Raw genomic sequence first — 71,380 nt, 5'->3', positions numbered from 1 at the left:
TGTGTCATACATACATTCTCTCTCACTCACACACATCCCTGCCCTTCTTGTCCGGCTTTTAAAAAGGCAGGCAGCCAGCACACTGAGCACAGAGATTTGAGTTGAAAAGGCTGTTAAAGTGTAAAAACCAAGTGCCCCTCTAGTGCTCAGTCAGCGTGGCTTTGAGACATGTGGGAGGGCTTCAAAGCCGCAGTGCCCCTCCTTTAGAGCTCAGGCTTGCAGTTGGTCCCCAAATGTTTACCAGCATGAAGATGCCTGACTTACAGGAAGTGGGAAGTGGGTGTTGGGGTGAGGGTGGGGAGTGGGGAGAGGAGGGTGGGGTGTTCTCTTCATGTGGTTAGTCTGTCATTGACCTTGTCTGGGTAGAGCAGGAGTTGAATTAGAAAATGAAAACACGTTTCATCCTAGGCACATTTCATCCCATTTTCTACTTTCCTTAGGAAAAAAAAATTTTTTTTTTTTCCCAAGTGGAGTCAGGTCTCCAGATTTGGTACTCAATTTCCCTTTGTTCTCCAGTAGTCTTCGCCCACACTCATCTGACCACCTACATTGCAACTCCCGGGCCACCGAGGACTGGGCCGGCCCGGTAGCTGAGACTGAGTATTATAGGCTTGTCAAGCCGTTGTGATGACACCATCAAAGGGAATAGTTGGGAGTTTCTGAGAGCTGAGCTGTTGGGATCATTCATGATTTGCTGCCATTGTGAACACTTGTAAGGAGAGAGCTCTGCCTGAGAAATGCTGATTAATAAAGGTAACTGAGGTTGGCTTTTTTTTTTTTTTTTTTTTTTTGGTGTTCTAACAGGGAGGGAAATAATATAGTGACTAAAAACGCATCAAGGTATTACTTAGAAACAAGCATTTTGAGACTTAAGATTGCAGACAGTGGCAGCCTCAGATAGCTCTCTCTGCACAGCTGTACCAGTACTGACATCTGCCTGCTTGTCAGCATTCTAAACGCCAAGCTCTGGCCTTCTAGAAGCGGGGAGTGAAGTTTGGAAGACCCCTTCTTCTTCCCCCTTAACACTTTTGTGCTGGACATACCTCGATATGACTGTATGAACATGCTTTTCCTTACGATGGGGACTGCTTCCTTCCTTTATTTCTTCTTCCTTTTTTGCAGCTTTCATGTTAAATTATATTACGGCCTACCCTTGACTGCTATGATTGCAATAAAAACGGTTGGGTTTGGTGCTTTGGGTGTTATTGGAAGGATCTTCTAGTCCAATTCTCTGTGTGTCTCTTTTCCTTAAAGCTCTACTCCTGGCCTTCTCCAGCTCAGCTGGAGCACCTGGAACTAATTTTAGGGTTGCCCGGCTAAGTCCCACACTGGTATTTGAAGTTTGCATCCTCCTTAGACTCAAGCCCATTTCACCACCTCTGAAGGTGAGTGCAGGCTGATATCAATTAACAGAGAGTTGATTCACTGGCATCTTCCAGTCATTAAAGTAAATATTTGGTTTAAAATAGCCTCTTCCCACCTCAACTCTCCAACTTTTGGCCCCTTCCCTTACTCCACCGTGGTTGACTCACCAGCGCTTGCAGGGTGTATGTGGCCTAAGAACAGCATTTGATTCTAAAAGGGAAGTGAAATACTCTTTAACATCTGCAGGCGAGACTGTTTGAACAGCAGGCCAGCCTTCAGTATGACTACATTGTTTTTTTGTCCATTGTGGCGCTGACTCAGCATCGGTTAATAAGCCCTCTTGAGAAGGCTGGATTTCTCTTGTTTAATTATCATCTTGGAGCTTTCTGAGAACACTTTAAGGAATTGTTCATTCAGTTTTATACGGCTAGCACATCTACCAACTCAAAGTCCTGTTTCCCCTGGGTGCTAGCGTCCCCTCTGGCATAACATGTAACCACAGGTCACCAGGCAGTGAGCGGGGAGTGTATTACTTATGTCCCCTAGTGGGAATTTAATTGTTCTGTACTACAGAGATTGAGGAAGGATTTTAGACACAAATACCATTTCCTGGCAAGTAATCTTTTACTTCCCACCTACCCCCCCCAAAAAAAAAATTCTAGAAAAGTTTCCTAAAAGAGAGAAAAGAAATTTTAAAGATAAACAGACATGTTTTTATGATCGAGTTGGGCTTTTTTTTTTGCTTTGTTTTGTTTCTTCCTATAAACAAATACTCGCATGTCCACTTCACTGTATGACTAAGTTGGTATCGTTAGGTGAGGACTGGGTGTGTGTACGTCGGGGTGTGCACGTCTGTCAGGACGTGGGTGTGTAGGCACACGTGTATTTAAAATGTTAGGGAAAACATTGCAGCCTAAGGTTGAAGGAGAGAGATGATTTTAAAAACCACCGCGTATAGAAGGCAAGCAGGAATAGTGGGAGACTTGTGTTACAGTGACCTAAACAGTCCTTGTAATGGGGTGTCTGCTCTAAATGGACCCTTTTGCATCATTGTTTCTCTGAATTAGACGATTCCTTGCTGAAGGCACAAGACCATTGAAGGAAGTAAAGCATCTGGTTTGTTTTGTAATGAGAAGCAGGAATGCAAGGTCCACGCTCTTAATAATAAACAAACAGGACATTGTATGCCATCATCACAGGATGTCCTTCCTTCAACAGAGGGCTGACTGGGGCTGGAGGAAAAGCCGGGCAGGGCTCCCAGCGTAGAGCCCCACTAATTACTGCCTTCGTCTGCCTTCCACTTGCAGCGATCAGTTCCACATTCCCTTTAACTAGGAAACGATTAATGCTCTACACTTTGCAAACACACTCCTAGGAAGTCTGCCTGTGGGTTTGGGGGAGGAGAGAAAAGGCAAAGAAATTTTAATCTGTAGGATTATACCTTTTTCCTATTTCCCTATTTACTAAATAATTTAAAGAGGGAAGTCAGTTCTACCAAATATGAGCGCCCTTTAGTTAGCAGGAGAAATGGAAGCTTTCAAGTTTGCGGGGAGAAAACGTGTATTTCACAGGCAGTAGCTTGGGGACTAGACAGCTACATCTTATTCCATTCCATGCAAAAATCATTGCTCTTTTCACGTGATCTTTTCAAGTAAGTTTTGTGTGTTCTGTAACTGGATCTGAGCCGAGGAACTCAAACGATTTTAGGTCATTTTTAGGTTTCCCTGAATTTAAGGAATGTGCGCCCCCTTATAAAGCCGCAGCAGGAAGGAGGGCGGTCTGGAGTCTTTAGAATACAATACAGCCCGAGTAAACGCTGAGGTTAAGTGCCCTCAAAGGGAAGTCAGAAGATTCCAAGTAAATGTTGAAATTCAGATACGGAGGGAGGAAGCTCTGGGCGCTCGCGGGCTGGGGGAAAGCCCTGGGGTGAGTTCTGCAAGGCTCGGCCAGGTGTGGCCACGCCCCCACTTCGGGCGGCTGGTAGGAGTGAATCACGAATGGGAAATCTGCGGCAGGGAGGAGGAAAGGGCCGAGCCGCCGGCCGGGTTAACCCAGACTGAGCGTGCTGCCGTGACACTCGGCCCTCCAGTGTTGCGGAGAGGCAGGGCAGCGCGGCACCTGTCCGCGCCGGGAGTCGGGACACGGGCGCCGGCCGCCGGAGGAGAGGGGCACCGCCGCGGTGCGCGCCAGCCCTCCGCCGGGAGGGGACGCGGAGCACATGCGGACTGTGTAGGCATGAGCGACACTTATCTCAGATGTTGGATATTTGCTTGGAAAAACGTGTGGGTACGACCTTGGTAAGGAACTTGATCTTGTTTTTCATTCTGAAATTGATCTGAAAACTTTTTTTTTTTTTTTCTCTCTTGGCTAACGTAGTCGTAGTAGAAACCAGAAGGGCTTCTGCTTTAGGGCGCTTGGTACTGTCAAACATTTATAAGACTTTTTCCTTATGAATCATTAACCCTTTCAGTTCTAGGCATAATTGTCAGTTCATTGAAATTTCGGTAGTGGCTCCCGCCCACACCCGTCCAACAAAGTAACTATTCCGCGTTGGCTTAAGTTTAAATTTTGGTTTTATTTTAACACTTATTTGGCATCGTGACTGTACATGTTGCAACTACGTAGAAATAAGCACGTTTGTTTAAATCGTGGCTGAGGGAAAGACAACTTCGCATCCGACTTTTTTTTTTTTTTTTTTTTTTAAAGAGCATCATATTTAGGGAAGAAATAAAAGAATGGAAAAGCCACCCTGAAGGACTTGGACAGTGTTATGTTTACATTCTAACAAGGACATGTTCTTACATGGAAATGATACCCACGTTCCTACTTCTTCCCCAACCCGTCTGTATGCGAAAACACTGCAGACGTTGTTTACCTTTTTTTTTCTCTCTCTCTTTGGAAAGCACTTTTCCTGCGTGTGAGGGGGGATTTGCGGGAATACCCTTATCAGTTTATGAGTGGAAGCAGAGCTTGTCTTCTGAGCCTTCTGTATTTGTTATAACTTTAGTTACAGTAAACTGTAGCCCATCAGTGACTTCTGGGAATTCGTACACTTTCAGATTTAAATGGAAAGTGCTATTTGTAGCTGAGGGCTCCTAAAGGAATTCTCTCCAGGGAATTCTATTGAACAGTTTTATGTTTTGTTTTTACTTTTTCAATTTGGCGTCAGATGCCCACAGTCAAAAGAAACTGCGGGGAGTTGCCCCCCCTTCCGCCCCCATCTTTCCTTCTCTTTTCCTATGGTCCAAATGATCTCGGAAAAGCTGCAGCTCAGTGATGCTGGCAGGATGCAGCCCTTTTCAGCCTTCCCTGTGAGAGGATGAAAGAGATCGCGCTGCAGAGGGGGGGGGAGCGAGTTGTTTTGAAAGTTGTTTTGAGTTGGGAGCTGGTGGGAAAGTTCAGTCTTCCCCATTTGGAAAAGGCAGGCTGGGTTCCGCTCCTGCACCACACGCGCTTTCCATTTTTAGCTTCATTCAGAGGCAGACAGAGCTCCTTCCTCTTCCTCTCCTTGTTTGTGACACTTTTCTGAGGCAGCTTTTCCACAGCGCTGAGGGTCTGGCGGCCATGACCCCAGGCGTCCTGGGACAGAGGACTAGGCGCCCCCACCGTTTTTCTGCCGTGAGAGGTAAAGCCAGGGATTGTTTGGAAGTGGTTCTTTTCTTTTCCTTTTCCTTTTTTTTTCTTTTTTTCACTTTGTCCCCCAATTGCTTCTCCAAGGCAATCTTTCTACGGCTTTCTGGCTCTTACTCAACTGTACCAAGCACTCTGCATCTGCTTTTAAAGTCTTCAGACGACTGTATTAGTCATAGCCTCTCTCGGAGGAGCCACAGGACAATGGGGATTAAAGGCCTTTCCTTTCTCTTCCAGGCTGCCCCTAAGTGTAACTCCAGTGCTGTGAAGGTCCCAGGGTTGGCAGAGGGGACTGAGGGGACCATGAAAATGGACATGGAGGACGCGGACATGACTCTGTGGACAGAGGCCGAGTTTGAGGAGAAGTGTACATACATTGTGAACGACCACCCCTGGGATTCTGGCACCGAAGGAGGCGCTTCGGTTCAGGCAGAGGCATCCTTACCGAGGAATCTGCTTTTCAAATATGCCACAAACAGCAAAGAGGTAAGCCTCTGGTTTCTTGCTGAAGAAGATTGGCACCTGACGCCAAATCTCCCTACTTGCCCTTGAGGCCTCGTATGTCTGTGAGAATCTGTAAGTATCAGTAAATAACTGATCACTTAATTCACTTCTTTCATTGCTTTCTCTTACCCTAAGTCCATCCCTTCTTATTCCTCCAGCTCTCGACTGTTCCATACGAATTAGTAAACTGAAATCTTTTGGCAAGTTGACATGTCTTGGAAAAGCCGAATTGCAGCATGGGGTGGGTGAAATTGTCAGCAGCTTTGAGAAAGTTTTCTGGCTATTCTGGCCCTCGTCCCCCAGTATACTAGCTTTTGAGGGAGAGAAACTTTTTCTTAGAAAAAATGTTTGACATGTTTCTTTTGTCTCTTTTTGGTCATGAGATGGCTTTATTTATTTACTTTTTTAACGAGCCAGCTTTATTAGCTGGGTTTCTAAAATTGTTCTCAAAACCTTGACGTGTTGATGAACTGAAGTGATGGTATAAACCGAGAAGAGTTTCATGTAAAAGTGCCCTCTGTCCGGATGACATCAGAGCTAACCCCTGTTTATCTGTGGCAGCTCCTTTGCTCTGACCGGGCTGGCAGGCCAATTTCTTCTTGGCCTCTGAAGTGGGTACACCCTTTGTTGTTTCAAAGGGGCTGAAAACCCAAACTTGGAATGAGCAAAGGATTTGTGTTTACTCTTTTCTATAATGATTGTAGCTAGGCATAATGTTTGGCTGTGAAATAACTTGCAGAACCACCTCTTGTTTTGAGAATTCAGCTACTGCAGCTGCTTTCATTGGTCTACTGCCTGCCGGGCTGAGCTGGAGGAATCCTCCCCTCCACAGCCCTGCCATCACAACCATTCCCACAGGTCACTGTCCGTCCTATCACTGCCTTCAGAAAGTCGCAAAAAGGGGGTCATTTGCTGTAGGAGCCCAGAATTCTATACTGGGACTATGCATTACAACCATGTCAAATCACTTTCCTCCTTCCCTAAGGAACAGCATTTGAAGGAGTTGAGAGCCAGTTTGGGAAATACTTTGTCTCTTTCCTGTTTGTGTATCTGAGTTCAGTGTTTTTGGTGAGGGGGTGACACAGCTGTCTAAAATTAAATAGAGCAACTCTGCTTTGGGTTTCATTAAAGCTCAACTTTTTTTTTTTTTCCTGCTGGGAGAGAGGAGGCTGATTTCATAAAAAGCAAAATTTAAATTGTATTTTTATGTGAACATTACCAAAAATTTCACGCCAGAGATCGGCCTTAATTACACCTCTTTCTGAAAGTAATGCCCTTCTCTATAGAAGGTCTCTTAATATGTGGCCCATGGAATCAGTGTAGGATTTGTTTGGGTATTTAAGGTTTGGCTGTGGCTTTATAAGGTGTAGCATTTTTTCCCATATCAAATTTGACCAAATATTGATCCGTTCCCAGGTTTCAATTGTGCTGTGTTGCCCCATCCAGCCCCTTGGGATTGAAATCAAGACCTCCATTCTGTGGGTCAGCCTTGCCTTTTAGTTCTGTAGTGTTTTTACCCTCAGTTCAGCTCTTAGCTTAAGTTTTTCAATTTTCATCATTCTATGTAAAATCATAGCTAAATAGAATAATGCCCTTAGTCCAAGGTTCAGAAAGATAGTCACTTACTTAAGGTATATACTTAGAGCCAGAGCCAGGACTTGGAGCAAAGTTCTTCAGACTTCCCCAACCAATGCTACTTGATTGTGCTACACTGGCCCCTCTTGGTGTCACTGTGGTTTTATTTATCGTCTTAACATAACTTCAGGACGATCATTTATTAAGCTTGTTTGGTGTTTTTTTCTCTGAATGTGTAACTCCCTGTTTCATGTATTCCGCACCCAAAAAGCATACAGTGCCTGTATTCCTAAGAAGGGTCCTTCAAAACGAACCTAATAAGAGATCAGGTTTCTCTTATTCTGTTTTCCCCTAGAAATGCTTGAAGAGAGCGGTATATCTGTAGTCCCTCATCATAAGAGCAACCAGGAAACCAACTTAAATGTAATACTGTCTTAAGCTCTCTCTGGAATGTGTACCTGTTATTCTGTTTCTCCCTCCTTCCTTTTTGCACTTTGGGGAAGGAGAGGTCCCTCCAGGTGGTGAAAGAGAACCGTGGGATTGAGCCATTGAGAATATGAGAGCTGCACACCAGTTCTAGAACAGAAATCTTCAGGATGGGTGAAATGTTCACATTATCATTATTCAGTTAGTTCTTTCAGTCCCACAAGCCGTGGAAAGAGGAAAAAAGCCTTTGTACGTGTAGTTTTCCTCTGACTGATTTATCTTGCCCTTCTTTAAATGTTTTCATTTAAGTAGCAGAAGATGTTACATTATGTACTGATGTGCTGACATCCTGGGGATTTTTTTTTTAGCAAAGACCATTTTTCATTATGAATTTGTGTTATGTGTCAGCACCTTTTTTCTTTTTGGTTTAAAAACAAAACATACAAACCATATTTCTGATCTTGACCCTCATTGTTAGATTTGGTTTAGAATCATTCTGCACCTTTAATGAGGCTGTTCTTACTTCCTATTTCCAGAACTCAAACCAAATATAGACATACTATTCAAAAAACTTTTAAAACTTTTTAAACTGCTGGGTTATTCTTTTAGGGGGATTTTCCCCTTGACCTCCTGAAATAATCTTCTGTGAATACTTGAATACAGAAAGATCGATTTAAACACTTCTGTTCTGGAAGCAGGAGCCTGTACTGAGGTTGCTTGTGTTGAATTCAGAGGCTCTGTGGCTCTGCGCCTGACCTCCAGAGTTGTGTGGCAGTGAAACGTCAGGCCGAAGATGGGGACTCAGTGTCCATTTTCATTGAAGTCCATTATTAAGCCATCTCTAAAAAGTATCTTGCCATAAGTGCCATTCCCTCTTCATGCTGCCTTTTATTGTGGAGACCATGTACCCAGGCATTGCCGCATTTCCTTTTATATGAAGATAATTAAGAAGGAAACTTTCCTAAAACATGGCTATCCACTCCACCCCGTTTTTTAAAAAATGGGGTGAAGTACAGGCTGAAGTCTTGATCCACTACAGAGCTCTAGTCATCTCAATGCAACTATCCTTGTATTCAAAATAGAATTTTAATCGAATGAGTCATTTTTATGGAGGGAGAGGGGAAGAGGTAGCTAGTAATTTAAATGATATTAATATAATTTGGGGTGAGGATGCTTATACCACATTTAGACCTGAATGATGTTTCTGCTTGAAACTCACTGCGATGCATGTGTATTCATATATTCTAAAGAGGGAATTTGCTTTCAAAAAAAAAAAAAAAGCACATTTATTCTCCTTACTATCAGACTTTCATTCAGCACCCCAAGTCCACCTGTACTAAGTTGTGACATCTTCATTTTGTAAAATGGAAAACAAGCCCTGTTTTTTGTCTGCAAGCCTTGGACTTCAGGGTACGTTCTGTAACTGAGGCCACTGACAGGTCTGAAGGGGTCAGCCCCACACGTAACACACAGTGGGGAGGAGCAGGCAGGCGGGGAAGTGTTGAGGCCAGTGTCCTCTCGCTGGTGGGTTTATGGGAGGCACACAGCAGTCCGTGCCCAGCGGGGATGCTTTAGGACCCTGGTCAGTTCCAGTGAAGTTTCCTTCCCGAACTAGGTGAACACATTCTTAGTCTTTTTAGCTCTGGGAAATTCAAGGCACATACCAGGTTCCCCTGTATCATAGGCTAGCTCCAAGGATAGAACTTTGTTGGCTAAGATTCACATCTGGATCTTTCCAGGGCCAGAGGGAGAAGTATGACTTGGTCTCCCACTTCCCACGAAAAACTACCCTGGTTCCGATCCCCACTCCCGTTACCTGGCTGAGCACTGGAATCTTAGAATTAGAATCTTAGAGTTGCAGCTCTTATGTGCTCTTTGAATAATGTCTCAGACATGGATTTGAGGTGAAGGTGCTGATTGTGAGATAGGGTGCTGGACTGGGAACGGATAGAGATGGTATATAAGCTACACCGTTCCTTCCAACCTTGAAATTCTATGATTTTCTGTCTATTTATTCATATGTGTGAGTTTATATGTACCCAAAGCTCTGTGCATCACACAGCTTAAAATATTAGGGTTCTGTCTCACTTGCAGAGATAATCTAATATTGAGGCTCTTTTTATTTGTTTGGGACTTGAGGATTTTCACAGACCTCCCTTTCCTAACAAATTATTCTCCTGTCTGGCCCGCTGAGTTTCATTTGTAAGGTTATCGATGGCAAGAGCTACTTCCCGTGCTGTCATACAGCTTCCCCAGTGACTTGCCTATAGCTGTGCTCAAAGGTGTCAGGTGGCTTATGTCTACTGCAGATTCCTTTGTGGGAACAAAATGCTACTTGACTTCTTCTGGACCGTAAGAAAATGGTGTATGGTTCTTAGTGTAAGATTGATAGCTGAATACCACGAAGCCCATTGGTTAAAAGAATGGCAATTCAGAAGAAAAACCCTGGCCTCAATGTCATGCTGCTTGTTGGTAATCAAGTTCTGACCCCCAAGACACTGTCTGCGAGAGACTATAATTTAAAACAAGGTTGATAAACCAGTTGAGTACCTTTTTTAAAATTACTGCTTTAAAGTGGATATGTTGAAAATATCAACTGCTAATTATTGGCTCACCAACAAATGACATTATTTGTTTTTCCTGTTTGTCATTTTAATATTATGGAATAATCACTCAGATATGAATGCCAAATGATTTGCGTCATAGAAGCCAATTCCATGCATTTTTCAAATTAATTACTTTCAATAATATATCATAAACAATGAGCCTCTGAATAAGTAAGTCTACTTAAGCTTTAGGATGTATTTTTATCTCAAGACTGTTCTGAAGTACTCCTGTCCCCCAGAGCTATACTGCCAACATATACCAATAACGATGAACTGTTATTGAAAGGGCAGATAGATGTAAATGAGGCAGAGGAGGAGGATGAAATGAACATCTGCTTTTTTCAGCTCTTGCCAGAAATTCATAACGGGCCAAAAATAACACTAGCTCACCAACCTTGTTTCAACTTGTGTTAGGTATAGGAAATTTTCTTTTTTTCTGTTTTTCCAGTCTGGGTATGCTCCATTGGCTTGTATATTGAATACTAAATTTTTTAAAATTAATTCTTTAAGTCACGTACATGAGAAAGCCTAGTCTGTCACAAGCATGTAGGTATGCTTATTCCATATTCATTTAAACGGAGACAAATTATTGATGAGATAAGTGAGGTGTCAGTGTATATCATAACCAAAATCTTAGATTCCACTGCAGACATTTATTGCTTCATGTATTTGGGCCTTACCATTTCAGGTACACAATTATAAAGGAGCCACCAGGGATAATAAAAACTGGAAATAAATACGTTTTACCTCCCTTCTTGGTCCGTATCAGTAAGGTATTCAGTAAGTGGTTTGTAGGCTGTTTGGAGCAAAAAGAAAATGAAAAGAGGAAAGTGAGTGAATAAAAACCAAAACAAAATGTACTGCAAAATGTCCTAAGGGACTATTACAGAGAAGGAGTTCTTTTGAATTGCTTCCTGATTCCTGGTTGGTGACTTTTTTTTTCAAACCCACCCCCCCCAAAGAAATTTACGATCAAGGAGGAACTGGTATAGTTAACATGTTTCTTTAGCAAGGCCCTACAAAGTCAAAATGTGTGATCCATCCAAGTCTGAGAAGGTCATTTCCTCAGATCTTAGAACCCACAGCTCTCCTCGGTATAAATTCCACTTCAAAGGAAGACTTTTGACCACTGTTGAGCAGAAGATGCTAGAGAAGAACAAAGTTACTTGAAAGAATTCCCTTCTATTAAAGAGAACTTACAAGTTATAAGAAGAAAAAAAAAACAAAAACCCTCATCTGGAATGAAAAAAATATAATATGTTTTGTTTCTGGTTCCTTAGGCCTTTGTGGGACAACCAAAGAACATTATTTTGGTTTCTGAGGTTAAAACTATTTTATTCCCCTTAAGCACACTGTGTTTATGGCTTGAGGGAGAAGAAGAAATAGGAAACTAGGAGCGGGCTGAAGTGGTCTAACCTTGACTGTCTAATTCTGCAGTATCTGAAACTCGTTCTAAAATGGAATGGTTACCCTCTCCGTTCTCGCATAAAAAGTATTAATTAAAGTAAAATAGAGGACCCTCAGTCACCAGAGAATTAGACTGTTTTATACTTGGTTATGTATTTGCTTATGATCTGCGAGTTTAAAAGATGGTCTTCCCCAAAAGTCAAGCTCGTTGTTAATTTTGTAGGCACCATTAATGTCTGCTCTCCATAGTACAATTTCATCATTGTTGGTTATATTACCATTTGACAGTTCAGTTCATTGAAATGAAAAGATCAATGAATATTTTACAGTTGAACTCATTGTTTCATATGTTTTACCCCCTTTAGGTTATTGGAGTGGTGAGTAAAGAATACATACCAAAGGGGACACGTTTTGGACCTCTAATAGGTGAAATCTACACCAATGATACAGTTCCCAAGAACGCCAACAGGAAATATTTTTGGCGGGTAAGTAGGGAAATTTTTCCAGACTCATTAAGTATTAGGGGAAAAAATGAAACTAAAATTGCTGGGTCACTTCCTTTTTCAACGTGTCCTGGGGCTCCCCACAAGTATTCAGGGTCCCCATGGACATAGGGAATTCTAAGCAATCGTGATGAACCTGGTTAAATGTTTGGCCTGGGAAACACAGCCTGTAGGTGGTTAGGGATGGAGAGATGGTCTATATGTGAATCTTAATTTTTGCAATTCATAAGAGCTTTGTGATGAAAGGAAACAGTTTGCTGCTTGCTTCAAGGGTAAGTTCATTTGCATTTCTGTGCAAGGAAGTAGTAATGAGTCACCAAGCCTTAGATTTCACCCCTTGTTGATTTCTTGCTGACTTAACTTTAATTGAATGGACAAGTAATCATAAATGAATTACCTCGAAAATAAATGCCTTTAAGGAAGGATGGGTAGAAGATGGTACTAGGGGAATGAAGATGGACCACAAGACTCGTCCTGTTTCAATGCACCTGTACCATGAAACTATTGGGTTTGACAGTACGTAAGTTACTCCCATAGCGTAAGGGAAATGCTTATAATCATTCGGGATGATAAACTTTCCTTTAACATCCAAGGAGTCTGGCCAATACAATTTCCTTTGGAATATCACAGTTAGAAGGGATCTCACAGGACTTCCGTGGTGGCGCAGTGGTTAAGAATCCGCCTGCCAATGCAGGAGACACGGGTTCGAGCCCTGATCCGGGAAGATCCCACATGCCGCGGAGCAACTAAGCCCGTGCACCACAACTACTGAGCCTGCGCTCTATAGAGCCCGTGTGCCACAACTACTGAAGCCCATGCACCTAGAGCCCGTGCTCCGCAACAAAGAGAAGCCACTGCAATGAGAATCCCGCACACCACAACGAAGAGTAGCCCCCGCTCGCCGCAACTAGAGAAAGCGCACGCAGCAAGGAAGACCCAACACAGCCAAAAATAAAAAATTAATTAATTAATTAATTTTAAAAATAAAAAAGGACCTCACAGGTGAACTAATTAGATGGAATCTGTGAGTAAAAGACCCTGGATTAGGATGAACAGAGAAAAAATTGGACTGCTTTCCATTTTCCCATAGATCTCTCTGGGATACTTGGTTTCCTCAATTAGAAAATAAAGCTACGTTTACTAAATTTAAAAGCAATTTTTTACATACATACTTGCATAAAATGTACATGATTACTGGGAAACTGTTACTAAAATTCTTTTAAGAAACAGCTGCATGGTAGCAACAAAAGTTGTATTATACTTACTCTGGCCAGATTTACCTAGAATGCTTATATCATTTGGACGAGTATATTTATAAAAGACTTCTATTTGGGGATCACTCAGAAGCTGTTCCTAAGAAACAAGCTTTTTTTTTTTAATCTGGGAAGTTTTGTGTTTTAAGAAATGTATTTTACTATTTTCCAAACAAAAGAGATCACTGAGAATTTTTCACTTTGAGTTCTGTGCTCACAATTTTTATTTAATAATTAGTCATGCTTAAAATATATTTAATAGCTGACTAATAATGGGCAAAATGTAAGCGAGTTCATTTTTCCCTTTACTGCCAATAAGGTCTTCTCAGAAGTGAGCCATAGACACGTGTAACTCTTGGAGTTGAAGGTCGGAATTAAGAAAATCCAGCATAAGTCTCGTTAATTCATGATCCTTTTGAAAAAAATGACAAGAAATATTTAAGAACCTCCTATCTCTGTCCCAGTTCCCTGGTTCATTGAAGATTCACTCTAAGTAGCTGAAATGCTTTCCTTGGGAGGATTTATTGAAATCGGTCCTTCACATGCAAAGGATATTGTAGGAGATAACTTCCCACATGTTGCTAAAAGCATCCTGATTTTGCTGGCAGGAATATGAACATCTGTTGTGAGGAAAGAAAAAGTTTCATGCAAATTACACAGTCAAAGAAGAGAAGGGATGTTCAAGTTGAGAAACCAGTGACATTTCTTGTAACTGTGCTATGAGTCAGCACGTTTTTAATCTTCTTGATAATATATGGAAATGTAGTGAGGGTGATAGGGAGCAGTGTTCATCTGACGTATCATTATTTTATTTTCTTGTGGGTGTGGGTGCGTGTGTGTGTGTGTGTGTGTGTGTAAGACTTCATGGCATTGACATTTCTGTTTTTAAATGAGGATACAGTAAATTGTAGTCCGTGGAAGGCTGACTGGAATCAACATACCCGTAGATTTAGAAAGCAGTTTCCGCCCAGCGAAGAGTGCAAGAGCGATGGAACCCCGTGTTCCTGGAAGTTTGCACATCAGAGTAAACAAACTTGAAAACCCCTCTTGATAGCAGAATTCACCCGGCCTTGTTCCATTTTCTCTTAACAAAACACACCGCAAAAGCTCTCACAAGCTGCTTTGATGAAGCCACATGTATTTCCCCCTTCACAATTTACAGGAAGTTACTCTTAAAAGAAAGTGATTCTGGTGTTTACTGCCCGTGTTAAAGGGACAGAGTTCCTTTTTGTCTGATAACATTTGAGCGAAATACAGAAACACTTTAGAGACTAACATAGCATGTGACTAAGAACAAAGCAATAACCTGCTGTCCGGTTAGAGCAAAACTTCTGCTATGAACCAGGCCCTATGACTTGGAACCTCTAAGTTGCAGGTAACCAGGTATTTCTTATATATATGTAAGGATCTCTTAAGTCTGAAGACGAGTTGGGTACATCTTAAAAAAGAGGGAAAGAGAGAAACTTTCTGTGGAAGGGTAAGGCGTTTGTTTAGAAAGTTGTTTATAAAGTTTCAGTAAGAATGTATACTTTAATTTTTCCTATTCTTACCTCTACCTTTTTACCGAGTGGCCTGAGGGTATCTGTTAACCAAAAGCAGTATTACTCTAGGGCAGACTTTGAATTCTTCATTTTGCATTGCCTTTAAAGAACAACATGGTTTCTTTCTGTTCTTTTACCCAAAACACGAACCCTATGGCTCTGTGAGTGGTGTTTTAGCCCAACCTCCTCACGGATAAGAGGGTTCCCTCTCCCCTCCTCTGCCTTGGAAGAAAAGTGCAAGGCCGAACACGTTTATCAAGAGGAAAAGTGACTTCTCAGTAGACTGTCTGATGTTGGCTTCTGTCCCAGTGTTCACTTTGTTATGGCAGGTGAAGTTCACCTTGGCCTCACCCAGCATTTCCACAAAAAGGCAAGCTTCCAAGTATTCATATGAACAAGTGTTACTGCTGGACTTGGAGGCTTGGGGGTGGAGGATGTTTGCATAGTTTAAGCCTTGGGCGGGGGTGTAGGAAACAGCAAGTACAGAGGCCATAGAAAAAGTTGAGAGACTCGGTTTGACGTACTCAGTCGGGTTGGTCTAATACCCAGTGACTCAAAGCATTAAAAGTCTGTGTGATCGCAACTCAAGTTAGTGGCATCGCCTGTGTGCCATTCACTGTGGTAGCAGAAACAGTACTCGGTGGTTGTTTAGTCCTTCTGAGGCAGCTCCTTAAATGAAATCTTGTGTTTCACTCTTCTGTTACTTTTCCTGTTAGTTTTCCCCAGAAGTGAAAAGACACTAAAACTGAAATGAAAAAGGTAACTGACAAAGTGTGCCTTCCCTGTTTCTGCCCTTATTTCTGCTGATTCAAGACAACTCCGGCTAAACTGATTTCCTTTTCTAACCAGGCAATAAGGGACCAGAAATCAAACCCGGTATTTGCTGGGTTTATTCTCAGAGGTGCCAGGGAAGCTTTTCGTTGCTTTGGGGCTTTCTTTTCCATGTCCGTCTTCTCTTTTGGGCAGATCTATTCCCGAGGGGAGCTTCACCACTTCATCGATGGCTTTAATGAGGAGAAGAGCAACTGGCTGCGCTACGTGAACCCAGCACACTCTGCCCGGGAGCAGAACCTGGCCGCCTGTCAGAACGGCATGAACATCTACTTCTACACCATTAAGCCCATCCCCGCCAACCAGGAGCTTCTTGTGTGGTATTGCCGGGACTTTGCGGAAAGGCTTCACTACCCTTATCCTGGAGAGCTGACAATGATGAATCTCAGTAAGTGGATTACAGAACAAAAAAATTAGAAATGCCAGTAATGTCAGTTCTGCCCCTTTGCGCTAATAACATGTTGTTTAATTACATGGCTTCATCTGATGGTCCAAGTAGGTGGCTTAAACTAGGGACTGGGAACAGGAAAACAGCTTTTTTTAGTCTCTATTCCCTGTAATGAAACTTGATCATTTAAAAAATACTAAGAGCTACTTTGAATGTTCAGAAAGTTACAGGAAGAAATATATGTTCAATGCTAATCTATCCAAAAGGGGGCAGGTAGGATTATAGTATAATAGAGATTGGTTCTGACATGCCAAGGATGCAAGGTATAGTTCCTTGTTTGTGGTAATTTGTCAGTGCTTAACAGGTACATTGAAATATTGTAGAGATGCACATTTGGTTATCAAGTTATGGTCTGATGTGAAACGTAAAAGGTTGTTTCTAGAAAAACTCGGAGCTATAATTTTTCAAATCTTATTTGAATATGGATAACCCTAAAGATTTTATATCTTAGCTTCCTTCCTAATGGTAAAAACCTAATTATCTGCTCTCCTGATGAGTATTACAGTAACCACCTATCACTTTATCTTAACAAATTCTCAGTTCCTTAGGTTTGCAAGCTTTTACTTTTTTATTTGCTTAAAGTTGGCTATCATGACCTCTCTGCAAAACCCTACTTCATTTTAGTCATTCTCAAGTGATCTCTATGAATGATTTAAGATTTACCATAAAATTCCAACCTGTTGTAACTACGGTTGTATATTCTCAGACTGCTAAGTTTTAAAGCAGTTTTTTAAATCAGCTCCTTCTGGTTTAAAAGTTTTGGCCTCTAAATTCTGAAATTTTTGTAACCTTTTGTTTTGATCTCATTTCCAACCTAAGGAGAAGTTGCAAGAACAGTACAAAGAATTCCCAGAGACCCTTTACCCAGATTCATCAATCGTCCATATGCTGTCCCACTTGCTTTATCTGGAGGCTAAATTGTTTTAGTTCACACTTTGTCCTTTGAGATGAATGTTAATATTAACATAAATTAGAATTTGACTTAAACTTTAGGACCAATTATTTATCCTAGTCAGGTATAATCCAATTCTATAGCTATTTGGTGCTCATCCCACACTGTCTCGTTTACTTTTGCTCTCCCTGTGATCCCAAGACTATATTTGCAGTTTTCTGAAAAGCTGGGGCTATAAAAGCTTAAGGACCTCCACCATAAGATCATCTTTAAATTTGTGTTTGTGGTCCTTACATACACACATATAGTGCACCTTGAGCTTCAGGAAGAAGTCTTAGAATAGTTGGAAACAAATTGGCTTTCAGCTTGAGCATGGTGGGTATAATCAGGTCCTGGCCAATGGTGGCGGTTCTTTTCCCTTATCTCTCTTTAGCGCTTCCAAGAGTCTCCATCATGTCACTAGTGCCCAGCATCCCAGGAGCCCTTCAGCTGTTTTACCACCTGTAGGTGCCAGGCCCAGTGGTAAAAGGCAACTTATATTCTGGCAGGACATCTCCCAGGAAGATGTGCTGCTTCCTCCTGACTTTCTCAGCATAGCCGGTCACGTCCTCTTGAGGGTCTCCTCCCATTCCTTGAGCTTCATCATTCACGGATTCAGAAAAAGACTTTGATTTTTTTTTTTTTTTTTGAACAGTAACTCCATTTGAGATGACCCACCCTGGTGACTTTGCTCCAACCACAAAGAAGTTTTTTCACATACATCCCTTACCTCCTGCCAGTCAAAGAAAGGTCTTAAAAGGCCTTGCATTTATTCAAATGCTTATTCTTTGTGTTCAGAAGCAACTGTCACGTATACTATGAAATGACACCTTTGTTCCCTCAAATATCCCTTTCTGTTTACGCAGAATTTTTTCTAAATGGTGGTTTAACATTTTCAGGTACCCATTCATTGTCCAGTATTCTTAGTAAAGAATGAGAGTTAACAATAGGCAGTCACAATAAGCCAAGACTCCAGTTGCCTTGTGAAACCAGTTGTCTTAGGTGTGGTAACTGATGATTGAGATGCTGATCAGGAAAATTTCCACTGTTTCATCAGGCCTAATAGGTAGATTGTGTCTTCACATGAGTTGTGTTGGGTTCCATGCTTCAAGCACAATGGAGGCTTGTGTCAGAATCTCCGTGAGGGCTTTAAAATGGCAGTGATAGTTCAACTGGTAGAGTTTTGAGGAGAAGAGATTTGAAGAAAACTGAGGTAAAGAAAAATAAGTAGCCAGAAATCATAAATAGGCATTTTTTTAAAAACCGAAGAAAAGGAATAGGAACTATCAGGTTTAACTCTTACCCCTCCCAAGTTTTTTTGGTAGTTTTTTTCAATCTATCTAACTAACCCATCTAGAAAACAGTTGACCAAATTATAGACTTCTAAATGTTAATCTGCTTTCTCAGTTTCAGTTGAAAACAGACTTTGTTTTGCCTACTGCAGAACTTCTAGGTTCTTTCTTGTAGTCTTGGGGGTTCTTATTATAGATCGAAAATGTGAGTCGGCATAATTAAGCCATTCAGAGCCTTCAGAAGCAGTTCACTCTTGAAATGACTCCGTCCGCCTACAGCCATTTAAGATTTAAGAACAAAACCAGATCTTGATTTTCTTTTTCATGTTAACTCAAGCTGCTGCTGAGTGGGAGAGTCAGAAATGACACCAGCTCCACTGATTACTCAGCTGCTGAAGGATGGTTTTTTTAAATGTACCTTTTCACATAGACTCCATGATCACCACCTTAGAACACCTGAGGGGGGCTGACGTTGCCCTCCGGATATTGTTTTGTAATAAGAAATAAATGTATTTTTATGAAGGCATAAGAGATATCGAACATATATCATGGATTTACTATATGCTAGGCACACTGTGCTCAGTATTTTGCACAGAAAATTATAAATTCCGACTTTCTGGTTTGTTGGCCCAATCGTTAGCTTTTTTTTTAAAGTTTTTTTAAAAAAATTAATTAATTAATTGATTAATTTTTATTTTGGCTGCACCGGGTGTTAGTTGCGGCATGCGGACTCTTAGTTGTGGCATGCATGAGGGATCTAGTTTCCCGACCAGGGATCGAACCCGGGCCCTCTGCATTGGGAGGGCGGAGTCTTTCCCGCTGGACCACCAGGGAAGTCCCCAGTCGTTAGCTTTGTGGTAGTTCAATAATCGGATTATGGAGGTGCTCAGTAAGAACACCAGACTAAATAAATAGTAGGGACAGTGCTACGGACGGACTTAAACTTTTTGCTTATGGCTTTAATTTATTGGATTTTAGAACCAAGACAGTGTTGAAGCCAGTGAAGAAAGTTAGGAGACTTAGATGTAATTTGCCACATAAAAATGGCAGAAAGTTATGATGGTGAAGTTTCTGTATTTTCATTTTTTTTAGGGTGACATCTTTCGGTGGATGCCTCCAAATCATTGTTTTTCACCTCACAATTCCCTCCTGTGGGTGTGAGATGCCTTGCCTATCAGCTTTCCAACGTAGTTGTCTCTCTTCCTTTACCATTTCAGCTTTAAAAAACAAAAGTGACAATTTGAACTTCCTGCCTGCTGAGCCTCACTGAAAGACTGATATTGGCCTGATAAGGGGCTATTTATTTTGGTTTAGTGGCTTCAGAAATCCCTCTCCCTCAACAAGCTTTCCATCACTGCCCCCATCAGCATCTTCCCTGATAGTGTCTGGGCTGTGTTTATTCTGGGGCTGCTGGCTCACCCAGGAGTAACTGATAACAGCCAGCAGAGATAACATTCTCTGAGGGGCTCTCAAACTGGAATCGAATCCCTCAAGCTTGTCAGTCTAGAGAATGGATTTGAAGAATTCAGACTCTGGAGTCCCACAGAGTTCATTTCTAGACCTATCAGGTATCAAGCCTGGAGTTCCTCCTCCGTTAAATCGAACAGGGACTTTTTTAAAGACAGTGAATGATACTTTTACAGAGGCTTCAGCCCAGTCCCCCAAGCCTGTCCTCTTCTGAGGCTAAGGCCACGAGATCCCTGCCTCTCCTGGCATCTACACACACCGACAGCTGATGCCTGCGCCTACGGCAGGTGTGCAGGCTGGAGGGGTTGCCCTCCAACAACCAGAGCTCCGACTAAGCAGCATGTATTTTACTTGTGGTTTCCAGGGAAGGCTGAGCAGCGAGTGTTTGGTTTTCCCTGCTCTGGCTGGTGTCTTCCCGAAGGCATCGTTTGTTCTGTGTGTTTGGAGGGGCAGTGCTGGCGATGGCCTGGAGAGCCTGTCCTCTCATTGCTGCTGTTCCTAAACAGTCTGTTTACCAAGTAACAATATGCCGTCTTTTGGAATACATGCTTTCATCTTTGCCGCCTGTTTTCTTTGGTGCTCTAAGTAATTGAACTGGCTCAGGAAGTGCCAGTTGTGGTTTGGCAGTGATGCCTATGTCACGCCTTGTGATTCCAGGGGACAGCATTACTGGGAGCCTGGTTAGACCAGAGCCTCAGTGAAATTCTGGTGTTGTCAGCAAGTGGAGGGGAAGGGGTGGCATCACGTTGCTAATCTGTCTGTTTGGGAGAGGCAGGTTTAACAGGGTTTTATCAAATTCGTATTAAACAAGAAGGGAGGCGAAAACTGATGACTGCTTATTACTTGAAATGAGTCTTAATCTTGCACATCTAGTTTGCAGGGTGTGCTGATTTCCTTTAGGTAAACCGTGAACATGAGAATGACTTTTATTAACCTGTGACACCCCGTCCCGGTACTTTTCCACGCCATTTTCATGGAGGCTCTCCTACTCTAGGTCGAACAGGACTGTCCTATCATGAGGTTTTTACCATTGGAAACAAAATAACACAAACGGTGCTATTCGTTTTATCGATGCCCCCAGTGACCTGGTTTTGCTGAGAAGGAACTGGAGTGGCGAGAGCCTTCTAGAATAAGTGGGCGTTGAGAGGGCAGGTGTCCCTCTTGGGGCAGCTGGGGCTCAGGTTTGCTCAAGGAGAGAGCAACTTGGGCTGGGCAACGTCGCTCCGATTTTCTGTCTCCCTCTGAGTAATCACCCTTTCTTTATTTCAGCGCAAACCCAGAGCCATCCAAAGCAGCAGAGCACTGAGAAACACGAACTTTGCCCAAAGAATGTCCCGAAGAGAGAGTACAGCGTGAAAGAAATACTAAAATTGGACTCCCACCCCTCCAAAGGGAAGGACTTCTACCGCTCCAACATTTCACCCCTCACTTCGGAAAAGGACGCGGATGACTTCCGGAAAAATGGGAGCCCCGAGATGCCCTTCTACCCGCGGGTGGTGTACCCGATCCGGGCCCCTCTCCCGGAAGACTTTCTGAAAGCGTCCCTGGCCTACGGGATGGAGCGGCCGCCCTACATCGCGCGCTCCCCCATCCCGTCCTGCACGACGCCCAGCCCCTCGGCGCGCAGCAGCCCGGACCGGAGCCTGCACGGCAGCCCCGGGAACACCGTGTCGCCGCGGGCCCCCGGCTCCCAGGAGCACCGCGACCCTTACGCCTACTTGAACGCTCCGTACGCCGCCGCCGCCGCCGCCGCCGCCGCCGAGGGGCTGGGCCCCTACCCCGGCTACGCGCCGCCCCCGCACCTGCCGCCCGCCTTCATCCCTTCCTACAACGCGCACTACCCCAAGTTCCTGCTGCCCCCCTACGGCATGAACTGCAACGGCCTGGGCGCCGTGGGCAACATCAACGGCCTCGGCAGCTTCGGCCTCTTCCCGAGGCTGTACCCCGTGTACGGCGGCCTCCTGGGCGGGGGCGGCCTGCCTCCCCCGATGCTGGCGCCCGCCTCGCTCCCCAGCTCGCTGCCCTCGGAGGGGGCGCGCCGCCTGCTGCAGCCCGAGCACCCCCGGGAGGTGCTGGTGCCCGCGCCGCACAGTGCCTTCTCCCTCCCCGGGGCGGCCGCCAGCCTGAAGGACAAGGCCTGCAGCCCCACCAGCGGGTCCCCGACGGCCGGCACCGCCGCCACGGCCGAGCACGTGGTGCAGCCCAAAGCTACCTCAGCGGCCGCGGCGGCCCCCGGCGGCGGCGACGAGGCCGTGAGTCTCATCAAGAACAAAAGGAACATGACCGGCTACAAGACGCTCCCCTACCCCCTGAAGAAGCAGAACGGCAAGATCAAGTACGAGTGCAACGTCTGCGCCAAGACTTTCGGCCAGCTCTCAAACCTGAAGGTAGGCCTGGCGTGGGCGGCCCGATGGTGCGGGGGTCTGTCCCCGGGAGTGCACGACGCGCGTGGGTATTTAGTTGGTCTCCCGCAGGTAATAAATTGCCATTCCACAGTGTGAGACCCGGGCTGGGCATGGTCGATGCGGCTTTGCTTTTGCCTTTGCCTTTGCCGCTCTGGCTGCACCGCTTGGGACACGTTGCTTCCCCTCTCCTGAGTGTCTTCGGAATGATAAACACGTGGGGTTTGCGCTAGAACATCAGTTTCGAGTCCTTGCTTAGCCTATGACTTTTGTTCCTTTAGCTCCAACACAACAGGGTGTTCTGAAAAATCACATCGCGGTTTGATTTGTTCTAAGACTTCACCTTGATGCTTTTCTTAAGAGGTCTGCATCCTAAATGCCCGAGTCCTTGCACGGGAATGTTCGCTTTTGCAGCCAAGTGACAGCCGAGCTAACGTGTGTAGCTTCTTCCCAGGTCCACCTCAGAGTGCACAGCGGAGAACGGCCTTTCAAATGCCAGACTTGCAACAAGGGCTTCACTCAGCTCGCCCACCTGCAGAAACACTACCTGGTACACACGGGAGAGAAGCCACATGAATGCCAGGTGGGCAGTGTTTTCTGGGTAGAACTTTCGACCTTCGTAGACAGTGTCTCAGGAGTCGCCCTCCCATCATCCCATAGCCCATAGTTTAAACCAGCACAAGAATTCTGCCTTCTTCGGGCTGCTGATGAGCTGAGATGATGACACACCAGCTTCCAGTGGTTGGACAGTGGTCTGGAAGGGAAACACCACCCCATGGGCAGTGCGTTCCCATCGCTCTATTTGCCTAACACTGCTGGGAGTTTTTTCACCTCCCAGGTTGCTGGGTGTGGGTGGGCAGCGTGCCCCTCCACTTGGCAGCTCTTAACCTTCTGGTCTCCCACCTCCCTTCCCTGCCCCCTTCCCCACGCTGCAGGTTTGCCACAAGCGATTTAGCAGCACCAGCAATCTCAAGACCCACCTGCGACTCCACTCCGGAGAGAAACCTTACCAGTGCAAGGTGTGCCCCGCCAAGTTCACCCAGTTTGTGCACCTGAAACTCCACAAGCGCCTACACACCCGGGAGCGGCCCCACAAGTGTGCCCACTGCCACAAGAGCTACATCCATCTCTGCAGCCTCAAGGTCCACCTGAAGGGGTATTGTCCTGTGGCCCCAGCCACGGGGCTGCCTCTGGAGGACCTGACCAGAATCAACGAAGAAATCGAGAAGTTTGACATCAGCGACAATGCCGACCGGCTGGAGGACATGGAGGACAACGTTGACGTGACCTCTGTGGTGGAGAAGGAGATTCTGGCCGTGGTCAGGAAAGAGAAAGAAGAAACTGGCCTGAAAGTGTCTTTGCAAAGAAACATGGGGAATGGACTGCTCTCAGGATGTAGCCTCTACGAGTCAACAGACCCGTCCCTCCTGAAGTTGCCTCACAGCAACCCACTACCTCTGGGACCTGTAAAGGTCAAACAAGAAACAATCGAACCAATGGATCCTTAAGATTTGCAGAAAACAAAAGGTGTTTTGTCTTCTTAACTTATGACTTGGCGAGTCAGGGTGCCTGTAGCAAACGCTTGTACATAATTCCAGTTCTGCAAAGCTCTCCTGACGGCAGATGGTTTCCCCTCACCTCTCTGGAATTAAAGAAGGATCCCCAAAGTTACTGAAATCTCAGGGCATAAATGAGGGAAAGACAATATATATACATATTATATATACTTATTTACACCCCCATCTATATATTTGAACCTGTGTATTTTGAATATTTGTGTGGATATGTTTGCATAGCCCTCCCATTGCTAAGACTATTGCCTAGCCATAATTATTTTTTCAATGATAATCCTTCATAATTTATTATACAATTTATCATTCAAAAAGCAATAATTAAAAAAAGTTTACAGTGACTGGAAGAATTCCTTGTAATTTGAGTTAAGTGTTATATTTTTGTCTGGTGGCTCTTCTTTGTAGATAATTTCTGCACATCTGTTTTAAGTACCTAAGATTTAGTAAACAAATACATTATGTCAGCCGACCTCCCTCTATAATAATGGTTTGAAAATGAGGTTTTGGTGTTGCCAAAGTTAGGCAATTGATGTGTTCATTCATAGGATTGTATCATTTGAACAGCACTGTATAACTTGGGGGTATGTGTGCAGAATTACCCAGTAATAACTTTGGTAGAAGAAATAAGAAAGAGAGAATCTTGTATGTTTCTGTAGATAGTTCAGCATTTTCCCCCCTAATCACAGATTTACCAGAAAGGCGACAAGAAGGCTTTGCTAATCTGTCTCCCTCTCCAAAAAACAGAGTCGCCCCACCCCCCAGAGTCATGTGACCGTTCGGAGTGGCCACGAGACTTTGGCATCCCAATGTATTATCTGAAAATGTGAAGAAGACAAAATGCCATGTTTAAAACCACTGCAAAACATTCCCAAAGCACAGGTGGTTTTGTATGGGTGAGGTGAGGGAGCATGAGTCTGGGTGTTTTTGTTGTTGGTCTTTTTTGTTGTTATGTCAAAATTGCACAAACGTGGTGCTCTACCAGGAAGGATTTGAGTTAGATAGGCTCAGGCCACACTTTAAAAACCAAAAACCGGAAAACGGGTATTCTCGTTGTCTTAGGGTCAAAGCGGGTAATGAACATTCCTATCCCCAACACATCAATTGTATTTTTTTTTCTGTACAACTCAGACTTTCCTCAGTATTTGTGTTTTTACATTTTATGGTTAATTTAATTGAAGAAGAAAGGGCATTGCAGAGTTGTTCAACAATTACCTCATTGAGTGTGTCCAGTAGTGCAGGAAGTGATGGCTTCTCTAATGATTTGCTACTCAAGAGGAGAGAGCCAGTGTGCACCAGAAAGCTGGAATGCGTCGCATTCTGTCTCCTCTTCTGCTAAACCCAAAGATGACATGTTGGCATTTGAGGTGTAGCGGAGAATGATGTATATTTATAAATCTATTTATACCACTATACCATGTGTATATATAATATATTTATAACCACTTAAATTGTGAGCCAAACCATGTGAAAGATCCTTCTTTTCCTAATGGAATTAAAAAAAAAAAAAAATCAAACCCTTTCTGAAACTTTGCTTAATTAGCACTCGATGACCTCACAGTCATATTGGTGAGCTTGGGCACCCCCTTGCTATTGTAAGTGACCCTAAAACCTTGGTGCAAAGGTGGGGACTGCATAACAACCTGGGAGAAAGAGACATAAGTTTTTTACTATTAAGGACAATCTAAGATGGGTTTTTTTTGTTTGTTTTGCCACATTCTGATGATGTGGTCACACCCAAGCCCCAGAAATGAAAATCCTATCGACCACTGCAACTTTTCTCTCTCTCCCTCTCCCTCCTTCCTAAATAACTGATGTATCACTCATCAATCTGGTTTATATATTCAGTATTTTGGTCCATGGCAACTAATGTCAACCTGCAGAAGAGAACAACAAATTTAGGATAATGCAGAGAAACCTAAGAGCCTTACTGATCTGTTCCTTTAACGAAACTGACAGTTTTTTATGGTATTTTTTAATCAGTGTTTGACAAGCACAGTCCTTAATTGTAGGTAAACCAAAGCATCACATTCTGATGTTGACACCAAATACTTCCTATTCCCAATTACTCATTTGTTCTCTTTTTCCCCTTTCATGCTTTCTCATTAATGGGAATTTTTCCTGAGACCTGCACAGTGGCTTGAGACTTCTTGATTCTCTTTACCTTCTGACTTTCCCTGAGGCCTCTTACATGTGAACGTTGAGCCCACAATCAACAGTGGTTTTTTTTTTTTTTCTCTTCTACTCAAAGTTAAAACCAACCAAAGTTATTGGCTTTTTACTTTGCTAGAACAACAAACTATCTTATGTTTACGTACTGGTTTACATTGTTATTTATGTGCAAATTGTCAAAATGTAAATTAAATATAAATGTTCATGCTTTACCAATGCTTGTCTAGTGTCTTGAGTGAAGGGTGAGTGAGCGACACCTTAACCATACTGCAAGGGTGGCCCCAAAACAAATTCTGAACATGACACAATTTGCCTCTATCCTGCCCACATCCCCACCCTCACCCTTCATCCCCCCCAGAGATGACTCCCTAATTTCACCTCCTCTATCGGCGACTGCTCTAACAGGGTTGGTCTCTTGCCTCTCTCATAACTCAAAGGTTTTTCTCTTTAATTATGAGCTATAAAAGTGCCCTTTAAGGAAATCGTTTCAAGCATTAGCCAGTAAGTAGGGGAAGATTTGTTTGCTTTTGTTGGACTTTTTTGTTTGTTTTACTTTGTTGATGGACGTGGGGTGGTGGTGAGGTGAGGAAGACTTAAGATCACGTCCAGAAATGCCGTCCTAGCCTTGATCCAGCGTGTATGTTTGTGGACCCAGCCAGCTGCTGGGTGAGGGGCTCTGGGGAGCCCTGGGAACCTGAGGAGCATTTTGCCCATTGGTGGTATCATTCTTGCTTCAGTAGCCAGCATTGAGCACCCCACGGGGAATCAGGGCTTTTGTGCTTCTGCATAGTCTTCCTGCCCTACATCCCATTTTATCTTTTTCCTTCACATCTTAACTCGGGAAGTAGATTAGCCACTTGTGCATTTAAAGCAAATTTCAAGAAAGCTGTTGTTTGACCAGCCTCTGGGCATTGTTAGTATGAAGCCCAGGGATCATGGTGGCTTGGCCATGTGGTCCCAAGGGTTTTATGTTGGGAGTGAGTCTACTTGCTCATCCATTGATGCTCCAATAACTAATCTTTCTCCAGTCACAAACAAAAAGGCACAAATTATTTTGAGTCTCACTTGGTAGATGTGAATAAGAGAGATGCCTGTAGAAAAGTGCTACTGCCCTCAATGAAACAAAAAAAAATCTAAAAGCCCTTTGCAAATGGTTTTCATGCTTCCCATTTCATCCATTACCAAGTTCATGGTACCATGCCCATGCTAACTGCATGTTAAGAAAATAATGCTCCCTACATTTAGACACTCAAAACTGCCCACTGTTTTTTTTTAATGCTGCTTCTTTATATTCACTTAAACATCTGTGCCAAGAATTTGAAATGCTGCCAACATTTAACTGTGGAGTTAAGAAAACCAGAACCCTATTGTCATAAATGGGCCAAATGGTGCTGGTTGCACTACCAAATTCTAGAGAACCATTGTGGTAATAATTTTTCAAAACAAAGCCCAAAAGGAGTCAGAGTATAACAGTTACTACCATAAATCATAGTTCTTTACTTGGCAAAGCATGCCTTTTTTTCTTGAGAGTTATCTATCTTGGGAACACTTGTGGACTTAGCTGTTTAATGAAACATTACATGAGAAGATAATATTCACTAGGAGCTCAAGTCTCCCCAGCCGACATCCACCCTGTTGAACTGAGACTTTGGGCAGCTGTTTGTAGAGCAAGGCAAAAATGAAGAAGCCACCTTTTTGAATCTTTCCTTAAACTAAAAGCCCTGTTCAGAAATGATGCATTCAATTCTTCACCAGAAGAAAACATATAGAATATACAGTTCCATGAGAGTTTATGGGCACACATCTCAAATTGTTTCTCTTGAGGGACAGGAAACCAATTTAGGACCCATAAGTTTGTATAAGTGAACTTATTTCTGTGTGTGTGTGTCTGTGTGTGTGTGAAGCCTTCTTTAAAAGAAGATAATGGGGAAAGGCCAGAGCAGAGAAATGAAAGTAATTAGAGGCACATGGTGGAGGATTTCTAATGTAAAACCAGGCCTCTGGGATAATCTGGTCTACAAAGGAAGGCTGTACCACAGAGGCTGGCAGCTAAAAACATTAATGCCTAGAAGAGAAGTTACATAGAATGGGATCATTGAACCAATTGAAAAGACATTTCTATTTCCTTTATGAGACCATAGAGTTCTTTCTCCATAACATGTCTGTTTCATTATCAGTGTCTGGCCAGAAGAAATCAGATCATCCTGAGCACTGGCTACCTCTTTGGAGTCCACTTCTGGGCATACAGCAGCTGCAAGAAATGTTTCAGGACCCAGGAACAAGCCTCCTATCACATCCTTTTTTAAGCTTCAAGTCCTCAGGACCCCCAAGTCCGTTTGCTCAAAGTGCTACTGACAGCTGCTCCTTCAATAAGTGAGAAGTGATTTTAATCTCAAGATAGCTTTAATCATGTAATTTAGGCCAAAAACAGAGCAAGATTCCAAAAAGTTATTCTTAACCTGATTTATGCAAATACTCCCCATGCCCAGTTTCACAGAATACTATAAACTAACAGACCCTCTCCTGGTTTGCTCTTCCTTCCAGGTTTGATAAATAACGAACCAGAGTTGGTCATGTACACATTCCTTCTCTCTGAATTTAAGATAGAAGCTTTTATTTAGCATAAATGTGAACACAGTCACCTTGTAGTTTTCTCCTACCCCCATCAAGAAAGAAAGAGGAAGTGACAGGTAAATGCCAGTGGGTAGCTTTGGTAAGAAATTCTTCAGTGTGTTAACAAAAGGGGGTTGTTCTCATGGAATCATGGTACAACTTCCCATCTTTAGGTATCTGAAGAATTCATCTGTGGGCTATGGCAACCAGGGTGAGGAGCAGAGCAAAAGAAATGAAGTTAAATCATTAGCAGAAGGGACTTTGGTTTAAATGACAAAAAATAACACCCACCTTTAGGGTTGGTAACACAACGGCTTCCTTTCCATGGGAGGGAGGAAGTAGTCTCCTTGCTGGGAGGGCTTAGAGAGGAGCCAGCTTGTTTGAAAGCACAGGATAAGCAAGATGCCTGGCAAGTCCTTCCCACGTCTGTAATTCAAAGGTTTCTCTCAACCTTACAAATGATGGTGCACCTGGAGACAAGACAGAGCTAAGGCTCTGGTAGAGAACTTAAGTTTCCTTAATGTTCCTGAGGCCTCCTAGGAAACTATTTATATAAAACTATCTATATGGAAGACAAATCTGAAGAGCTTGTCTAATTCTGAGGAAGAGTCCATGACACCACGAAATGAACTGTGCTGTATATTTTGTAAAATATTTGAAAACGTATTCCCCATTTGAGTTCTTCCCAGGGATTCTGAAAGGGGGTGGAAGATGAGACATGGTACCACTCCCACCTGGCACCCAGCACTCTGCAGAGCAATGTCCAGGCTAGCAGCCTGTCAGTGTAGTTACACCTTGGGAAGAGAAGGGACCGTCTCCACCCTCCCTCCTTCCACAGCAAGGCTGCCCTTGAGTACTATTTCCCATCCACACAGGCAAAGGAAGTGGGATGCACCCTCATCCTTTTCTGTGGAACGCTTTCTTGCCTCCCCAGTTTTAGAACAATTAACGTGAGAGTGATTTGCTGTGAGACTAACCATCTAAAGATCATGAATGGGGTGATTTAAGTCCTTCTTCTGTGCTCCCCAGGCCAGAGTCTAAATATACCCCCAAGGTGGGAACTGAGATTATGTGCTCCTACTCTGCAGAAAAGAGTGAACTGGGGATTTAGTTCTAGTCCTGGTTCAACCCCTAGTTACCTGTGTGCTCTCAAGAAAGTCCTGGAACTTCTTGGGCCTCAGTTTCCTGATCCATAAAATGAAGGAGTCATTCCTAGGTTTTCTTTGCCTCTTTCGGAAGTATTACATCTCTTAATGTGCTAAAAGGCCATCGTTTTCTCTTATTTCCTTTTGGTTTGTTTTCCTTGGAAGTCTGATTGTTGCTATAGGCAGATATTTGTAATTTAGAGAGCAGATGTCAGAGGAAAATGGAAATGAGAGGCAGGCTTACATGGAAAAAACTATTGTGGCTTCTTTTGGCAAGAGATTGGGCTCGCAAAGGTCCTGCTAATTTGTGAGAACCATGAAATTTCCCCAGGAATTAATATGCTCATCTGAAAGGAATCAAGATTCTTTTAATGGAAATAATGAGTTGTGTGTAAATCAAACCTCTGTTCAAGTACCATGAATTCTAGGCTGTTTAGTTTAGCGGCTTTTTGTTTTTTCTTATACATCTTTTTTCTTTCTTTCTTTCTTTCTTTTTATGCAAAGGCTTACTTGTATGAAGACTAAGAAAGATTTAATTTTGTTGCCACAAAAAGGAAAGGGGGTCAAAAATATGAGAGCTAAAGAAGAGAAGGTGAGGCCAATCGAGAGAACCCAAGAAGACGCTGAAAGAAACATTCTGGTTAGCAAAGCAATGGAGGCCTCGATACTGCTCTAACGGTTCAAGGTTTAAAAAGGGGAATAAAGAAAAATGAAGCAGCAAGAGGGAGGAGGAGAGGGAAAGGTTAAGCCAAGACAGAAACTGTGAGTAGATAGATGTGAAAGGGGCTGAAAATAAGTGAAAAGTGAAAAATTGCTTTATGAATAAACCGTTAAAAAATAGCGAGTGAAAAAGCAATCGTGCTTCCAGTTATTACTGAATCACCAGCTCGTGGCAGCCAGAGGCTGACCTGAGCTGCGACTCCAGGCTTAACCTATATGCAGCAGTTGGTGCAGGGCTGCTCCTGTGGGCGGACTCCGTTTTCTACTTGAGTGTCAGTTTCATTGTGATTACTTGCCGTCACAGACGCATGTGGCCCATTTTACCGCCTTGAACACAGAAAACATGACTTGGTCCTCTCTCCAACCTGCTGACACTACAAGGCAGGCGATAGCCGCTCCGTACATACAGGACACAGTCAAGGCAAGGAGCGAGGGCCGAGGGCCGGGAAGGGTGCGCAGATCTTCTAAGAGAAGTTGATGCGGCCCGAACGCTCAGCCTGCCTCAGCCTTTTTCTGAAAATGAGGCTGTGAGTTCATACTCAGTGATCCCTTTCATTCCTGGTGGTGTGTCAGGGCAGGGACACAGTGGCCGTCCCGCAATGTCTTCTGTGCCAAGAGCTGACAGACTATCCTCTCCGGAGCACATCAGGGCCAGCAAACAAAATGCCAATCATAGCAGAACTGCCTCTGCCCCCGCCTACTTGAGGAAGCATTGGGAGCCCTAGGAAGTGAACCGGTTCCACCAGTTGACCCCGCCCTCCGAGCCTCCCGGAAGCGTGAGGACCGGAAGTGCTCGCACCCACCGGAAGACGGGTCAAGCATCGCGAGGAAGGGCTGGTGCAAATAGTACAAGGCATCTCCAAAGCTGCAGGGTCGACCCCCTGCTCCTTCCAAGTGTAGAACATACTTCTTTATCGGAGCTGCCTGCGTGCAGTTAACTTTTGATTCTGTTTCAACAGAAAGGAGGTGGAAGATGGTTGGTCACAAATCCCGAGATAATTTGCTTGCGAGGGCTTCACTGGTTGTCTCCGGTGGACTCCAGGGAGGCGGGTGGCTCGCCAGGGTTCTAGGGGCTGGCAGAAGCCAGCCCCAGGGAACATTTGACCCAAGTGACCCATGGAGCAGTGAGCCCATGCACACAGCTGGCTGTAAAATCAAAGAATGAGGCCCAGTTTTAATGAATCCATTTCATTTTTAAGAACCAAGGTTAAGACTGTAGTTCTCTACATCTGGCCAATGGGGCTGAGGTTTCCATCAGAGCCTCACACAGATCTTAGTATCTGCTCTTGCTGTTGCTGCGAGAAGTACCTGGCCTTGTGCTGGTGGAAGGTTTAAGGCTTTCGTCCTTGAATGTTTTCACGAAGGAGGAAGGTAGGGATGGGCTTTGAGCATCTCTATCTTAGAAATGGGACTGTCAAAGCATGGAAAGTCAGGAGAGAGGCCCAAGCCACCTGACAAGTTTCTGCTGGACCTGGAAACCAAATCCCATCTTCCTGATGCTGCTTCCCAAGTTAGCAGGTTACACAACATTGCTATTGCCTAGCGGGGCAGGGCCACAGGAGTCACTGATGCTGTTTGTACTTAGGGCAGACTTGCCAAAACAGCAGGGTTTTACAGCATTAAGTTACTGTCTTTTGCCTTGTCCGGAGCTTGACTCTTAAGGAGTTCTGCAGACATTTCAGGAAAGCAAGGTGGAGACAGCAAGCCTTGGAGAACTGTGGCCTGCTACGGCCCAACGTTATTCTGAATCCATCCCAGCTCAACACAATTATTAACGTCCCTGAAACCAAGCTCCCTCCAGATGCCCCTTTTCTGAAAGGCTTTCATCACTCTGGGGGTAGCCAGTTCCCCTTCAAAGAGCCTGACTGAGTTGGCAGTTCCACATGCGTTAACAGAGGGTGGGTGTCAGGCTTCAGTGGTTCCGGGTCAGCCTCAGGTCAGCAGTGCTCCAAAGAGGAAACTGAGGCAGAGAGCTCCTCACTCCCTGTCAGGACATGCCTCAGGGACCTGACAACTACAGCCGAAGGGCACAGTGATGCTCAGACAGAAGGCACTGCGCACTTGCAAAAACTCAGCTGCTATTTTGGATAAAGTGGATAAGCTCATTCCACTTTAAAACCATGGAGGGTCTGTGTTTTCTACAAAGGAGAGGAAACACATAAATGGACATCTTGTCTGCTTCGAGTACACATAAAAATTTTTTTGTTGCTTCTGAGTTTAAGGAGGTATGTTCTCTGTTTTAAATATTGCCCCATATATAGTTAACCAACATACCTGGAGACAGAGATGAAAGTTGAGAAACAGCAGTCTGTTCTACCTTTCTGTTCCCAGGCAATGTAATCCCACAAGGCACGATTCCTCTAAGAATTATCTGAAGACTTGCAATATACCCACCTGTTATACAGCTTTTGCAACCAACAGAAACCCTGTAGATTTATAGTCATGTTGCTTCAAATTGGTAGTTTTTGTCTTCTCTAGTTTTGACCTGCACATGGATTCCAGACTGAAAATTACATTTATCTGTAGCAAACCATTCAGCCCATCTTAGATAGGTTACAGCTGTTTCAACCATCCCTCCAACTTTAGTGTAATAACATCATATATTACGGTTCATCTATAGCCTGAAGAATTAGGTGCTCTTAAGAGGACTGGCAGGAAAGAAAGAAAGGGAGGGAGGGAGAGAGGGAGGGAGGGAGGAAGGAAGGAAGGGAAGAAAGAAAGAAAGAAAAGGAAGGAAGGAAGGAAGAAAAAGGAAGAAAAGGAAGGAAGAAAGGAATCTTTTAAGAGTAGCTATATAACTTAGACATGAGAGAAGCATCTCTTGAGTTCAGGTCCAAATCTTGTTCACATCAGAGGAATGAGTTAGAACGTGATCAGGTGGAGATGAGCATTGGCTGGCAGGGATGCTGAACCCCGGCTCACCATGAGTTCTGCTGAGGGCCACTGGGCTTCTCCAAAAGAGAAGCATATATTTCTTATAAACAAAAACCAGAAAAAGGCAGGGCAAAGTCTGTGCTGAAGGTGCACAGACTTCCTTCCTTCCGTATTTGGGTTTTTCTCCCTTCTAAGGGGTGTTTGAAAGTTTTTCCTGTGCTTCTAACTGAGCAGAAACCACATCACGTCTTTTGTCACCGTCTCTGCTCACCGCTGGAGACCCTGGTGGTTACAGAGGGAAAGTCCCTTTCGATGGGGGTAGAGGGTGTTGGGGGCCAGGCAGGGGGGTGGTGGGGAGAGGGGAGAGGGGAGAGGAGGGATCACTAAGGTTTCCTCCTGGCCTCTACAGTGTACCCACCCTGGCCGGTCTCTCCAATCCTCCCAGCCACAAAGCACGTCTTTTAATGCCCCTGATCACCTTGGGGTGATGGAGGAAGCCATCATTCAACGAAGGAAAGAACATCCACTTCCTGAGCTCTGTGGTTCTGGGAAGCCAGGAGAGTGGCCACGGGGACCTCTGTGTAGCCTGAGGATAGCTTATACCTGACTCCTTAGCACCTGTCCCGATGGACAGGTGACATATTGGGAGGACAAGGGGAGAGAGGCTGGGGCACAGCTATATATTTGGTTTGAGCTGTTTTAGGGCAGTCTCTGTAGTGACATTTCTTCTCTCTCTTTTTTTAAATCATGGTAAAAAAAAATACACACAAAATTTACCACTTTCACTGTTTTTAAGTGTACAGTTCAGTAGTGTTCACTCTAATCACATTGTTGTGCAAAGATCTCTAGAACGTTTTCATCTTGCAAAGCTGAAACTCTAAGCCCGTGAAACAACAGCGCCCCTTTGGCCTCCCCCTGAGCCCCTGTGCACTGACATGTCTTGATCATGAGTGCTTTTCTTTTCAGTTAAATCTATAAACTTGATTTCCGTGCCAAGACCTGTTGCAAGTTCATGCACCAGCCTCCCTGTCTAGTGAGCAGTTCAGATTCACTCGGCCATGAATATTCATCACTCACTGGGGATCACGTTCCCAAATGCTTGTTCTCAGCACTCCGGCTGGGCTTCAGCAGTTTATGGACTTGTTATTGGCACCACCAAACTGGTCAGGAATGAAAATAACAATCAACTCCTTAAATGTTTACAAGCTTCCTGGGCTATTGCACATGTAATTTCAAGCTGCCATCTTGTCTCCTCTCGCTCAGTGGAATGGAATGTCCTCTCCAGCAGCTTGGTGGCTGCAGGACGCTGGGGAGGACAAGGCCCCTTGCCCCGATTTTCTAATGGAGCCTGGGCTGCAGTCCTCTCTGGTGGCGGGTTGTTTGGGCTCTTGTTGCTCTGCACCACTTCCTCATACAAGTTACGTCTAAACAAATCCTCCCAGTAGGTTGTCCTTGGAGCCAGAGCAGGAGGCAGGTGAGTACTCTCACTCAATCAGCACGATCAGTTTGTCATTCCCTGAAAATAGAGTCGTCCCTCCAGTCTGTCCAGTCTCCCACCCCCAGCACTTGGTGGCGGGGATGGGGAGGAGGGCGCGCCTTGGAGCAAAGCCACATTCCAGGGGGAGGGTTCCTCCCACTCACCGCACTGGGCGGGCGTGTTGTGCCTCGTGCCTGCAGCCACCCTTGAAGTGTTGCTGTTACACAACAGTCATGAACTCTGGAATGTCTCTGGTCATTTACAGCGTGACTGGGTCACTCCATAAATGACATGGTCAAGCTTCAAGACCCAGAATGAGGTTGGCTTGTTTTTCAATAGACCATTTTCTCCCGCCCAGAACAAAGCTTCCAGGCTTTTACGATGTACTTCTTACTCTGAGACTCCTGAGAATGGAAATTCAGGGGAAAGAAAATACGGGAATAGATTACAAATCACACTCCAGTAGTCCTACGGATGCTTTCAAAACACTCTGAACAATTTGACCATACTATTTGCAGATAAGAAGCTTTCTAGAAATTAGCTGGGCACTTCTTAGAGTAACTTTTCATCTTCTCTCACTCCTGCCTTGACTTTTTCCTTCTTTGGTTCATTTCCTTCATGAGATAAATGACGAGAGCAACAGATTAAGGTTCCAAAGAACATAGGATTTATGAGTCATGCCTATTTTTTCTCTACTGTATTCACTTTAAATGGCATTGTTCCAGTAGAAGAAACAGAAAGTAAAATATGTACCTTAAATACTGATTTTGGTGCTTCTGTAGTACAATAATCATTATGAAAATAATGCCTCATTTGATTTATACTGTATAAGTTACTAGGGTCTGCCACCGCCATTTTCTCCTTTTATCCTCATGAATACCCTTTGAGATGGGTTCTATTATACATACAAGGAAACAGAGGCCCAGAGAGATCAAATAAATTAGGTGATGCAGGGAAAAAAACCCTTAACCCAGTTCACATCGAAAGTACTCCAAAACAGTAACTGTTCTTAAGTAACTTGCTTCATATCATCCAACTAGTAACTATGACCAGAACCTTCCTAAACCATGGCCACTAACTTCTCTCTCCACCTCAGCATAGCAATCTTAAGTCCATGAAATACAAGAGATTTAATTTTAAACATTTTCTGGAACGTCCACTTTATTATGTATTAGCTATAGAATTAGTTTGTTGAGGAGTCACTAAATGTAACTCATACAACCTTGTGGTTTTTTAACCCATTTCCCCCAAGGCGGAAAAAAAAAAAAAAAAACGCTGGGAAAATCCTCCCTACTGCTCCTCTTATTTTTAAATCATTTTATCAGAATGACTGAGTTTGGGGTGCGGGGGGCATGTTTTAAATTGTGAGGCTTTCAACCTAATAATGAAAGGTAAATACAGCGTTTTGACTCATGCATTCAATCATTTGTTCATTCAACAATATTTATTGCCTGCCTATTATACTTTAAATATTGGGCCAGGCTAAAGTATCCCAGCTGGCCAAACCAGGAATAAACCCAGGAGCAGGTACGAATAAGACCAAGACCTTGATGTCAAGGAGTTTCCTGCCTCCAGAGAGAGAGAGCTATGTACAATTTGATTGATGTTATTGGCCTCTTTCAAATAAATTAGTTCTATTAATAACTGCTAAGAGGGATCAAATTGAATTAGAAACACAAATTCCTAGCTTTCATTTGAAGCATTTAGTTTTATAGGTATTTTGGGTATCTTCTGCATATAATTCACCTTTGGCTCAAAAATGATAATTTAAGTAAGAACAGTGTACATCCTGACTATATTTGGGTTTGGATGTCTAACAGAGAATTCCATGTCCACTTTTTATATTTGTACTAGCCTCCACGGGGCAGTGCTAGAACTGAATATCAGCAAAACACATTGTTAAATCTGGCTATGCCTGCAAGGAATTTTTTTTAATTTAAAAAATTTTGTTATAAATCAGTGATAATTTAGGAGTAGGTGGTCATAGGACTACAGTATCATTTCTATATAGACCTTCAGAAATGTGAGTTTCTGGATGAGATCATAAACAAAGAGAGCTCTAAGTTGTTTGTTCTTAATATTATATAAAACACACTATGCTGAGATGTGCTAGGTTTAACTTTAACTATCCAAGCATCTCATAAGGATTCATAAAATCATGTCAGGTCATTTTTTTTCTTTCAAAAAGATGTATTCCCAGAAAAAATAGCAATAATGGTGGGGGGGTCTTGAAATGGAAGGGGCGCTATACTGGGGGGAGTTGTGGGGTATGGGGACAGGTAATCAGGACACCTGGGTCTATTCCTGGTATGGCCAGCTGGGCTACTTCAGCAAGAGGTGTAGCTTCTCCAAGTCTGTTTCCACATCTGTAAAATGTAGTAGTTAAACGTCTAAGTCCATTTCTACAAATCAATGGATGTAAAAGCTTGTTGCTCATTTTAGTAAAGCTGTATTAACGTGAAAAGATCTCAGGGAAACCTCACTCAGCTGGTGGCCTCCCTTCTAGCCATTCTGTGTTTTAGCTAAACACGGTGTTTTGGTCAGGGTGGCAAAGGAAAACAGGGTGGCGTTGCCCTGCAGCTCTTGGCTCAGAGCTTTGGGAGGTATTGATGACTCAGCACGTGGCTCTCTGCCCTGTGGTCAGGGCTGCAGGTGCCCAGGAGGGCCTCATTAGGAGGGAGCTGCCAGCACTTTGGGGCGAGGCGGGAACTTGAAATGCAGACCATTTGTAAGCACTCAGATTCCAGGATACCTTACTCAAGCTTAGCAGTGTCAACCTCCATCCCTTCATCAAACTGCCACCTTGGATAATTATGCTTCTCACATTAGTCTTGCATTTCAGTGCCATGTGGCATCCACACTTACTCTGCCCTGGTGTTGTGCAGTTTGCTTGTTGTCATCTAACCCATAAACCTGATGACAAGGCTTTTATTGCTTGGGGGTGGGAATAAGGGTGAATTGGGATATTTTTCTTAGACCCAATGAATCTGCTCTTTCAGGTCACTCAAGAGAAAAGAGAAAAAGAGAGAGAGAGAGAAAAAAAAAAAAAAAAGCAATCCAACACTCTTCCCAATTTGAGGACAAAGGAAACTTACCACCTCAAAAATATTGGTGTCAATACTAGAGTCACCCTCGGTAGACAGGGGTCTTGGAAATCCTGGAAACATTTTGTAAAGATTAATACAACACTTATTTGTATGGAAAACTATTTTTTAAGGGGGTAATAAGTTGTGAAACTACAAGGCTGTATAATCTTTAAGCTATGAGATGTTGACATAATTGTTTTGAGATCAACCAATCAGACCACACATTTCGTGCTACCAGGTTATAATGAGTGTTCATTAAACATCATGATAACAACACCCTCCTTCTTTGCTAACAAAGGGGCATTCTCTTCATGTATCACTGATAACAGGTGATGCGGCACAATTAAAGTCATCTACTCATTCCCTTTTTTCCTGATTTCTTTCAGAGCTGTCAAATGGTCAGAGAACATTTTTTCCTCCTCCTGATCTTTCCTCCTTCCTCTTTCCTTACTTCTCCTTTTTTACCTTCCTCTGGGTTGAACTAGGGTTCCTCATGTGAGGAAATGTCTCCCTCCTGACCAGTCAGGCACTTTGGGCAATGCTTGACTTTTCCAGGTCACTGGGACACCGTTGGGTGAACTGTAGTCAACATTTACGGAGTGAAATTCCAATAGCTGGAGACATCTACCCACCTCCCAATATGACCAGTTTTTCCAGAGGAGTTATTTACTCACCTTGCAGAGCTAGACAATGGAGTGAACTCTTCCACGTGTGCATGTAAATCTGGAAAAATAGCCTACTTTTGGAATATTCTAAATATCTGCTTTTATTTGCATCTATTTTAATTTATTGGTGTTTCCTATGCCTGACTGGTTCTCTGTGATTTTAGGTAAGTCACTGAACCTCTGATTTACCATTTACTTATCTCTGAAGTATCATTGGTACGAATGAGGAGCTTTAATTCTTTCATCCAATATTTATGAAACCCAAACTTTTGTGCATGATGCTGCATTTTGTGTTTTCGGAGTCACAGGACAGAACAGTGTCTGCTGCTGTTCCCTAGAATTTACAATCTAATTGGAAAGATGGACATTTACACATAAAAATAATACCAGCAGAGCAAGGCCATATGTGATTATGCCCAGTAAGACAAATGTTGTATGTACAAGGATATTCACTGCAGCATTGTTTGTTATAACAACATTTGGGGAAACGTCTAAATGTCCATTAATACAGAAGACTGGTTAAACAAAATATGATCATCTATACAGTGGAATACTATGCAGTTAGTAAAAAAGAATGGGCTGGCTCTCCATCTACTAAAATGGAAGTGCTCCAAAATACAGCTTTAAGAGAAAAAAGCAAGTGTGTAATAGTGTGGCCTGTGCTACCATTTGTGAAAAAGAAAATAATAGGCATATGATGCAAAGTCTTATGTATGCATTGGATATCTTTGAACAGATATACAGGAATCTGGAAAAAGCGAATGGCTCTTGGGAAGAGATGGGAGGCTAAGGAATGGGGAAGGAGGAAGAGCCACCTTACTTTTAGCGTCCTCTTGTCACTTGCGAATTTTCCAACCTGGTACATATATTATCAAATTTTTAAATAAAAATAATAATATTTAAGATGTGCCCTAATCCCTAACTGGAAGATCTACTGCTCTGTTCCCTTCAAGTCAGTTCCCATCTATGCTTCTAACATGTAGAGCAGGACAGAAGGGGTTTCTATAACCTGACATTCCATTAAACTTGGAGTTTTAGGGAACTGATTCAACATGATAATTCAAAAGGATGTGGGACATCGTTGAGGGAAGGAATTTGGGGAACACAGGAGAGCCAGCCAGATGTGCCCTGAGTAGAAGGTTCTTTCTTCCCTGAGGACCTCTGCTGACTCTGTCACACTTGTGGGTGTCCTTTGTCACCTGGACACCTGTGGCCAAGAAGGGGACTGACAGCCCTGGCTCCTGTCATAAGGAGGGTCATGTCTTCTTGGTTCTAAGTTCTTCCTGGCACATTCCCAGAGGGTATGGCAGCTTATCAGAACTTTGTTACCATTGGTAATAACATCTCCTAGACCAGTAGAATCTCAGAGGCAGGAAGGACTCTGGAAACTCTCCTCACCGCCCTCATCTTACAGTCAGGCCCTGGGGAAGACTGACCCGCCCATGGACACATCAGGCATCAGGCGCAGAGCTGGGATGGAGCCCTTGCTCTTCTAATCCTGAGTCCAGTGCTCTTTTTATGACACTACATAAAGTCACGGTCCCCTTGTATTTTCAGTTGGGGCGATTCTAAGGCCATGACAGCTGTTCCTCCAAAATGGATTGAACATTGTGAGGGCAAACTCGACAAGTCAGAGTCAGGGCTTCCCTAAGGCCAGGCTGCTGAGACAGGTTTCAGGGTGGGAATAAGGGGACCAGGAGATTCCCTCTTCCTGCTGGAGAGAAGGTGGGTGATCACACAGACTCCCAGCCAACAGCCAGACAGGTAGTCTTCAGGATATATACCCACCACTCCCCCCATGGATCAAGTCCAACCTAGAAGTTTCAGCGTGAAAAAATCTTCACCCCCAAGATGTAACATACCAGTTTTTCTCAGTGATGGGTTATATAAAACTTCCTACAGTCTCAGGTCTGGAAACCATACTACAGGAGCAAAGCAGTAAGGAAAATAGACAAATTTGTCCTTTATTTTTTTTCTGTTGGAAAAAGAAAACAATAAAACCTCAGTCCTTGGACTAACTTTAAAAAACATAATAAGGGCTAAATGTGCTCGTCCATTTGATACCACTTCTCTTTTTGCTATTTGTATGAGTCCCCTGTGTCTATGGGATCAAGCTAAGTCTCTGGGCATCAGAGTCCACTGGGTTGGGTTGGCAAATGGCTCATCACTCCTGGGTGCTGACCTCTAACCCTACTTAGAGTCTCACCTGTGCAGCTCTGACGGCTTTTACTTTCTATTTACTAAAATAAATTTCCTCCTTTTATGATGACTTCAGAAAATGGACTCTGGACTTGGAGTTTATAAAGACAAGAACCAGCTTATCTCCGTCCTGGCCGTGAATCACTGCCTCTTCCCACCCATTTCCACAGACACCTGAGTTAATTTAGTCTCATCTAATTCCTCCTGCTGTTCTCAGCGGGACTTCCGCCACCTCGGCAGCATGAGTCAAAACGGATCATCCGACTGCTCAACGAATGAAGGTATTTGTTTGCAGCTGAATGTTTACAACGAAAACCACCAACTATCTTGTTTTTTCATGTTGGGACAGCCCGGAAGCTGAGCTCCAGGGAGACAGCCTCTCCATTCCTGCCTAGAAGATGGGGGTCTTCTGATTTCTTGGCTTGTTTGGCTTTCGTTGAAAGGTTCGAAAGTTCTACCCCATGTCCAGTGTCTCAGGTCTCGATGAATAAAAAAGTGTCAGCACCTAAGCTAATCTTTATTCTTCATTTCCAGCCACAGCTCAAGGGTTTTGGTGTCTGTCTTTGGAAATGACTCAACTAACAAAAGGGGGGGGGGCCGGAACTGCACCACTGAATTAATTATGCTGCAACTTCAGGCTTTGTCCTGATTCATTTACTGAATCGTGTTTAATTAACAACTCAAGACGGCACTTCCTTGCAGTCGAGTTTGCGTTTCATGAGATCATAAAATTAAAGAAAAAGTCTGCCACACTCATTGCTCACCAGCCCTTGGCCCTTGCCTGACCCCAGCTGCTTTCATTCCTGAGTCCTCTCTGGCACTCCCCTGTCTAACTAGGAAAGTCTCCTAGTAGGGGCAGTGAGTGTTTGCCACTTCAGAGGTCACCTTTGGAGCACTGTCCTTGTCGCTTCTGTTCCCATGACTTTTTCCACTCTCTCTCTTCCTTTGTCTTCTCTGCATTTTTATTTGCCAGATACTGGCGGATTGTTAAGCTGCCATCACTATTTACATACAGTTCTGTTTTAGCTAATGGTCATTTTACGAATAGACACAAATAGTCACAAAGTACCTCCATGGCCTCTCTCCTTCGCCGCCATTTTTACCATCCCTTTTTCTCTTTTCTTCCTTTGCCTGAAGCAGGAGGAAGGTAGGGGAGAGGGAATTTACTCTTGTTCTAACCTAGAACCAGTCTTCAGCCCTGGCTCATTTTTCTCCCTGACTAAAAATAAAAGTTCAAGTTTACCAAATGCTTTACCAATACCAACTCATATAACTCCCAACAACTGTGTGCTTGTCCCCATTTTACCATGGAGGTGGTCTGGCTCTTAATACAGTGCTTACCCTGCCTCTCACCACCTATGTGCTGCCCAATCACCTCTTGGCCAATTAAAACACACACACACACACCCTTAAATTTAAAAATAATTCCTCTGATGTAATTTGGATCCATGGATATTAACTCCCTTCAATAAGCTGACATCTTTGAGCCTAGGCATTGTCTACGGTGGTGAAGTCTGGAGTGGAAAACACTAAAATGTTGATAAAGGGGGGGAAAGAAACAACATAAAGCTCAAAATATAAGACAGAAATGTTATATTTACCAACACCATGTAAGTTATTTTGATGATAAGACCTTATCCATTCAGAATACTGGCCTCTGATCCACCAGAAAGGGTCTCATAAAAGTTCAGTGCTAAAATCCAGCTCTCAGCTTATTAGCTGAGCCCCTCATCTAGAGTCATTTACATTCTACTCATTCTTACTTTCTACACAATTCTAAAGGGGCCAGGGATCTTCTTACCAGTCCATAGTAGAAGACTAGAGACCGCAAATCAAAAGGCAAAGCCAGAGGGAAAGACGCTAGAAGCCTGCTTCCTAGAGTGGGTAGAAGAGGTGGCTGATACCTTTGTAGGAGGAAGAGGTGCTTTACAAAGGAGCACAAGTAGATCATTTAGTGTAGGAGACGAGAGCTCTGCCCGCAGCTACCCTGACATCAAGAAACAGAGTAACTGCTCATCATCACATACCTAAGTCACCAAGACAAGGACCAACCATGACCAATTATAACATGATGAAGAGGTTCACAACTTTGTCAAGAATCCCTATACATAATGGTTAGAGTTTTATTGCCTGAAGGATATCAGTAACACCAAGATAGCAAAAATGACTCACTCCCCAAGATTTCTGGTTGGCCAAGTTTTACTTTGTGTGTTTACATGCAAGTTATCCCAGAGATAAGCCACACTGTCACTCTTAAACTAGTTTCTGATGACCATATTTTTATATCATCCAGTGACAAGTTCTCAGATTAGGCAACAATAATTACCCTTAATGCCATGAGTGTCTAAAGCACGTCTGACTATTTCAAGAGACTCTGCATTTCTGCTAGTACAGGTTTCATGAATGATTCTGGCAAGAGCTGGAGTCAGCCCAGACTGTGGTTATTTTGCATACATGAAAAGTCTGGTCATCTCTTTGAAGGGCCTGGACTGTGTCCAAAGATCCCTTCCTTTTTGCATAATGGGGCTTTACTTCCTGGATTACAAAAATATTATTTTACTAAAGAGAAAAGAACTGGACTTGTGGCATACTTTTGTGCAATAATTTAAGTTAATTCCCTGTGTTCAAAATGTACCTGTCAGTTATGAGCTGACTAAAAGAAATAATATATTTCAAAATCAACAGAATATTTTTATTCACTCTTCCAACCTACATAGAGTCAAAAGCCCAACATCATCACCACCCCAGTTTCTGGTTAAAGAGCATTCTAAGCCTTTCTATTATGGAAATTTCCAAGCATCTATAAAAGTAGAGACAATGGTATAATGAACCTCCATGTACCCATCATCCAGCTTCAACTTTTGTCACTCTTAAAGAGTACACATTAGGACTTCCCTGGTGGCACAGTGGTTAAGAATTCGCCTGCCAATGCAGGGTACACGGGTTCAAGCCCTGGTCCAGGAAGATCCCACATGCCACGGAGCAACTAAGCCCGTGAGCCACAACTACTGAGCCTGTGCTCTAGAGCCCAAAAGCCACAACTACTGAGCCCACGTGACACAACTACTGAAGCCCGCGCGCCTAGAGCCTGTGCTCCGTCTGCAATAGGAGAAGCCACCGCAATGAGAAGCCTGCACACTGCAACAAAGAGTAGCCCCTGCTCGCTGCAACTAGAGAAAGCTCGCGAGCAGCAACGAAGACGCAACGCGGCCAAAAATAAAAAAAAAAAAAAAAAAAGAGTACACCTTAGTTTCACCTACGTGAAACTCCTTCTATTTTCATTTTCCAGCAGGCTGGATATATTTGGGGTTGGCCTCCAGCAGGGCAGAGCAGCCAGGCATCCAACTACAAGGGTGACTGGGAGCATGTCAAAGGCTCTTTACCCCCCAGATGATGACTGCCATCACTGGTGCTAACATTCCTGGTGCTAACCATTGCTCTCTCTCTCTCTCTCTAAAGTTCTGTTTCAAAATGCCCTCCTGCTGGGAAATTCCTAAAAATCTTGTTAATAATTGGTTTTATCAAAGTAAGTTGGTTTTTATCAAATGATTTTTTTCTAGAAGAGAAGACTTGGGAGAGACAGTCTAACATCCCTGTAGTCTGGAGATACACAGGGCCCTTTCAGGGTGAAAGAAAATAGAATAATGTGAGGTAAGAAAGACAAATTCACAGTGCCGCCCAGGATTAGCCCTGGTAGTATTTCCTTTAAGAGAATGCCTTGGAAAAAATTCATAATTGAAACATTTTTATGACCAATAATCAGGGTTTGGGAGTAGTATAAAGGATAGTCCTTTTGTCACTTTAAAAAGATAGCTTAAAGCCACACCATTTAAAAATACTTTTTAGTTAAGGTGAAATGACATTCAAAAGTTTCCAGCCACCTCTATTTTGAGCAGCTGTGACAACTGGCTGGTCACCTTAGGAAGAATCATTTTGGTGGTCCTTTTCACTTATGTACTGTGAGAAACGGTTAGTAGGACTTTGTGTGTGTGTGCGTGTGTGTGTGGCTTAACAAAAGTGGTCCCTCTTTGGGAATTCCCTTACGGTCCAGTGGTTAGGACTCAGCGCTTTCACTGCTGAGGGCCCAGGTTCAATCCCTGGTTAGGGAACTAAGATCCCAAAAGCCACGCGGGGCGGCCAAAGGAAAAAAAAAAAAGTGGTCCCTCTTTATATATGTTTTAGGACATCCCTGCAGCAGGGAGTGGACACGTTGTCAGGACTGCCAGAGGAAAGAGACTGAGTTCTTGGTTGTTGTTCTTTGAGGTTCAGTATCATAAGAACATTTCTGATGGATGGATGTAGCCCGGATTGAGGTCAGCTGGTGAAAAAGGAGCCTAGCATTCCACCCTGTGCCTGCCCTACCCCTGGCCTTGCGAACTCAGTGGGTGTGATGAAGAGTCTGAACTGGTGACCCAGGCTTGGGTCTGTCTTGTTCAGGAGAAAGTGCGTCTGGCAGCAGCCAGACATCGCAACAGCTCTGCATCCAGCAGCAAGACCAGTAAGCCTCCTGGTTCTTAAAATTATCACAGGAAGAGACAGACTTATAGGCGGGAAGGAAAGACAGACTCATAGGCAGGACAGGGGCTCAAATCTTATCAATTTTAATGTTAAAAGAACTGTGATTATTTTGTAGCTCAAACTGGTAAAGCAGAGCGTAAGTTTCTAGGAAAAAGATTCTAGGGAAGTTTATTCGTGGGTTAATTATTTTTTCTATAGTGTGAGTTTGTAGTACATTTTTGTTTTCTTCCTTATTCTTTTTTTGGTTCTTTTAAAGTCCACCTTTTCTGCAATAAAAATGCATTGTTTTCTATTTAGGAAATATAAGGACAGTAGGAGTTTTCGCTTTTTCACCCAATTATCTTGCTGGGGTGGAATCTGCCTCTCCCACCAGGTCACCTGTCTCTCCCTCCCCCTCCCCCTCCCCCCTCCTCCCCTCCCCTTTCCTTCCCTCTGGAACACAAGAGGGCCTCCCCTAAAGGTGGGCACTCACTACCAACAAACAACTCTAGAAAGTTCCAGAGGACAGCAGGATGGGCAGTTTGGCTAGCAGACAATAAGCTTTGAGGAACAGGGAAAGCAGAACGCCATCTCCGGGAAGATGAGGGGGCGTACTGACAGCCGGGGGAAGCGAGAGATGGGGGTTGAGGGAAGGGTCAGGGCGGTCACTCTCCACAGCGGTTTGCAAATGTCCCCGGGGCCGCTCAGGCAGAGTGCAGATTTCTGGGTCTCACCCCAGACCTGGTTTGGAAGATTCGGGGTGAGGCCCAGGAATCCCCAGGTGATTCTGGCCTGAAAGTAGCCTGAGGGCCTCTCTTTAAAATCTGCGGCAAGAGAGGGAGGAGATATGGGGATGTACGTATACGTATAGCTGATGCACTTTGTTATACAGCAGAAACTAACACACCATTGTAAAGCAATTATACTCCAATAAAGATGTTAAAAATAAATAAATAAATAAATATAAAATAAAATCTGCGGCAAGGCCCAGTAAGTCCACCTGAAGAGGAAACCAAGCTGGGGTTTCGTAAGATGGTGCTCACTGTAACTCAGGAACCGCCTCCCAGCAGCGAGCAAGAAACTCACTCGTTCTGATTCCACAGAAACTCCCCGTGGACTTGGATGACGTAATGCGGTGATGACGACAGTGTCACGCTGGTTCCTGCTCCACATGCTCCTGGCTGACAACCCGAGGGCAGGACACCGTGACTTTGACGGGCATCACCCACCAAACTCCCCTGGTGGTATGCTCACTTTCCTGATGCCTTCCGGGTGGAGTCTGAGCCACGCAAAGGGGAGGAACCATCACTTGCCTTCAGTGATTGTCACCCTCCCCTTTGGGGGCAGGGTCTTGCTAGAAGGTCTAAAATATATACATATTTTTAATTTATTTTAATAAATTTATTTATTTAGTTTTGGCTGCGTTGGGTCTTCGTTGCTGCGCGTGGGCTTTTCTCTAGTTGCGGCGAGCGGGGGCTACTCTTTGTTGTGGTGCGTGGGCTGCTCATTGCGGCGGCTTCTCTTGTTGCAGAGCACAGGCTCTAGGCGCGCGGGCTTCAGTAGTTGTGGCACGTGGGCTCAGTAGTTGTGGCTCGCGGGCTCTAGAGCACAGGCTCAGTAGTTGTGATGCACGAGCTTAGCTGCTCCGTGGCATGTGAGATCTTCCTGGACCAGGGCTCGAACACGTGTCCCCTGCATTGGCAGGCGGACTCTTAACCACTGTTGTCACCAGGGAAGTCCTATACATATTTTTTAATGTGTTGCTCCTCAAAGTGCTCTACTGAGTACAATCATATCTACAGTATTGACAAGAATTCACAGGAAGTGTCCTACCGTTGACGCTTTGCACAAAGCCTGGCAGGGGTCCCTGGACTCTCTCTCTTGCTTCTTTGCCAGGCATTTCTGAATCCTGAACCACTGAGCACAGACACGGAAAAGCACCGAGTCCATGGCTGGAAAGAGCCTTCCTGCCCCTGATATTTTGTCACCAATAAGCTCTGCCTGGAATTCCCTGAGCACCGACTCCTGCTCAGCCACGTGGTGGGGGGTGGGGGTGCTTCCTGGGGAGGTAACCACGTGACTGTCCTCCGGGAGCCTCCACTGGAGGTGGAGATCAAAGGCTTAAGGAGAGCTGAGATAGGCCTCTCCAGTCTCTGTACTTGACCTTCATAGTTTCCAGGAAAACCATGATTTGTGTAATTATTTCCTCACTAGACAGTAGACTCCAGGGGGTAGGAATGGAGTTTGTCTGTATCTTCAAAGCCTAGGAGAACTCAAGGCACATCCTCAGCCTTCAGTCCCTGGCTGACGAATGAACAAATGACCCACCAGCTGGCTGAACCGTTTGCGGAGTGCTGGGAAGGGAAGTGAGAGGCGGAACCAGGGACCAGAGTGTGGGACTTAGACAACAGAAGCTCATGGAAAGTTTCTGAGCACAGGATCACATGCAGCCTTCCATGTTTCAGGAAGATGAACATGGGGCGAGGCTGATGGACAGGAGAAGGGAGGGTGTGCAGGAGGCCACCCCAGGAGGAAAGCCTCGCCCTGGACCTCCTGCCTCCCCCTCCCCAGGAACTGTCACAGAATCGGGAGTCCCATAGGTGGGTTTTCAACCACTACTGCATTAGAAGGGATAACACCACTGGAGCTGTTTTGAATACACCAAAGGAATGGGGTTGCATGGATGCATCTATGGCGATTTTGAGAGCCGTACCTGTCCACCCGGAGTTAAGGAAGCATTGCTTGGCGGTACATGCCTTTGCCATGAACTCTGTCAGGACTTCAAGTATCCTTTAGTTCCTAGAAGAGCTCATTTTCCAAACACACACTCCAGTGCCCTGAGTTAATGGGTGTACATCTCACTTTCGTGGAATATTTTACTCACTACGGATGAACAGATGATTATTATGGCTATTATTAATATTGGGCCTAATACTAGTAATAAACATGTTTCTCAGGGGCCACTGCATGGATAGCAATTAAAGCCTAAAAGAACATAGTCTCCAGAGACCTACAATACAAGCTAATCAGGCAGTTAGGGAGGATTTTTTTTTTTTAACTTTCCCCCTTAATCCCATCTTCACTGTGTGGGTGGAAATCACCCCTTGAGGGATCAGCCTTAAGGCCACATTCTGGAGCTATTTCAAAAGGGCTAAGGGGTGGCGTTGTGGGCCCAGGAGCCCTGTGAAGTAATGGCTGGTACCTGATACAGTTTCTTTTCGAGAGGCTTTGGGTGGAGGTGGCTCTTCTACCAAAACACCGCTTTGTCGCTGCCGTCGCTGTTTCTTACTCCATAATTCGTGGCAATCCTGCCATTGGGGGAGGCTGGAAAAAGACAAAAGAAAAGGGGAAATGTGGGTGGGAATGTGGTAGTGAGTAAATGGAGGAACAAGAGATTAAAATAGGAAGGCAAAGAGCAAGGGGAAATGGAAAGGAAAATATAAAAATAACCAGAAAAGTTGGTAAACAAATAGTAGCAGCGTAAATAGAATCATGGCATATGGTAGCCACCCCAGACCATTGTTACCCAATAGAAATGCAATGCGAGCCACAGGTGTAATTTTAAATTTTCTAGTAGCCACTTTAAAAAAGGTAAAAAGAAACAGGCTAAAGAATCTTAGTATTTTCTTTAACCTAATGTATCCAAAATATCATTTCAACATATAATCAATCTAAAAATTATTAATGAGATATTTGAGGGGTTTTTTTTGCTGTTGTTGCTCTAAGTCTTGGAAGTCTGCTGTTTTACCCTGACAGCATGTTTCTCTTCGAACGAGCCACGTTGCCAGGGTAGCTACTGGCTGCCATAGCGGACATCACAAATGGAGCCCCTCTGGGAAGATGCTGGTGTGCCACCAGGCTGCGGACACTGTGGGCAGCTACATGAGGAGGCCCCTCTCGGGCACTAACCACAGGAATTTAGTAGTGGGCGCCAAAGTAAAGGATAATGTCCAATGCTTGCCCCTCCCGGTGCCAGCTGAGCCGAATAAATGCTCTTCCGGTTGAGAAGGGTCAGTAATGGAAGAAATGTTGGGGCAGAGGGAGGTGAAAGCCTCTATCGGTTCAGAGATTCTGAGATTTTGTAAATCTAAGTCATGCTGTTAGGAGTATGGGCGGTCAGGGAACAGAATGACAGGCCCAGGCAGAACCAAGAGAGGAAGAGGAAATGAGGCCGGTGAGAGGGGATCTGCTACACCAGAATCTGGCGGGGAGGGATTGCTGACTTTGGGGCTTCCTTGGAGATAATCATGCCTACCTTGGGCTGGAGAGCTTGCCAAGGAAGGAAGGAGCCACCAACCACACCAGAGAGACTTATCCTTAGGGATGAAAGGAATGTCACTCAACACCCCAAGGGGAAGTGCAGACTAGTGGGCCTCCTTCGGCACAAAGACGCAGCTGGGCCACATGGCCAGTGCCCTGTCTCTAGCCACGAGGCCTTGGGGGGCTGGGGGTGTCCACTCTCCCCTACAGCTTACATAAATAGAATTTGAAATAACACATTGTAAAACGATCCAAATTATGTCAGATGACTCTAAGTGATTAAATTCGACGCGACAGAGAGGTGGGTAATGGGCAGTGGTTGCCTGCCTCCCCCACTGTCTGTATCACTGAAATGAATCAACCTTGAGACTGAGTAATGCAGGGCAGGGCCGCCCCACTTGGGCTGCTGCTTCCTAAAGAGAACTGGGATCTTTCCCACATTTCACAGGTTCAGCCAGGGGATCTCGCCACAGGTAAAAGTGCTGCTTCACGCCCTGCAACCACAAGATCTGCCTTCTGCTGCTTGGAAGGAATTTTCTGTTAAAGGCCACAGTGTGAAGTGATGCTTTAGAATTAGGCCTTTTAAAATGAACGTAGAGTTCCAGGGTCACAGGACATTGACCACTGTGACAGAGAGACTTTGGGTCAAGTGTCAGCCTATAAGCTGTGAAGATGGCACACGGTGTGGGCCTGGCAGGGCGTGATCCACTGGGTTCCTCCAGGGCCAGGGGTCCATTAGCACATTCAGGCAGCTGGTACGTTTAGGCAGCTGTTGGGTTTCAGGCCAATTTCTAAAGAAATTATACATATTTAGGCTTTGGGGGTTGGAAAATGACCATTTGACTGACTTCTTGAGAGCCCAAGGGAGACTTCGCAGTCTTGCAGTGTGGGGCAGTGCCACCCAGAGGCCCACCCCGGCCATGTTAGCTATGTACCCATTCCAGCCCAGCTTGCTTGAAAGCCACACATCTGGCAAACAAACAGGAGGGAAACATGTTCATCCTGGGTTGGCTCCACTCGTTTCTCTCCCACAGAGGAAATGGCCCACTCCCAGAGTTCAAAGCTTCCCGGCTGCTTGGGAGCTGGGACGATGTGTATCGGCTTACTGGGCTCTCTCTGCCCCGATTCTGAAAGCCCGGACGCCGAGGACAGGTATCTGCTAAGTGACGGTAAAGAATGAAGTCCGGGCTTCCCTGGTGGCGCAGTGGTTGAGAGTCTGCCTGCCAATGCAGGGGACATGGGTTCGAGCCCTGGTCTGGGAAGATCCCACATGCCGCAGAGCGGCTGGGCCCGTGAGCCACAATTACTGAGCCTGCGCGTCTGGAGCCTGTGCTCCGCAACAAGAGGCCGCGACAGTGAGAGGCCCGCGCATCGCGATGAAGAGTGGCCCCCGCTTGCCACAACTAGAGAAAGCCCTCGCACAGAAATGAAGACCCAACACAGCCATAAATAAATAAATAAATAAATAAATAAATAAAAAATTAAAAAAGGGCATTTAAAAAATATATATATAAAAAAAAGAATGAAGTCCGAGGCTGGCAACGAAGGAGCAAGGCAGGGGAAGTCTTGCTCCAGGGAGGCTGGCCGACCCGACAATTATTTTTTATGACATGGCGTATATTATGTTGATGGTTTCATTTCTGGTTATTACCTTCTATTAAAAAGCATCTTGAGTAAGATGATTATGGGGGCATCTTATTCCCACCTCAGGAATCTACTCTCAAATTTTCAGTGAACTGTTGTTTTTCCTGGACGTATTATTATGATTGTTCTTGTTGTGGTTGTGATTATGGAAACTGCTAGTTGTCAAAGGGCTCTTTTTATTAGCCATTGCTCACAACCCCATTGCTTTGAGGTAAATAGGGCACGGAGAGGTTAAGTACCCCAGGAAGTTCTCTCCTGGCCAGGGCCCACTCCTAGACTAGAGGGCCAGCATTTCGCCGGGGCCAGGGATGCCAGAGGGGGTCCCTCTCCTGCCCTCCCCAACCGCCCTGCCAGGAGCAGTCTTGGGAACTGTGAACAAATGAAGAATATGCCCAGAGCGGTGTCAGCTCCTCCTAGTTCTGGGTCCAGCTCCGGTGCCACCCTGGTGCTGGAGATTTGCCATGGATCTCCTGAGCTTTTGACTTGAGTGACTAGCCTAGTGGCAGACAGGATGGCCTAGGTTGGCCGCATTCCAGAATGAAGAGTCAGAGCTTGGAACCACAAATGTCCCTGAATCCTGAATTGGAACTAAAACACTATGGGCCGTTGTCACCTGGCTGTCCCACCAGCGCCTCAATCAATGGGTCTAAATCGGATGTATTATCTTACCCCCAAGCCAAAACTTAGCATCTCCTGAATTCTGTCAGTGGCATCTCTCAGTTACCCAGGAGAAAAAGACTTAGGTTTCTAAATAATCTAACTTTTTAAATTATAAAATTATACACTTATTGCAAAAAAATGCAGAAGCTTATAAAACAACAACTAAAAATACGCCCTGTAGCCCCAACTCCCCATCCCGCTCCTCCCAAGTACCGGTGTGTCACTCAACACTTTGTTCTCCGTATCCAAAACCAAGTTTCTTTTGTTGTGGCCATCATCTTTGACCCTACCCTTGCCTGCATCAACTCCCCCTAGTTTTTCCTTTAAGTTTCTCATATCTTTCCATCCAAATTCCTACTGATCTGCGCTCAGAATATCAGTGTTCCACAGGGAAATGAGAGAGGGCTTTGGAACCGAAAGACTTAGGTCTCCATTTCTCCACTTGAACAACTGACTTTCCTTCTTTGAGTTTCAGTTTCTTTATCTGCTCAAAGGGAACAATAATATCTGCCTTTTGAGGTTGATAAAAACGGACAAAGCTGTAAAGTGCTAGGACATAGTAGGTGCTTAATAAATGTCCACAATTAATATTCTCTTCTGAGTGGCCTTGCTGAACACTCATTTCAGTTCCCTCCGAGTTAGCCTGCATACCATGGTTGGATTCATCTTTCTTAAAACACTCCTTTTATTTTGAAAGTCTCTTGCTCATAACCTTTAAAAGGCTTCCCACTGTTTATAGTGCTGGTGACAAATAGTCTTTAACTCACACCTCAGTTCTAGTTGATTAGCAGTGTCTGCTTGAGAGGTGGCCCCTGGGCCTGGTGGGAGAGAGTGCCGGGTTAGATTAGCAATATCTGCTCTGAGAGCAAAGGCAGGGAGTAGCAGGGAGCCCTGACCTGCAGAATAAAGTCCGACCTTACTTCATGTTCTCTACCCCTTGGAGGATTCCCTCCTTACAGGCGTCATTCCTCCCTCTGGACTGGTCTCCTGATGTGCCACACATACTGTAGATCCTCTGCCAGTGAAATCTCCCCGCCAGATCTTGCTGCAGCTGGCTGACTTCCCATCACCTGAGCTCATGTGCTATCTCCCCAAAGAGGCCAAGCACTCTTTATAACACTGCCATTGGTTTTCTTCGTAGCACTTCATCTCTGTCGGAAGCAGTCCTCTTGATTTGTTTTCATGTTTATTGTCTGTCTCCCCCACAAAAACCTGAGCAACTGAAGGCAGGGACTTTCTCTTATTCACTGTGTGTCCCAAAAGCCTAGACCTGGTCTGGCACCAGCGGAAGCTCAGCGCTGGGCACTCATCGAGCCCAGGGCTCCTTCCATGACCGAATCCTGTCTTCACAAGCAGATTGTGACTGGAGGCCAAGGACTGGGTCTGATTTTTCTTGGTGCCCGCCACATGTTGTCCAGCCTGCCATATTAAATGTGCTCAATAAATCCTGGATTGGCTGATGGCTATGGCCTTCAGGGGGAATTTTACTAAGGCATGTGCACCCATGAACTGCATCAGATTCTGTGCTCAAAGGCTGTAGGTCGCACCTGTGGCCAATCTGCCTTATATAGGCCATTTTGCACGCCTGCTGGCAATTTCTCTCTGGACTATCTCCTTGGTAGTTTTCACAAAATCACTTGTTGCTGAGTTTCCTGTTTCCCAGAGACACCTGATAATGTGCTGGTTACCTGCGCCATTTACATCTTGACTCTTCTAGTTTTCTACTTTCTGTCTTAACATCATGTGTCTGCAGGAATGAAAGCATCCAAAGGGCTTAGAATATTAAAATCCATCCTGCAGAGGAATAGCACGGACCTTAGAGAATGCTGTAGAACAGAAATGATGGGTAACATGGTATGCACAATCTTTTTTTGCCAATGTGAGCTAACTTCCAAAGGACAAATGATGAAAGATTATTAAGTCCCCTGTGTTTAAATATATTTTCATTGGTCATTTTTCTACTCCCGGTCATATTGTTTTAACTGAAGTTTTTTTCTCCAGTTTATGTCTGAGATCACATAACATCAACACTGAAGAGCACATTATGACGGAGAAATGTTTTCATAGTCTGCCACCCTAACAACTGTTTTCATTTTTCTCTTGTTTCCTCCCAATCTTTCTGCATATGCGTATTTTTTCACATAGTTATAATCAGACATTTTTGAGAAAGATAAACGTTTTACTGCTAAAGCCAATAATAATAAATGTAAGAAAGCACCAAATAGTTTTACTTTCTATAATAATATGCTCATTTTTTCCCCCAAAGTCTAGGTTTTTCATTGTTGGCCTTGAACATAGTCCAGAGGTATAAAATATCAAGGAAGAAAATAATGGAAATGTCTGGTAAAGGATGCCCATACCTATACCGAATGACATTTTACTTGTTCCTGGTTTAGACACATTCTTACGGGTTGTGAAAGGTAAGACACTTCACCCTGCCCCAGTTACCATAGAATTGGTTTCCACGGGTTGAATGCCTGGAAACGATATAAGTCAATCCTTATTATTTGCAGATTCTGTATTTGCAAATTCGTCTACTTGTTAAGATTTATTTGTAATCCCAGGATCAATACTCTTGGTGCTTTTGTAGTCATCTGCGGGCACACACATGTGCAGTGCAGCAAAAATTTTGAGTCACCCAGTACGCACACTTCAGCTAAAGTTGAACAAGGCAACCTTGTCTCCTTGTTTTGGCCCTGACGCTGTAAACAAGCGACTTTTCGCAGTCTATTTATTTATTTTTAATTTTTTTATTTTTTAAATTAATTAATTAATTAATTTTTTGGCTGTGTTGGGTCTTCGTTTCTGTGCGTGGGCTTTCTCTAGTTGTGGCGAGCGGGGGCCACTCTTCATCGTGGTGCGCGGGCCTCTCACTGTCGCGGCCTCTCTTGTTGCGGAGCACGGGCTCCAGATGCGCAGGCTCAGTAATTGTGGCTCACGGGCCCAGTTGCTCCGCGGCATGTGGGATCTTCCCAGACCAGGGCTCGAACCCGCATCCCCTGCATTGGCAGGCGGATTCTCAACCACTGAGCCACCAGGGAGGCCCTTTCGCAGCCTATTTAATTCCATGTTATGTGCCTCTTGTACTTTTTGTTAGTGATTTCACTGTTTAAAAAGGCCCCAGGCACAGAGCTGAAGAGCTGCCTAGTGTTCCTAAGTGCAAGAAGGCTGTGATGTTCCTTACAGAGAAAATATGTGCGTTAGAGAAGCTTCATTCAGGCATGAGTTACAGTGCTGGGGTGCTGGCTGTGAGTTCAATGTTAATGAATCAATTTCTATTAAATCAGGTGTCTTTAAACAGAACCACACATAACACAAAGTTAGGTATTGATCAGTTGATGAACATGTTGTGACCAGAGGCTGGCAGGACCCTAACTCTGTATCTTCCCTAGGGGCAATGGTTCCATACTCATGAATTCAGTATTCCTAGCGGTCGTAGAACGTAACCACCACAAGTAACGAGAATTGACTGTGTAAACTTTTGTGTGCATTGGCATTTTTTTGAGAGGGAGAGGACTATCACTTTTATCAAATCCCCAAGGAGGCATTAAAAAAGGTTTAGTCATTGCATCAGATCCTCTATTAGAAGAGAAATAATGCTGGTCCTCTTGAAAGACCACGGGAGTGTTTTCAGATGACAGGATGGATCAGCCCCCAGACGGTTCCGGCTGTCAACTTGGTCCATGCTCGTCCCAAGGGAATGAAAAGCCAGGGTGTTCTAGGCCAAGCAAAGTCAGTCATGTTTCATAGACTTGGAATGTAGAGGCACTCTGAACCAGCTTGGAGGAATGGTGTGTTTTAGAACCCTAAAGAAACAGTGCTCACATTCGCTCCTGTCATCTACAGGAGGTGTCCTTTTAGTAAAGACAAACCAATATGTAAAATGTAAGAACATAATAACAGCTGCTGTTCATTGAATGCTTATTAGGAACTAGTATTATTGCATTTAACTCTTCCAACCATCCCAGGAGGGAGGGCATGACTAGCCCCAATTAACAGATGAGGAAAATGAGGCTCAAAGAGATCAAGCCGTTTACCCAGGTGACCCAGCTATGGCGGGAGGTGGGGCTGGGATTGGAGCTCAGCTCAGCAGAACTAAAAAGCCCACATTTCCAACCGCTGCTCAGGGGGGTCATGACTTGTTTGCCCTGATCCTCCCCGCCAAGTCCTGTAACCACGAGGAGCCCCAGCGTGCTCGAGGTGTGATGCACTTTACTCACATCTGTTCTGATCACTTCTCAGAAGCCTATCGGCCACAGTGGAGAGAAGGGTGACGCTGCACTGCAGGGTGATGAACTGTAACTGTGGCTCTTCTCATACCCTGTCGTGGTGGCAAATTCTAGGAGTTTCCAAAAATAGCATTGGGACTTCTGCTTTGCTAGAGAAGGGATTATTCTGACCTTTTGCCCAACAAGGCCCACCTCCTGAGGGTGACAATTTCACTGCTTCACATGACATTTGGTTTCCCTCACATGTGGCCAGTCGGATTATACTTACAGGAAGTCAGAGAGAACCTCTAACCTCCTCCTGCTCTATTTTTTGCTTTTCATTCTCTTTCTCTTCTACTCCTCACCCCGCCTTTGGTTTCTTGAATCTCTGAGAATCTTCTTAACCCCCTCTCCCCCGCTCGCAGCCACAGTAAGTGTGCACTGGGGAACGTGTGTCCTGGGGAGGGAAAGGTGGCCAGGTGACACGGGCCTGGCTTCCACCCACTGAGCCACCCTCTCTGCCTCTCCCCCACTTCACAGGTAGGATTGCCCCACCACCCAGTCTCAGCTTCTCGAGGGAGGCGCTGCCTGACGAAAGTCCTTTAACAGCACCATGTGCCTCCCAATCTATAAAAACTAGGTGATCACTCACCTTCCGACGAAAGTCCTTTAACAGCACCATGTGCCTCCCAATCTATAAAAACTAGGTGATCACTCACCTTCCGAGCACAGGTGCTGTGAGGATTAATTACTGTCCGGCGGTGCTTTGAGATGCTCGGATGAAAGCCTTTCTGTAGGTAATTCCTGTGGTCCTGTGTTTCTGAGCTTCCCTGCCCTGCACACTCCACCAACATGACTCTTCAGCTGCGAGGAATGTTATCAGGTTGATGAGGTACATGTGAAATAGGACCAATATTCAGGGCAGAGGCCCAAATTCCTAGCACAGGTTATGCAGAGCTGCGTCTTCTGGAAGGTGCTTGTTAAATATTGCTGGGGGGCGGGAGTCGGCCAGGTCCAGCCAAACACGACACAACAGCCTGCACACAACCTTTCAAACATGTGGTAGCATTTCAGAAATCCCTTCTTTCCAGCATCTATGCCTTGATGCTTGTAAAGTCCAACTGACTAAAGCAGTGTCCGTAAGTGGATTTTGATGGAAGTGGAAATGGCGTTGAGGGGTTCAAAGCACGGGCAACTAACGTCATTCTGCGCGAGCCTCTCTCCGAGCCGAGCCAGCCTGGCTTTCTGTGTCCTGAGCATGGCGGCTCCACACAGACGCCCACCCAGATCCTGTTCTTCAGCCGCAAAGCTCCTCTGTGTGCTTCCTTCTTTCACCAAGAGCACCATCCCTGGGAAGAAATCCCCCATCAGGTGACTCAACTGGCCCCTCGGCCTTCCTAACACCTCTTGGGCAATTCTTTCACCATAAGAGATCCCAAAATATTTTCTACTTCCACTGAAACCTCTAATTACAGAGATGTGGATGGGACTGTGGCCTCTAAATACCAAAGAGATGGAAGCCTGGGCTTTGGAGACTGGATGACACAGTTCAAATCCCTGTTCTACCACATACTAGCTGTGTGTCCTTGGGCAGGCCACTTAACCTCTCTGTGCCTTAGCTTCCTCATCTGCAAAAGTGAGCTCCTCAGCTGATGTGAGGGTTAAATGAGAGACTGTATGTAATCGTGCCCGACATGCCGTAAGCGCTCCATTCATGTTAGCTCTGCCGAAAAAGGAAGAGAGGGATGGCTGTGCTGAGTGATGATTCTAGATTTGAGAAGCTAATTTTCTTTTGTATCACTTGGCCATGTGAATTATGCTATAGCTCATGCCAGAAAACTCCAAGGTGGGGTGGGGGTGATTTTTCTGGGATGTGCTTGCCTTACTTTCCCCATGACCAGTGGGTTGGATGCCTCTTCCGGAGTCAGCCTCACCGCTGGCGTCTCTCCTCTGGATGCTGTCTCTCCTCTGCTCTCTCCAGATGCTCCTGAATCCTTCAGGATAAAGCATCTGCTGAAAAGTACATGAGGAGAATCGACTCTGCTGTCACAGCCCTGTGAGCAGGGCCGTGGCCTCACTCACGGGGCTGCTCTGAACTGAGAGGGGGCAGGAGAGGGTGGAACCCGAGGCTTTGCTGGGTTTTGCTCTGCTTTCTAGCTCCACTCCAGGCCAGGCCTGCATTCTCGATTCACATTTGACCTTCAATGTATTCTGAAGCTGCAATTTTAAAAAACGGAGCTATGTAATAAACTCACTATTTAATAAAAGAAATCCCACAGCACCTCAGCCCACAGCACTAGGCCACAGAGCTTGGTCAGAAGCGCGCACAGTGTGTGGTGTTAGCTGGATCTCAGAGTCACCGAGGGGCCTTTCAAATGGTTTCTGAGGCTGTCCTCACAGCAGCAGTGGCCCCATCAGGAGAGGCTGCACCCCCGGCTGTAGGATCAGATCAACCGTCCCTCCCATCCCCCAGGCCACACAGCCCCACCTTTGAAGGTTTAGACCTAGAACCAAGTAGCAGGTCTGTTGAGATGCCTCCTTTGGGGAACTAAGCTGGGAGAAGACAACCAGTGCAATGGTTTGAAGGTTTGTGTGCTCCCAAATTCATATGTTGAAATCCTAATGCCCAGGGCAATGTGTTAGGATTGGGAGGTGCTTCGATCATGAGGGTGGAGTCCTCATGAATGGGATTAGTGCTCTTTAAAAAGGGGCCTCCCGCAGTGGTTGGGAGCCCGCCTGCCAGTGCAGGGGACACAGGTTCGAGCCCTGGGCCGGGAAGATCCCACATGCCGCAGAGCAACTGAGTCCGTGCGCCACAACTACTGAGCCTGCGCTCTGGAGCTCACGAGCCACAACTACTGAGCCCACGCGCCACAACTACTGAAGCCTTCATGCCTACAGCCCGTGCTCCACAAGGGAGGCCAGCGTAATGAGAAGCCCACACACCGCAACAAAGAGTAGCCCCGCTCGTGGCAACTAGAGAAAGCCCGCGCACAGCAACGAAGACCCAACACAGTCCAAAATAAATAAAATTAATTAAATTAATTTTTAAAAAATAATAATAAAAATAAAAAGGGGCCTCCACACAGCCCCCAGGCCCTTCCGCCATGTGAGGACCCAAAGAGAAGTCTTCAAACTGGAGGATAGCCCTCACCCGACTGTGTGGGCACCCTGATCTCAGACTTTCAGCCTCCACCATTGGGAGCCATATATTTCTGGTGTTTATAAGCCACCCAGACTGTGGTATTTTGTTATAGCAGCCCAAAGGGCTAAGATAACCAGCAATGTCTGCACCCTCTGAGCCTCCGCTGAAAGAACATCTACCGATCCAAGAAGAGTTCTGTGCTTGGGGAAGAGAAATGCAGCACTCCATATTTGCATTTATTCACATAGAGCAATCATTTGTTTTCAGATTACTTCTATCATTTCAGAAGGAAATTTTGGAAAATACAGAAAAGTACAAAGAACATGACATCACCTGAAACCTCACCACCCTGAACTACAAACGGCTATTGAGGAAGAAGCCAGGCTGCAGAGTGGGAAGGCCAGCCTCAAGCCTCATTCCCTAACCGGCTCTGTCATCTTGGACCAGTAGTTTGACTGGACCTCAGATTCGTCGTCTGTGAAGGGAGGGCATTACACGGACGGATTCTGAGATCTCTCCGGCCCTGCCGTTCTATGGGATGTCAGATTCTGGGATCACAAGCCTCAGGCAGGACGGTGCTGGGGCTTCGGTCAGCACCCAGACACCAGGTGCTCCTGAGAGGGTTTGCCTCGGGCAAATGTATCAGGGAGCCTCTTCGACGTCTTCTGGCATATCCTGCCAGGTGTCTGGAGTCTGCTGCAATCACTGCCCGTGTTGGAGGGCACTGCTCTGTCTGGGGCTCAGGAGAGCTGGGTGCACCCCTGGCCCTGTCACCAGGTTCTAGATGCCCTGGGGCCTTAATGTCTGTAAAATGGGGAAAACAACGTCTGCCTTCCCCAGCACACAGAGCTACTCTGTCAATGAGCACGTGTACATAGGAGCATCTAGAAAAGAGTTCAGGCCTAAAAATACGTAAAAGAGAGAATGATCAGATCACGTGAACAAGTGAGTCCATCCGCTAAATGGAAAGTAGGGCTTCACTCTGGGCTCCATCCTGTCCTCACACAGAGACGTTCTAATCGCCGTAATCAAGAAATCAAATAAACATCAGCGAACTTACCAAACAGGTGAATGGGAAACAGAGCGGCAGTTTCAGAGCCTGGCTTTCGGTAAATGTTAGCATGACAGCCGCAAAGCAGGCAGTGCTTCGAGAGCAGGTGGGAGACGAGGAGAGGTTTCCTGGCCCCTGCCCTTCACCTTGGTCACTGACTCAGTGTGAAACAGCGCCTGCAGAGAGGAGGAGGGTTCTCATCCTAGTTCACAGATCAGCCTGCGGCCACAGTGGGGGCAGTGAGCTGAGTTCAAGGCAAAGGATGACTAAACAGCCTCTTCATCATTAATAACAATAACACTTGGCATTTATCTAGTTCTTTACGTTTTCAAAGTGCTTTATAATCGTTAATTAGTTAACTAGCACTCACCACTATCCCTGCCGTCTGCCTGCTGTGCTGAGCAGACAGAAGAGCCAGGCGGGACCTGCCCGTCTGCCAGGGGATTGCAGAGCTGGGGAAAGTGAGGGCCGGGGCCTGTGGGGTGAAGGGTGGGGGGATGGTATCCACATCAAGAACTAAATTTGGAAGGAGACGGTTATGAATCAGTGCAAATAGATGTGGGTATGTCCCTTGATGAGGATGTCAAGCACACAGGCAGGGACGTGATCTGCACTTGGACGATGGGATTCAGTCCTTGGCGGGTAAGCATGGTGCTTCACCAGGGGGCTTAGGATTTCCCTAAAATCAGATTGTTCCAGCCCCTGCCAAGTGCGATGATACAGGATATAGGTGGCATCTGTGCCCTGGACGGTTAGCTTCACCCCTTCTCCTCTTCAGAATGCTCATGGATTTGGGCCTCATTTTCTAAACTCCAGGGTTCTGCACGTGGCCAAGACCCAAACTGGCTGGTACTGTTTATCCAACTTGCACTGGATGTGAGATTAACCTCCCTGCAAAGGGTTAAAAGTGCAGTGTCTCCCAGACACTCGGCAGTGATCCTGAGTGGGGATGCAGATGGCAGCAGGTGGGGTGGGGTGAGGTGAGCTTTCTCTCCTTCACCCGTGCCCTGAACTTTAAATGACGCTGGGAAAAGCAAAACGAGGCATCTGGGACTAGGTGAACCCACAAGCGTAGTCAGTGAAGCTGGATGTGCCAATTGTCAGCTACCTATTTACATGGAAATCTGATAACTGTTGTACTTAGAGAGTAGAAACCGAAGTCATCAGCCAAATAAGTGACCAGAAGAAAGCGATTAGTCATCTTTCTTCATGAGTGATCACAACACTTCTGAAGCTTCTCCACCTGTAACTTGCAATTTAGGGCCTTGTCTAATGACAGGGTGAGCGTCTCTTATTGATCTCCAGACTCCTTAGTAAATTAAATGGCAGGTACACAAAGAGGCGAGGGACAGGAGTGTGGATGCAGCCTCACAACTCTTGCTCTGTTCGAACGAGGTTCTAGTAAAGCCTGTGGGTCTCTGGGCTGCCCTGGAACTCCAGAACCAAAGCCTGTGGCTGGCAGAGCCTCCCGGGGCCAGTCCCTTGTGGTGAGATATGCATAAATCTGCTGATTAGCCTTGATTTATGGCCCTTCTCACCACCTGGGGCTATACCTTGTCAGATCTCAGGAACTAAAAACAAGGCAAGGGCTTGGCTTCAACTTGGCTGAAAGACCCGGAAATGATAATAATAATTAACACAGCTCATCTTCCACTTGCCCGATAAATAGTAATTAATGCACACAGCAGCCCAGGGAGGCATCTAGATTTGGATTATGAGCCTTGTTTTGCAGACAGGGAAACTGAGGCCAGGAAGTGGCTTTTTCAAGGCCACACAAGGACTCCATATCATACCTGATGTAGGCTTCCCTGTCTCTTCGTCTGATGTCTGGATCATACCTGTCAGTCAACAAAGACTTAAGAAAATCACACTTATACACACACATCAAAAAAGGCATTTCCCCAGAAGTCCAGGAAAAAATGATAGACTGAATGTGGCACTGGCCTGCCAGTCACCTGCTGTGAGTGGACAGCATCTAAACCAGACAAGAACTGGTGGTGCTGTGTCCATTCTGTGAGGAAAGGCAGTGTTCCCCAAAACTGCCTTTAATGCATTTAATTGCATTTAATGTCATGCACTCCATCTGTTATACTTCCTTTCTCCTCCATTTTTGTAGTTTGAACTAAGGAGTTGATGGGGATAGTTGTCTTAACTTGTCATAAACTAAAGAATTGAAGATGTTTTTCCAATAATTTGGACACTGCATGGGAATCACCTTCCCTCGTGTTTACCTTGCCCGATTGTTGCCTGAGTATTATAAAACTCTCATGAACTTAAGAAACTCCAAATATTGCTTGTACAATAATTGAAAACAGCCTCATTTGATCTCTTCCACTCATACATTCATATATCTAATAATTGATACATTCAATATAGAAAAAACAAAATACAACTACCAATCCAGTTATTTTCTCCAAGTAGATACTTTTTAGTTGTCAAAAGGATACCTTATTCTGGCCTCTTAGTTGTCAGTGACAGAAACTCCATTCAAGTTGGTTTAGATGGAGAATTTCAGGGATGGCTTCAGATACAGCTGGACTCCTGTGAGCAAACGAGGTCATTGGCACCTGAGTTTCTCCATCTCTCAGCCTGGCTCAGGGCTCATCTGTGGGGACAAAGGTGGCCACTTGAATTCAGGCTGACTTCCCCCAGTGGAGCAGCTCTGCAGGTGGAGAGCCTTTCTTTATTGATAACACAAGCAGAAAGTCCTGGGATTGACCATGGCTGGCCCACTGGACCGCTTGACCCTCTCTGAAGTCACTGTGATAGGAGGACACGTCACTCTTGTTCAGGCCTAGGTCACACGCTCATCCAAAGAGCCAGGGTGTAGGGGTGGCCCCTCACAGACCACTGGGGTCAAGTATGGGAAAGGAGTGGTTCCCCAAAAGAAAACTGGGGTGCTATTTGCAAAAGAAGAGGGAAAGGATATAAGGCAGTTAAAAGCAACAGATCTCTACTACCTTTGTGTAGAAATTTAAAAGTCTACATTTTACCATATACAGTAACAGAATATTCTTCTAGATGCTATTTCCATTGCCACTCATAAAACCCTAGCTAGGCCCTCAAATACTATTGCTAAGGAACAACACCACCTTGAGGAACCTAAGAGCAAATGTGATTCTCCTACTAGTTCAAGTGTCTGCCCACATCCCGCTCATTCAGGATGCTTATGATCATGGACCTCAGGACCACATTCTAGAGCTGGGAGCGGGAGCCAGGGCCAACAAGAAGGCAGACAGCATACCAAGCCAACAAGCACCTCCCTGCCAAAGAGATCTGGCAAATGCCACAGGCCTGGTGCATCTTGATTTTAACATAACACTTGACAAAATGTTCTCCCATGGGCTTCTGCATCATTTGGATTTTCATGAGGAGTACAGATAACTTTTGTAATTAAAGAGAAACCCCAACAATCTACAGAAAATAAAGATGAAGACAATTGGGTAGGACAGCTAGAGGGCTGTTGGGCTGGTTGAATCCCCCAGGTATGAGTCCGCACCCAGAGCATGTTACTTACATGCTAATATTAAATGTTAAATTGACTGCGTCTGAAAGACTTCCTCCTGTGGCTGAGTGCGTGTAGCCTGGACATCCCATGTTCTCCAGCCCTCGCAGGCCACCCTCTCCCGAGTAACCATATCAGAAAATCCAGCTATGTCCCCATTCCTCCTCTCACCGGTTGGGGACTCCCTAGGAGTATGTCCTTGTCCCCAGAGTCATCCTGGTTATTTCTTATTGTCTCTCACTCCTGCTCCTCCTGGTCAGCACCAGCTGCCTCTCTTTCCCCCAAGGACCCTCACAGTTCTCCAAAGCACAGTGAAAACAGCAACAGTTTAACAGCATCTACTGAGGACTCTAGCCTAACACCAGGGAATTACAGAGCAGAAAAAGAAACTTCAAGTAGGTATCAGCAGCCCCACATGCCACTGGCCTTCCTCATCACCACTACCTTTTCCTTTACCTTTTTCTCACTAAAGCACTGCTCCATCACATGTGACCAGGATAGGTCATCTCTCCTGGAAGGTTGTCCCATAACATCTAGCCTTATACCTGATGACTTACAAAGAAAAGAAAAGAAAAGAAAGCCTCATCAAAGCGTTCCTTCCAGAACAAAAGGACAAATTAACTCCAAGAGCTAATTTCCTTCCTCCCTAGAATGCAAAAATCACTCACAAAATCAAAATGGAAATTTCTTGGTTTCAACTCTGTCAGGGTTCGGACCCAAACTTCAGTAACAGTAAAAAACTGGCAAATTTGAAAATAGGATTTTTGGTCCCTACCATATTCAGGATGAAGACCAAGAAAGCATGTTTGTCAAATCTGTAGAGAGCCAAGCATGGAAAGGACAGCCTCTGTCCTGGAAGACAGAATAAGGATCTTGACAGATCATCATGACTCAAGTCAAAGAGGACACGCTATGTCTCCATGCTGAAAAGATCAATGGCTCCAGTAGAGACTGGGATAGACTGGCTTAACTTCAGCTTGGGAGGGAACAAAGACCCATGTGGTGTAACTGATCACAGGGTTAGTATATGCCAACTGTGTGATCTATTACTAATAAGTGACACTAGTAGAAGGCTGACATTATAGCAGAAGGAACAGGTGTGGTCAGATCAGACCACATCTGGGGGGGCACTGGTCCTTGTCCAAAGGAGGGTGCTCAGAAAGTGAGAGTGTATAGATCCTGTCACACAAGGTCTGGAGCAGAGGACTTGGGTTGGGGGTAGAGATGACACATGAGAGTTGTCTTCAAATATTTAAAGGACTTAAAACTTGCTCTGTGTTGGTCCAGTTAAGTGGAATTAGGAGCAGCTGGTTAAAGTTACAGGGCTGCAGGTTTTCGCTCAAGGGCTCAATATAAAGAACTTGCTCATACTTAGCGGGACTGCTTGGACCCCACCTGGAGGATGCCTTACTGGGATTCTGCCTGCATGGGAGGTGGCACAGATGACCTCAAAGTCCCTTCCTACCCCAGAAGAATAAGGCCTATAAGAAGGTGTGGGTGTGCGCGCGCGGCCCGCGGCAGCTCGGAGCCTCCGCTGGGTGGGCGGGGACGGGGAGGGGCAGGCCTTGCTCCTTCCCAAGCAGATTTTTCTAAAATCCAAATCCCAGTCCACTCGGCACCCACTTGGAGCAATTGAGAGCGTTTTCACCAAACGCCGTACATATGGCGTCGGATCGTGTAACCTGAAAACGCTCCTGTTGTTTTCCGCATCTGTACAGTGGGTGAATCTTTTTCACTTGACATAGCCAAGCTGTCATTCCTGTTGATTTCCTAGAGATGTCATTTGTCCAAAAGCGCTGAGGGTTTTGATTCCCACCATGGCTATCACACAGTTTCGGTTATTTAAAGTTTGTACCTGCCTAGCAACAGTATTCTCATTCCTAAAGAGATTAATATGCAGACCTGGCAGAGGATGGAAATTAAGTGGAGACCAAATAACCTTGCCAACTACAGTTGATTATTCATCAGTTCCTAAGCGGACAGATGTTGAAGAGTGGGCTTCCCGGGATGAAGAGGCACCCACAAGTGTAAAGATTGAAGGAGGGAATGGGAATGTGGCAACACAGCACAATGCTTTAGAACAACTGGAACCTGACTATTTTAAGGACATGACACCAACTATAAGGAAAACCCAGAAAATCATTATTAAGAAGAGAGAACCATTCAATTCTGGCATCCCAGACGGTAGCACAGGTTTCTCTAGTAGACTAGCAGCTACACAAGATATGCCTTTTATTCATCAATCTCCTGAATGAGGTGACTTGGATACCTGTCAGGAAAATACCAATGCATGGGAAGAAGAAGAAGATGCGGCCTGGCAAGCCGAAGAAGTTCTGAGGCAGCAGAAGATAGCAGACAGAGAAAAGAGAGCAGCGGAACAACAAAGGAAGAAAATGGGAAAGGAAGCACAGCGGCTAATGAAGAAGCAACAAAACAAAATTGGTGTGAAACTTCCATAACAAAATGTCCTTCAGATGCACAGTGCCAGTGGGAGAAATGTGAGGTCCACAACCCAAGCAACATTTGTATGGAGCTAAGAGTATTTTCAGAATACAAATACACTGCTTGATTTTCATGCGTTCATCAGGCCATCCAGGACACCAGGATTCTCTCAAAGTCCCTTGAACTCTTGGTGACTGAGACTCAAAGAACAAAAAAGACTTGTGAGACAATATTTTCTTCAACATGTTCCAACTGTAAGACAATTGTTTGCTGTAGAGGGATTATTACAAATGGAATATATCAGTACCTCTTCAAGCTAGTGTTTCTAGCTAATTAAATGGGTGTAAATTTTATGGTGGGAAAGAACTCTGCTGTCTATAATGCTTTCCTTCAATGTGCATAATGATAAAATAAATCATTTTAAATATTCAAAAAAAAAAAAAAAAAAAAAAAAAGAAGGTGTGCCCCAGGCCCTTCCAGGTTACACACAGGAGACATAGTGCTAGGGCAGAGATACCTGTGAGGGCCTATGAAACTTTAACGTTTTTTCTCACATTCAAAACAAATGAAATTTTTAGGGCCCACAAAAATCAACTGAATTTTGTCTAAAAGAGGAATAAAGGTTGAAGTATTTAAAGTTATATTTTAAATATTTTAATATTGATATTATTATGGTGGGAGGGGCTCACAAAGGCCTCAGTGCCCAGAGCCCTCGGAGGTCACGGCGTGGCCTGGGTCCCTGGGTAAGGCCCAGCTCCCTCCAGGGGTCCCTTTTTAGCACAGCCTCCTCCAGCTGTATGTTGTTACTTACAGCCCAGCTCCTAACCTACCCATCATTCTTTGGATCTGGGGATGGATGATCTTTGCTGTTTAAACAAAGAAGGACATTCTCCGTGTCAGAGGCAACCACTTGATCCCAGCAAACGAAAAGAAAACAGAAGATGGGCTTAACCACACACATCTTTCCTTCTCCTTCTCTTCCTCCGAAACACTGAACAACCAGCCGCCAAACGCAGCGTTGACGCGTTGGGAACGCAGAGCTGTGTTCAGGCCTCTGAAGTAGGCTCCACCTCGGGCCTCCCACCACCCCTCCCCGGCCCACCTCTACCTTCCAGGCAGGAGGAAGTTGGGGGCTTAGCCCTGGACCCATGGACTTGTTTCCCCCACAGAGGGGACCCCCACGATATCACACTCCCTGAGGCATACATAAGTTCTCATTTTGCTGCACTGAGAATATTGCTGGAAATGATGGTCCCAGGCTGCAGGACTCGACTGGAAATAAAGTGATGTTTAGATAATTTAGGAAAGAATCTAGGAAGGGAAAAAGGATGTTGTGCACTTATCTATCTCCCCCACTCCCCCGCCCTGTATCATTTTTCTCCATCCAGGTATATGTCTTTCCCAGTGCTCTGTAAGTATTTAAAAACTGCAGTAAAATACACAAAATGTAATGTTTATCATCTTAACCATTTGTAAGTGTACAATTCAGTGGTATTAAAAATATAATGTTGGGCTTCCCTGGTGGCGCACTGGTTAAGAATCTGCCTGCCAATGCAGGGGACGTGGGTTCGAGCCCTGGTCTGGGAAGATCCCACATGCTGCAGAGCAACTAAGCCCATGCACCACAACTACTGAGCCTGCACTCTAGAGCCTGCGAGCCACAACTACTGAAGCCTGAGTGCCACAATTACTGAAGCACACGCGCCTAGAACCTGTGCTCCGCAACGAGAAGCCACCGTAATGAGAAGCCCGCACACCTCAATGAAGAGTAGCCGCCACTCGCTGCAACTAGAGAAAGCCCACACACAGCAACAAAGACCCAACGCTGCCAAAAATAAATAAATAAAATAAATAAATTTTTTAAAAGAACAAAAAAAAATATTCATAATGTTGTGTAACCACCATGCTATCTACACCCAAACTTTTTCATCATCCCCAACAAAAACTCTGTACCCGTTGAATAACTCCTCCTTTCCCCTCCTCCCAGCCCTTGGTAACCACCATTCTACTTTCTGCCTCTATGAGTTTGCCTGTGCCAAGTATCTTGTATAAGTGGCATCATACAATATTTATCCTTCTGTGTCTGACTTATTTCACTAAGCATAATGTTTCCAGGCTTCATCCATGTGTAGCGTGTGTGAGAACTTCATTCCTTTTCATGGCTGAATAATATTCCACTGTATGGATGAACCATATCTCTTTATCCATTCACCTGTTCATGGACACTTGTGTTGTTTCCACCTTTTGGCTACTGTGAATAATGATGCTATGAATATGGGTGTGCAAGTATCTATCCAATTCTGTTGGATATATACCAGGAAGAGAATTGCTGGGCCATATGGTAGTTCTATGTCTAACCTTTTAAGAAACTGCCAGTTTGTCATCGTGTTTTGATGGGAATGCTCGCACACAGGTAGGTAGCTTTCTTGGGTAGAGATGGCTGGGACATTTGAGCTGGGAGTAGACATGAGTAATTGCTTTGACATCAGGACAAAGGACCCAAGAAAAGCCTGGCTGTACCTCAGGCACTTTCCAGGTCACAGTGCTGATGGGCCACCCCAGACACTTTCCTTGTCAGGGTGGTTGTCACATGGATAGAAACCAGAAAACCACTTGACAAACTGAATTATTCACCATCGTCCCCTGATCAGGTGAGCACAATACTGTGGGCCATCACCCAGGACAGGGAAATGGCTTCCTTAGAACTCTTGCATAATGGCGTTCAGTTATATATATTTTTAATTACAAAGTATATCATATGAACAAAAACAGTACGTAAGTATAGATTAAATCATAATAAAGTTAATACTGTCACATCTACCACTCAGCTTAAGAAATAGAACATTACCAACCTGTTTGAAGCTCCGTGTTTATCTGTTCCTGAGCACATTTTCATTCTCTACCACATAAGTGAGCTTACACTTAATTTAGTCTATCATTCTCTCTTTTTTTCTTTATAGTTTACCATACACATCAGTAAGACTACATTCTAATATACTGTCCAATTTTGCATGTTTCTGAACCTCGTAAGTAAAAACATCTGGATGCATTTTTCTGTGCCTTGCTTTTTTCATGCATCGTTATACTTTCAAGATTCATCCATACGAAACTGTGTAGCTGTAGCTCATTAATTTTCACCACTGTGTTGTGGGTTCCATTTTATGCCCATCCTTAATGTATTTATCTATTCAACTGAAGATGGGCCGTTTTGGTTATTTCCTAAGAGCTCATTCTAATCAGGGATTTTATCCTCACAGTAATTAGCACTAAATGATTTTAATTGTCTGTTTTCCTACATGTGCAGGTTTTTCTCCAGATTGTATGAGGGGAACAGGTACCATGGCCCTTTTCTTTTGTTGGATTACTAAATGTTGAGTGATCCTATCCCATCACCCACACACTTTTTCTGAGCACTGGCTCTCTCTGACCCAGAAGCCATATTTATACCCACGACCCCACCCTCCCGTCAGAGCTGATTGGGCAAGAGGCGGATACAGCTCTCAAGCTGGACCAATCAGATGCTCTTTCTTGAGAATTTTAAACTAGTGCCAAAAGAGAGTGGTCTTTGGGGACTTCCCTGGAGGTCCACTGGTTAAATCTCTGTGCTTCCAACGCAAGGGGTGCAAGTTCAATCCCTGGTCAGGGAACTAAGATCCCACATGCCGTGCTGCAAAAAAAAAAAAAAAAAAAAAAAAAAGAGAGAGAGAGAGAGTGGTCTTTGTTTCTTTGCTGGTTGACCCTGTGAAAGTGGAAATTTGGGATCCTGGGTCAGCTCTGTTTTCTTTACCCTGTGTATGGGGGGCAAGGGAAAGGACAAGGGGGCGTTAAGGTATAAATGAGAGAACTGAAGAGGATGGATAGCTTTTTTTAAAGGGGAGGTGGGTGGTGAGAGATGGACCAAGAATACTAAAGCCTTCCAGGCCTCAGCCCCAGCCCTTTGCAGAGGCCTGGTCCTTGGGTCTCATGAGATCCTCTGCTGAGTCTTTATAATAAATTGACCTTTTTGGCTTAAATTAGTTTCAGTTGTTTTCTATTACTTGTAATCAAAGACCCTCACTTATCTATTCAATTTACTTCTTCCCAGCCATTCAAAAGAACTGCAGGGCTGTCAGGGACCCCTATTAACCCGAGAATGAGTTAAATTCTTTCCCCGACTAACAAGAGATAGGAAATTCTCCACTTCCAAAGTCAGTTGGCTTCAGAGAGCTAAACAATGGAGTGGATATTTAGCTGCTTGCTAGTTTTATGTCAACAAGGTATAAAGTAGGTATGCTAGTTTTATCTCGAGTTATTTTGACCAGCTCTTAGAAATGACTGAAGAATTTTGCTCTTAACTTCCTAAAAACAGGTGCTTGATAAAGACACCCCCCCCCCCATTATCCTCAGGTGATGGGAGGGTAACCACAAATAAGTGAATTTTACAGATAATCCCCAAACCTTATCTAAACTCTTATCTTGGGCAATAGCTTCCTCTTCTGCCTTTTAGCAGAGCTGTTGACAAGAAGCAAATGGACTGTGGCAAGGTGGAGTTTTTCTCTCCTTCTATTTCCCTTGCACACCTCCAGTGGAGATGCTAAGGGACAATGACAAGGACAGAAAGACAGGTGGCAGGAGAGCAAAGAGAAGAGACAAAGCCGGGACGGTTTGAGCACTGGCAAGACAGCTTCCAGGAGTTGTCTTAAAGGAGCTGGGGGCTTTGGGAACATAGGTCACCAAGGATGGGGAAGGGAAGCACAATCACACGGGGGCGGGAGGGGCAGTCCTTGCTCCACATTTCACAAAACACCTTTCCCAAGCTGGCACCGCTGCATTTACAAGACAACACACTCCTTGCAGGTATTTGAGATTCTGAAGACGTGGCCCTCACTAAGTGGAAGGGAAGCCCACTTGCCTCCTAAGTGTGGTTTTGCTTAAAATCTTCTATCCGTCGGTACAGCTCCTACAAAGGCGTCGGAGATTTTACTCTAGCCTCTGCCAAGTGATGAAGCCAAGCGCACCCCGTCTCACTCTAGAGGTAGCCATTCAGCTTTGATGTGTAATTTGAGGCAAGCTATCTTCTGCCACCCCTTTCTTTTTTCACTGAAAACCACTGTGTCGCCACAAAGCTCAAGTTCAGAGGGGAGGTTGGCCCCCCAGCAGCGCCATCTTACAACAGGGGAAAAGACTCCGTTGCTTAAACCTCAGCCCACTGAATCAGATCATCCTTTGCTGTGATGTTACAACTGTAACGTTTCAAACCGGCTCTCAGAAGCTGTTAGGTATTCCTTG

General features: G+C 44.9%; 2 protein-coding genes and 1 long non-coding RNA gene across 3 annotated transcripts; 2 read left to right on the top strand and 1 right to left on the bottom strand.

Annotated features, from left to right (window-relative positions):
- Positions 1-3,620: 3,620 nt before the first annotated feature.
- PRDM1 (PR/SET domain 1) lies at positions 3,621-23,978 on the top strand. The gene is made up of 7 exons (XM_059942011.1): positions 3,621-3,662; positions 5,233-5,481; positions 11,879-11,998; positions 15,777-16,029; positions 21,049-22,166; positions 22,636-22,764; positions 23,117-23,978. Exons 1-7 carry the CDS (start codon positions 3,621-3,623, stop codon positions 23,687-23,689), a joined length of 2,484 nt encoding a protein of 827 aa, XP_059797994.1. The 3' UTR covers positions 23,690-23,978.
- Positions 23,979-34,096: 10,118 nt separating this feature from the next.
- Positions 34,097-56,993, bottom strand: LOC132376338 (uncharacterized). Its single transcript, XR_009506275.1, has 4 exons — positions 56,689-56,993; positions 48,400-48,521; positions 37,846-37,907; positions 34,097-35,154 (listed from the first exon to the last, which is right to left on the bottom strand). It is a non-coding gene; the product is annotated as an uncharacterized LOC132376338 (long non-coding RNA).
- An 8,403-nt stretch (positions 56,994-65,396) lies between these two features.
- On the top strand, positions 65,397-66,197 carry LOC132376336 (receptor-binding cancer antigen expressed on SiSo cells-like). Its single transcript, XM_059942010.1, is given in 1 exon segment — positions 65,397-66,197. A coding segment is annotated over 1 exon segment (642 nt). The 5' UTR covers positions 65,397-65,487; the 3' UTR covers positions 66,130-66,197.
- The last annotated feature ends 5,183 nt before the right edge of the window (positions 66,198-71,380 follow it).

This window comes from Balaenoptera ricei, chromosome 12 (assembly GCF_028023285.1).
Source record: "Balaenoptera ricei isolate mBalRic1 chromosome 12, mBalRic1.hap2, whole genome shotgun sequence".
Taxonomy (NCBI): Eukaryota; Metazoa; Chordata; class Mammalia; order Artiodactyla; family Balaenopteridae; genus Balaenoptera; species Balaenoptera ricei.
The sequence above is the reverse complement of the archived record's forward strand: the minus strand, read 5'-3'. Positions and strand labels throughout refer to the sequence as shown.

What these genes read in the sequence shown, in the direction of transcription:
- PRDM1 (XM_059942011.1), top strand. Translation starts at nt 3,621, where the DNA reads ATGTTGGATATTTGCTTGGAAAAACGTGTGGGTACGACCTTG. An exon ending in GCCAGCTCTCAAACCTGAAG is followed by an intron (nt 22,167 to 22,635) that starts GTAGGCCTGGCG and finishes GCTTCTTCCCAG; the next exon opens with GTCCACCTCAGAGTGCACAG. An exon ending in AGAAGCCACATGAATGCCAG is followed by an intron (nt 22,765 to 23,116) that starts GTGGGCAGTGTT and finishes CCCACGCTGCAG; the next exon opens with GTTTGCCACAAGCGATTTAG.